At 30.4% G+C, this 72,089-nt stretch overlaps 6 protein-coding genes across 8 annotated transcripts in view; 1 reads left to right on the top strand and 5 right to left on the bottom strand.

Moving 5' to 3' along the window:
• Positions 1 to 10,240: 10,240 nt before the first annotated feature.
• LOC129291207 (RING-H2 finger protein ATL74-like) lies at positions 10,241 to 11,767 on the bottom strand. Its single transcript, XM_054928457.1, has one exon. It carries the CDS (start codon positions 10,947 to 10,949, stop codon positions 10,353 to 10,355), a length of 597 nt encoding a protein of 198 aa, XP_054784432.1. The 5' UTR covers positions 10,950 to 11,767; the 3' UTR covers positions 10,241 to 10,352.
• An 11,717-nt stretch (positions 11,768 to 23,484) lies between these two features.
• Positions 23,485 to 26,982, top strand: LOC129290574 (protein MAIN-LIKE 1-like). Of its 2 annotated transcripts, XM_054927374.1 has the most exons (7): positions 23,485 to 23,666; positions 23,945 to 24,559; positions 24,755 to 24,901; positions 25,143 to 25,271; positions 25,471 to 25,881; positions 25,962 to 26,244; positions 26,343 to 26,982. In XM_054927374.1, exons 1-6 carry the CDS (start codon positions 23,613 to 23,615, stop codon positions 26,220 to 26,222), a joined length of 1,617 nt encoding a protein of 538 aa, XP_054783349.1. In that variant the 5' UTR covers positions 23,485 to 23,612; the 3' UTR covers positions 26,223 to 26,244; positions 26,343 to 26,982. The 2 variants fall into 2 exon arrangements, with proteins under 2 accessions (XP_054783349.1, XP_054783350.1); XM_054927375.1 differs by lacking the exon at positions 26,343 to 26,982 and having other exon boundaries at positions 25,471 to 25,865; positions 25,962 to 26,088.
• A 61-nt stretch (positions 26,983 to 27,043) lies between these two features.
• LOC129290575 (non-specific lipid-transfer protein 1-like) lies at positions 27,044 to 28,305 on the bottom strand. Its single transcript, XM_054927376.1, has 2 exons — positions 27,745 to 28,305; positions 27,044 to 27,288 (listed from the first exon to the last, which is right to left on the bottom strand). The coding sequence occupies exons 1-2, from the start codon at positions 28,092 to 28,094 to the stop codon at positions 27,279 to 27,281; spliced, it is 360 nt and encodes a 119-aa protein (XP_054783351.1). The 5' UTR covers positions 28,095 to 28,305; the 3' UTR covers positions 27,044 to 27,278.
• A 5,548-nt stretch (positions 28,306 to 33,853) lies between these two features.
• LOC129290632 (non-specific lipid-transfer protein 1-like) lies at positions 33,854 to 35,041 on the bottom strand. The gene is made up of 2 exons (XM_054927457.1): positions 34,612 to 35,041; positions 33,854 to 34,120 (listed from the first exon to the last, which is right to left on the bottom strand). The coding sequence occupies exons 1-2, from the start codon at positions 34,950 to 34,952 to the stop codon at positions 34,108 to 34,110; spliced, it is 354 nt and encodes a 117-aa protein (XP_054783432.1). The 5' UTR covers positions 34,953 to 35,041; the 3' UTR covers positions 33,854 to 34,107.
• A 9,209-nt stretch (positions 35,042 to 44,250) lies between these two features.
• LOC129290081 (protein FAR1-RELATED SEQUENCE 5-like) lies at positions 44,251 to 46,371 on the bottom strand. Its single transcript, XM_054926789.1, has one exon. The coding sequence runs from the start codon at positions 46,369 to 46,371 to the stop codon at positions 44,251 to 44,253; it is 2,121 nt and encodes a 706-aa protein (XP_054782764.1).
• Positions 46,372 to 68,388: 22,017 nt separating this feature from the next.
• The window catches only part of LOC129289814 (protein DETOXIFICATION 53), a 4,516-nt gene continuing 815 nt past the window's right edge, over positions 68,389 to 72,089 (bottom strand). For both annotated transcript variants that reach the window (XM_054926578.1, XM_054926579.1), the window contains one exon: positions 68,389 to 70,049. In XM_054926578.1, coding sequence (XP_054782553.1) covers positions 68,580 to 70,049 — 1,470 coding nt within the window. In that variant the 3' untranslated portion in view covers positions 68,389 to 68,579. The remainder of the gene's footprint in view (positions 70,050 to 72,089) is intronic.

Below are 72,089 nucleotides of genomic sequence, written 5' to 3' on the forward strand. Positions count from 1 at the left end.
AGGTTCTCGAGAGTTAAATTAAAACTTTAAATTAGAACTTTGTGCCAATTGTGTTTAGATTAGCATTTTATGCGTGTGAGTTAAGAAAGAAAGCTTAAGAAGAGTTGTTATGATAATAAAAATTCACAGGTAAACTTTCTAGTGATAGAAGTGTTGAGGTAACCGAATAAACTTCCTTTATTTGACTATTTATTGTAATTGTGTGTGAGTATATTATATAGTGCATGAAATGGTTTTTAACTAAGCATGATTTATGGCATATTGTAATGGCTTTTGATTGAATAAAAGTATTGAATTATGTGATTTCATATGGTATGTAAATATATATATATATATATATATATGTTATGTATGAGAAAATATGTAAAGTTGTGATTGGGAACCTAAGATTGCTTCGAAAAGCATGATCATAGGGGTAGGAGTTCACTCGAGTAGAGAGATAGAGATAAGATCATATGGCATATTCTCCTTAGTGCCCAACAGGGTACGGTGTTGGAGAATTATACTTCTTTAGCACCTTTGAGGTGTGGTGTTAGAGATAATCTTCTTAGGGCCTATTGAGGTATGATGTTGGATTTAACAACACCCCATTATATGTATTAGGGAAAACCATAGTTCAGAAGTAAAATAAAACACCTTTGGCCGAATGATTCTACCATTAAAGATGAGTTTAAAGCTAATGACAGTGTACATTAGTCTAAGACAAGCCTATAATTTTGTGTCAGGGTGATGTGAAGGTTCAGTTAGTAATGATCATGTTATATGTTGTATATATGGAAAAAGAGGTGAAAAATGATGAATATGATGAAATGATATATGAGGATGTGATATAAGTAAAAAAACATGATATATGTTATGTTTTAACTATGTGTTATGTTATACTCTCATATAGTTACATGTGGTAATCAGTAGGAGTGAGTTATTTTGTTACGAGAGTTTTATCTCACCCTTATGGTTATATTTTTATAGGCAAAATAGTGATTAGGGCAAGGGAAAAGAGCCATGGTCGGCTTAGAATTGTTAAAGCCATGTAAACTCAGAGGATTGTGTAATAAACTGAAATCTCATATATATATGTGTGTGTGTGTGTGTGTGTGTGTGTGTGTGTGTGTGTGTGTGTGTGTGTGTGTGTGTAGATAAATTGTCATAGAATTGCATGCATATTTTGAATGATTATGAGTAGTTGAAAGTAAAAAATTGTGGTAAATGTTGTGAGTTTTGGTAAATCTTAGCCCATGTGTGAAATTATAATTAAATAAGTAATTTGGATCTAAAATTAAGTTGTGACTATGATATGAATGTAGATAGATGTGATTTTAGCGGTGAAATGGGTCGAGTTGTGTTAAGATGTGTTAAATTGTGATTTATGAAAAATGGGCTGTTGAACAGTCAGATTTTGATATACGTGTATGTATGTGATGAAATGTGATTAATCAAATGTATTAGGTCCTTTTGGACTTAGTTTAAGGCCTTATGTGATCTAATGAGATAAATGGATTGATTTGAACTCTTAGGTAAGTGAAATTCTTTTAAAAGTGACTTTTTGCACCTCGGGTATCTAAATTTTGATCGGACCGTTAGATCATGTCCGGACTTGTCTCATTAGTAGAGCCGGGAAAACGGGTTAAGCCCGCGGGCTAGCCCATTTAACCCGCACAATTTAACTGGTTGGGTTGAAAAAATTGGCCCGTTTTTTAAAACGGGTTGGGTTAGCCCAACCCGCAAAAAAGCGGGTTAAAACGGGCTAGCCCACGGGCTAAACGGGCTGGCCCGCAGGCTAGTAATATTTTTTAAAAAATAATTTTTTATTTTTTAATTACATATATCTTTTTATAAATTTACAATAATGATAATATCTCTTAAATATATAATTTATGACTTTTAAATATGTTCTTTACATTTAAAATATAGTGTAAATTTTTTTTACAATTTGCAAATAAAATTTTTGTTATAGTTTATGAAGATGATTTATTAGTTTTTATAGAAATGTTTTGAATATATATTATTTATTAATCTCATAAATTCTATTGATTGAAATTATAAATATGAATTCACTGATAAAAATAATATGAGTTTATATTCAAATTTTCTTTATCAGTGACAAAGATAGCACACCTAGGTGAGAAAATAATTAATAATAAAAATCTAACAAAATGAATTTGCTTGGTTGAATTCTATATTTATTTTATTTATTTACAAGTTTTTTAATTTCTAATTTACTTTAAAATATGAAATATATATATATATATATATATATTTATATTGTATAAATTTTAAATTATTAAAAAAATTTGATAATTTTTTGTGGGCTAGCCCGCGGGTTGACTAGCCCGCTAGAAAATGGGTTGGGTTGGATTTTCCAGCCCGTTTTATCTGACGAGCTGGCCCAACCCAATTGACAAAACTGCCAACCTACACGGGCAGCCCGCAGGCTGGCCCGCAACCCGTTTGCCCAGTACTACTCATTAGTTAGCTTATTAGATAAGTTATGTATAGGTGTTTGAATTACTCTAATCGGATGTCATATGTGAAAACGGCACATGGTAAAAGTTCTTCATTTTTGCTGTCAAGTGATAGTAGAAAATTCAAATTGAGGCAGACAAATGACATCTCACGTTGAGGCACATGTCACAAACAGTTTGGATGTATGGTTCTGTGCCACATGCTGCGGCGCATGTGTTGTACGCTATAGCCATGGCTCATTTTTCAACCTAATTTTGTAATTTAAGATGCATACGATTGGAGTTTTAAATGCACGTGATTTGTTTTCACTGTGTATTACTCAAATATGTTATGATTTCAATAGTTTTGCAAAACGAGTCTTAGGCCTAAACAAGATATTTGATTATGTTTTGATTAACTTGTGCAATGATTTAGTTAATCTTCACCTGTATTTGGAAGATATAGGAGGAGGTCACACATTGCATGATTTTTAAAGTAGGAATTCGCCTAGGAAGAGTAGTAAGTTGAAATCCATATAATAAGGCTATCATTAGAGCTCGATAGTTTTCCTGAATATTATTATAATTGTTGTCTCACTTGTTCAACGAGGGATTGCCTCATTGTGTAACAAGAGACTTGAACCTACTATAGTTTTCACTTGTTTGACAAAGAAGCCAGCTTAGGAGAATGACATCTCATAGTGTGATATTTTAGGAAAACTATAACTCATAAGTGAGTTAAATAACCTTGGTCAGATAATTTCTCACGCATGAAAGGCTAGGGTAGTTTCATCACATGGATTGTCCTATTGTGTAGCCCACAGTTTTGTGTCAAGAAAGAATAAGAAGGATATAAGGAAGGTGTGATCATATATATTACGATTAAAGTTATGTTTGGTTAGGAAGTTTTGGAGGGAAGGGAAGCCAAAAATTTTCCTCCCCTCCCCTCCAATTCAGGGATTTTTAGAAGGGAGCTAAAATTTTGTCTAATTTGCCATTCTCTTTGCATTTATGTGAGCCTTCTTTCTATATACTCGAGCTAGTCAGATCTCACCATCTGCATCAACTATATGCCTTCTTCTTCCTCATTCTTTGCATCTGTAACTATATTTCAGTAATTCTTGTGCATTGTACAATCATGCAAGCACCTTCAACTTTCCTATACCTTCTTCCAATTATGTATTCCATCATTTCCCATGTCCCTCAAAGTCTTAAGTACTATGGTTTGTGATTCCTTTTCAATTTTCTATTATGATGATATATTGATGTTTGATTATTAGAATAAGTCAATTTTCTCATATTAATGAAAAATTAAAATATTAAAATTAAATTGAGAATTAACAAGTAAAATAATTCAATTCTAAAATAAAAAATTGTGTAGAATTGACATGATAATTAAGGTGTAAAATTATCTTAACCATGCAATTTGGGTTAAGGTCTAAAATTATTTTTCACAACAAATAATTAAAGAATATAAAACTTACATATAAGGATATAATTGTAAATTAGTTAATACATCCCCTTCCCTTTAACAAAACAAAACAAGGTAACAGAAAAAACCTCCCCTCCCCTCTTTTCCTTTCAAAACAAACACAACCTAAGGGCACACGGTTGTCTATTTTGTGACCCTTGTGATGACATTATTGTAAAAAACTTGTTTAGTATTGTTCAAATGTGAAAATGAGCTATAATGTTGCTATAGCATAAAGTTGTGAAAATTAATTATGTATTATGCTAAAGAAGTTTTAAGTGGATTGATAATTTCACATGAGCTTGAATTTATTATACCACTTGTCTTTTTGATTAATTGATATGCATTAGTATAAGATAGATGTACCTTGATTATTGAGTGGTTGTACTCATCCCTCTATCTTTAATATTATAAGAGTTAACTTATCTAGTTAGGATCGAGGGAAACAGCATAAGGCATAGGATGCTTTTTCTATTTGTAGGTCTCATTTTATTTTAAGTATTATGTTATAATTTATATGATATTGCCAATTAGGAGACTTCATATTTATATTTACTTGCACCATGCAATTAACAAGTTAATTTATGTATTTTAGGCTCTAAGTTGTATAAGTATTAATCATGAAATCTAGAAATGGCTAAAATATTAGTGCAAGTAAGAAGTGAGTAAATTATGTGATTGATTATAATTGATAAATAATTTATGTAATTAAAGCTCCCTTTTCTGGTCTCTTGTTCAAGGAGTTGAGCATTAAAAATTATGATAGATATGTTAATTGCATGTCATGGTGTCTTGCCCAAATCCATTAGTCTATTAAGTATGGTCTATGGTGAAAATTAGGCTTTTAGCACTTGGATTGAAATTGGGACACTTGATTTGTGTTTTGATTGAAAAAAGAGTAAATTGAGAAATGAGTACCCTATTTTTGATTGAGAAATAATTTGATTATAAAACTAGTACCATTAGCTAGAGTTAAGAGAAAGCTATTTGTAGACATATAAACCACCTCGATCGGACATTGAACGAAGAAATAAAGCACTTTGGAAATTCACCCTGTTGCTGTCAAATGATAGCAACAAATGCTGTCATCCTATGCAATGTGCCGTGGCAAATGGTACTTGTGCCTTGACATATGGCATAAAGATGAACGTGCTGTGGCCCATGTATAACAAGCTGTGGCACACCTCTACTTTCCTACATTATTTTACTATTTTTAACTATAATGCAAATGCTTTGATTCTTTTTTGAATCCCACGTTTTCGCATACAATTTCTACTCTAATTTTTAACTTGTAAAATATTTTGGAATATTTTGAAAGTTTTAAAAACTTGGAATCTTCTTAAAATTTTTTTATAAATTTGATAATTCATTTAGGTTAATTCCTTGATTATCTTGATTTTTGAAGTTAATTGGGGATTAGTAAGAGTGACTTTATATGAACCAACATTGGTTATTACTTTTAAAAGTTTTATCATTAAAAAAGTACCATTTCAAGACATCACTTGTAACATCCCAAAATTTAATCCAAGATTAATTAAGTTAATCAAGGGTAAGTGAGTAATTTTGAAAGAATATTTAGAGATAAATAATTTTAGTTAGGAGATTATTATTAGATTTAATTTAGCATAAATCTAAATTTTAAATTATGATTTTTAAGAAAATAGAAATAGTAATGATAATATTATAAAAAAAAGAAGAAGGAAAAGGAACATAGAATAAATTGAAAATTGAAGAGGGAGAAGAGAAGTAATTTTTGCTTTGGGTGTTGATGTGTAAATAATGCAAAAAAAAAGGGAGATGGATGAATTACATTCACGGGTGTGCATTGAAGAGAACAAAGGAGAGAAAGTAGGATGTGAAATTATTACATGGGACGCACACTTTTTTTTTATTCAAAACAACATAGTCACCCTTCTGATCTCATTTTCTCTTCCCTTTCCTTATTTCTCTTCGCACACGACAGAGAGAACGGATACAGAGCGAGTGCGCGTCATCGATGGGAGCTGATTTAGAAGGTGATGCTTCATAATAGGATACTTCAGATGAGATTTTAAGTATTCTAAGACTAGATAAGTGTTCTAAATATTTTCTTAATCATTTTTTTCCCTAAGACTGTAGATTCTGAGATTTTGAAAAATCTAGGGTTTGAAAGAGGGATGAATTTTTGATGAGAAAATCTGGTTGTTGGGGTTGTTAGTAGTGTAATAAATATTTTAGAGTATTATTTTGTTGATAGAATTGGAATTTGAGGCATTTGAGTTTATCCCTAGATCCCTATGGGTAGATTTTGGTTAAATCTGAAAATATAAATTGATTTGTTGATATTTAGATGATTATTTGAGATGAGAAATAAATTATTATGGCTATAGAATAATGATTCTAGGCTTGAAATTAAGTTTTTAATTTTTGGGTATTTTTATGTGCAAATTTTTGGAATAAAAAGAGAAATTTTGATATTAGAAAATTATTTGAATAAAATTATTGTGAAGAAGACTATTGAACCAAGTAGATAGGTTCAAATACATGAAATTAAATTTTAGAATTCAAGAGACTAAGACTAAATTCTTAAAAAAATATATATATAAATAAAATAAATATAAAATAAAATAAAATAAATACTTAAGTATTAGAGTATGAGTGAAAATTGTGTTAATAATATTATTGACACATTGAGATATGATCAATTGTAGATTAATTTTCTTTTGACACCATTCAAGCTTTGAAAAGTTTGGAAGTGTTGTAACTTAAGGGGTAACCTTTGACCTCTCAAAGGTTGAGGTAACCGGGGGGAAAATCTCTTTTATGCATTCGTATATTAATTAATTAATTATGTTAGTGAAACAAAAGAATATATATATATATATATATATATATTTAAATTTAAAATAGTTGTTTGTAATGCATGTGACTTTGTTGAAACTCTATAACTTGTGAGTACTGAGATTGATGGTTGATGATTATGTATACACTCTTGGTTATAAGTTGTGGATCATGCACAGTGATGAAAGTTGATGAGCATATGGGATAATTTTTGAAATATATATGAGTTTTGAAATATATTTTCTCACAAGCATGATCATATGGCGGGAGTTCGCCTTAGTGAAAGAGTTAGCGATTACACAAAATCCATATGCTACTTGGCTATTAACCAATAATCCTAGGGGTTATAGCCGCTACTTACCTTGTAAGGTACTGTAGCGTTGTTCCTATTAAAGAACTTGACCCTATTGGCCTACCTGGAGTTTTGGATAGAGCTAGTTTTGGGTATGACACCTCATAGTGTGTGATTTGGGGGAAACCGTGTTCATAAGTGAGTAAGGTAACCCTGGCCTGGTAGCCCCTCATGATATGATTAAGGCTTTAGGTAGTCTCACCACATGGACGATCCCTTCCGGTTGTTGGCCCACGGATTTCATGTCAGAGGAAATAAGGGGGGATATAAGAAAGAGATTGATCATGCATATTATTATTATCATGCCATTTGAGTGATTGATGGCTATGTTGAGAATGTGATTATAATTGTGGAAATGAGAAGATGTATTAATTTTGTAAATAATGTATATATAGCCATTTGTGCAAAGTTTGTACTTGACTTTATTCTTGAGATTATTCACATAAGTTAGATGTTAATGTGATTAACATGTTATTAATATGATTGTTTACATAGTCACTTTGATAAACTTATTAGCCACTTGTATTCATGATTAATTACCATACATTTGTAAAACTTAGATGTACCTTGGGTATTGAGTGATTGTACTCATCCCTCTCTTTTAACATATTACAGGAGCTAACTCATATGAGAAGAACAGAGGAAAGGAGCATTAGGCCAAGTGATAATAATCACTTCTGTAGGCCTCTCTCCTTTTATGTTGATATGTGTATTTAGTTTATGATATTGTCAATTAGGATAATATATTCTTAATCCACTTGCACTATAGGTTTTGTGTAGGATGGAAAGGTATTTTGGGCTCTTGAGAATGTGTTTTGATGCTTGTATTATATTAATGGGTCAAAATATTTGTGTAAGTAAAAATAGTTATTATCATGCTTCCATATAAGTTTAATTGAATGATATGACTTCTTAAAATATTTTAAAGACTTGGGATCCCTTTATATTAAATAGTTTAAAAAAATACATATTAAGAATTCATTGAGGTTAATCTCATATTGGATAATCCATTTGGGTTAGTCTTTAATTAACCATGGTTAGTATAATGATTAAGTCTTAATTTAGGACACCCTTTACATCACTTCAGTATTTATAAATATCCCTCTCCATTGCTTACATGGGACATCCAAAAAGAGATTAATCAATTGAAACTTATTGTCTTTATTCTTTGAGTGCGCCAAAAATAAAGTTAAATTATTATTTTATAAAAATTATTATTGTCTTGGCTTAAGTTTTGGTAGAATAAATCATATTCAAAGGTCTTTATTATATCCTGAAAAAAATTTGCTACCAACCCAACTTACATCCAAATATTTAAATAGGCGTGGGCAAATTAAGTCTGAAGAAAAGCATTGCACGTGTCTTGAAAATGACATGCACAACTTTTTTTTTATCTTTACTTTTATTCTTTAGAGAGCCATCCATGCCAATATATTTTAGTTTCTTACATTTTTTTTATCATCATTAATATTAAAGTCAATTTATATTTAATGTTATTTAAATATTATATTTTTATTGAACATGTATCTAATTTATTTAAGAATTTTTCGATTATATACAAGAAGTACTAAATCTTTCCTTTTCTATTACAACTAACTTAGAAGACAAAATGCTGTCAACAAGGAATGGAGGATCTATTTTGATTCTTTTCTTTCTTTCCGACCTGGACATATGCCATCACTAATTTCCCTTTTCCATTTATCAATCATGGTATTGGACGCGTGTTTGGACCTTAAAGAACAAAGAAAAAACCTTGTTATGTAACTTTTCCTTTTTTTCTTTTTATCATATATATAAATTGATCTATTTTCATTAAAAAAAATGGTGGTCCCTTCATTTTTCAAGAATTTGTTCGACATTATGGTTTATGCATGACACAAGGTATTGAATATAAGAATAAATAAAGTAAGGAAAAGGAAAAGGAAATCAAAATTTTTAGTCTCTTAAATTTTTTTTAATTATCAATTTAGTAAAAAATTAATTTTTATCGATTTTGTCTTTTATATTTTCTTAAATTATCATATTAGTTCCTCAAATTTTTTAAACATAAATTGCATTACACTAGCAAATTTTTACCCAAATTTTGGCTTGCAAAATGTTTACACAATCTTTAATTTTACAAATGTTGATTCAAATAAGCTCAAAATCTAGTCCCAACAAAGCTGATTTGAAAAAGTAACAGGCATGTTTGGTCTACATATTTAACAAAAGGTTTGTTATTGTAACGTATTTTATGTTTGATTTTTTTTTTAAATAAGTCAGTTTAACATAATTTGTGTTCAGATACTTTTAGTTCACCGTGATTTATGTTTTAATAAATAAATACAAAAAGTCAAAAGTGAAAAAAAGTTTCGACTTCTATCCTAGACTTATCTTCGAGCTAAAAGCCATTTTCTCGCAACTTTTATATAAATAATACAAGATGTTCTTGGATCCATAGTTCCAAACAGATTTTTGAGACCCAAACGTCAATTTTTTATGTTGGAAAAAATGTGAATTCAAAACCAAACATCTCTTTAAGTCTCATGTGACTCCTTATCTGTTTGGGATGACCTTGGTCTCCTCAAGAATCAAGACTCGTGTTCATATTACAAATAAAAATAATAATTGTAAATACCAGTTTAGATAATTATAAATAAAAATGTTTAGAAATTGAAGATTATATTTAGAATTTAAATTTTTTTACAATTAAAATTTTTAAATTAACATTTAACTTTTTCCTTTATGAAAAATCTAACTCTCATTCTTCTTCCTAGTAACTGACTGTTAAGTTGGATAGTCGGCCCCAACCAAAACCTATTAATTCTTAGAGAAATCTTATGGCCAAGTACTATCTACTAATTGTTTTTGAAAAAAAAAATCAAAGAAAAGGAAATGATATTTAAATTTCAAAAATACATTTAATTACAGTTTAAGATTTAAAAAATTTTACCGAAAAATATATTACAAATATTAAATCAGACAATTATAAATATAAAAATATTAATTATAAATTATTACGAGTAAGTATCCTATAAGCTTCAAATGCTTGATTTGCAAGATTGATCCTCATATTCGCAATTAACTGAAATGACATTGGCAACTTATCCTTTATAGAAAATTTTTTAGAGCTTAAACTGCCATTAAATTGATGTCTGGAGTCTGGAGACTTGGATCTCACTGAAAAGAGTGCTAATTACTAATTACTATTATTAAAATTAAAATTAAATTTCTAACTTGCGGTTGCGGGCAGAAAATAAGATTTCTACAAATCCATCTGATTTGTTCTTCAACTTGCCTGCTCGTCGACCACCGCAACGGGGACTTGCATGTTGCCGGATCCATCTGCCGGATCCCGAGCTCCGGCGACTTCTCCTCCTTCACTCCTCCTATTAGAATTGGAATTGGATTTTGAATTTGTGGGTTTCTCAAGCAGCGAATGGCGACAGTTGGGGCAAGAAGAATGTGACAGAAGCCATGTGTCTATGCAACTAACATGGAACCCGTGATTGCATTTTGGCAGCATTCGCACCTTATCTCCTTTCTCGAACTCCCCGAGGCATATCGGGCACTCCGTCGCCGGAATATTCGCCGCGGGCCCGTAAACTTTCACCGGAATCTGACTCAGATGACGTTTCTTCAGGCCCGTTGAGACAAGCCTAGCAGTTGTTTGTTCTGTGGTCCCCGTGGAAAATCTTCGGCCACAACGCAACACGCATCGCACTATCGAGTTCAATCCAAGCGCGCATATTAATGCGCACAACAGAGCCGCCAATATGATCACCATGTTCGCGTCGAAGTTTACATCGCCCACGAACGATTCGCGGGTCTTATTCCCATATGCCGGAGACACACTTAGCCCGGCGTCCAGAAGACGTCGATGCATATTCACCGCCCACAGGTTTTCCTTTTCTGGTGTATCTTGAACCGAAGAAGGATTTTGAAGGTTTTGCTTGCTTGTGTCTTAACTTTGAAGCACAGAACGGTATTGCCTTCTGCTTCTTGGATAACAACTGGTTTTTGGGTTGAAGCAAAATTTGAAGCACCCACTGCTAAGAATTTCGATGGGTTTTACTGATTTCCGAGTCACTGCTATTGTGGGCTTGTGGCAGATTCTGTGATGGGTGGAAGCAAAACTTGTAGCACCCGCAGGTAAGGATTGATCTGATGCGTTTTCTTGAGTCTGAACTTTGAAATCCTGGAACAATACCAGTTTCAGCTTCTAGACTAGAAACTGATTTTCGAGTCAGATTTTCCGTTCGGTGGAGGCAAAATCTGCTAAGGATTTCTCTGATGGGTATTCTTGTGTGAACTTTGAAATCCAGGAATGGTATTGCTCTGAGCCTCTCAAGTAGAAACTGATTTTCTGAGTCGCTACTGTGTGGCTGTGAAGATTCCGGCCTGGAAAGGGACACAGAACAAGGTGAGATTGAGAAGCATCTTTGATCTTTTTAGTTTTCTACTTTCTTGTCTACGGGGATAAGGGAAAGAAGTGGGTTGGGGTGGGGGGAGAAAGTGGTGAAATTGGTTCTGTGGGTATGCTGTTATCCAAACTGGGGACCGTTCTGTTCTGCTGTTTGATTCCCAGCTTCAACCTGATCAGAAATGGTCCTGTCTAGCTTGCAAGCTAGGCTGCTTGATTGAGCCAGACTGCGAGTGAAGATTTAGAGATTTTGCTCTGATGTATGTATGTATGTATGTATGTGTAACAGGTGGGTATTGTTCATAAACAGGGTCGAGTCTGGTCTTACGGCGTGGCACCATACGAGTCCAGACATAAATCACAAAAGCAAATGGTTCGATTCAGGTATTAATTAAAGAAATGTAGTTCTAGATCATGACCAAGAGTTAATCTATACACAAATATAGATAATATAAAAATTTTGTCAAGCAATATTATTTATGGATTATAAATAAAATGATTTATTTATTAAACTTCATATAATACCCTAGACTTCATGTATGTAAATTGGGTTTGCCACGTTATGCGACGTATTAGCAAAAGGGACAAGCTTATTGCTCTTGGCAAAACGTCATTTGGCAAAGACAACAGTCAAAAGGTGCTCCAAAACATATACTCTCACTGGTTTAAATTGCAAGATATTTTTAATTATATTTTTCACACTAATGAAATTTTGTTTTTTTTATTCTCATAAAAAATATTATGTCTTTTCTTTGCTACCCATCCATGTAACAAATGGAATTGCGAAGAGATTACGGTGAGCATGGCGTTAAAATTCAACCTGGACTGATGAGCCAGACCAATGGACTAGTGAACCAATTCACAGATGGGTTATGGCTAAAAGTTTTGGACAGGTTGGTGGGGTTAAATTTTATTTTTGCCCCCTCTCCTTACTGATCCTGAGATGACATTGTTTGAAGTTAAAGTATAAAACTGTAAGTAACCCTATTTTGTTGGATTGTTTTTCAAACAGAATTAACTACCAAATGTAATTTAACAAAAATATTGATTTAAATAAGGGCCATTTTGGTTGCTAGAAAGGATGATGGTAGAATGAATTAAAAAAATCAAAACAAAAATAAATTAGATTATCCTTATTTTCATAATAAGTATGATAAAATTTAATATTATATACAACAAATGTGTGAATTACCTCTTTTCACAAATTTCATGACTCTTAATTTTATAAACTAAATCACCTTTTCTCTCATTATCATAATTGACCTATCAAAATAATCTTAGTCTTTATAATTTTATTTTTTAAATATAAAAACTATTTCAAATAGCTAAAATTATAGAATTAAATTATATTGAGTCAAAATTCAAGAATTAAATTATATCGAGCCAAAACTCTAAAAGGATTTAACTACAATTAAGTTAAAACTGCACAGTTCAAATAATTAATTTTTCCTAACTTATATTATTTAAATCATGATTAGATTGATCTCCAGTTCAATTATAACATGACTATTGCCTCTACTAATTCAATGACAAGTTCAAATTTTGATAATGATAAATATAAAATATTTCACATACTATAAAATAAACCTACATTAATAAATACAAGGGTAAAAGTATAAAAATAATTTTTAAAAATATTAAATGTCTTATATTTTTGATTAAATTTAGTTGAAAAAAATGCATTTCTATTTGCTGGAGTAATCAATAGCTTGGAGATGAGATTAATAATTACAAAATTTGGGAATCCTGATCAGCTTGCATCAAAATCAAATACATGTGGCAATCCAAAATCCAAAATGACTGTTACATGTAACTGTCAGTGAGTGAAGTGTGTTGGTTGGCACGTTCTCATTAGGCCTTGATTTTTCTGGCTGCTTTCTTTTTGACGTGGGAGGATGTATACGTGGCACATATATATCAAAAGGCGAGAGAGCATAAATGAAAGAAAGAAAAAGCAAAACAAAATATCAACCCCACTCAGATACCTTCCTTTCACTGTTTGCGTCAGGCGGCGTACCGTTCCTAGCACACTGATATTTTTCAGCCTCTTTTCCTAGATTCCTTCTTATAATCATTAGTCTTATTAATAGTTTTATGAAATTTTACTTTTAATTATTTTAATTTATTTTTAATATTTTTAGTTTTTGTAATCTCTGTCATTGAATATTGTTAGAAATTTAAAAAACAAACATTACTCAATCTTGTAAATTAAAAACACTAAAAATTATTAAAAGTAAAATCTAAAAAAACCATAAAGACTAATTATTGTGTTTTTCTTTTTTTTTTTAATAAAATCACGTTTAGAATAATTTTCTTATTTCAAATCATGTTCGAGAGCAATAGTTTCTTTGTGGTGGGTCTTTTGAAATCATAATAATATATATATATATATATATATAGAGAGAGAGAGAGAGAGAGAGAGAGAGAGAGAGAGAGAGGGAGACTAACGGTTAAATCTTAAAAGATTGAATTAATAACAGCACGGATGAATCTAGAAACAATTCTATGAGAGCCACAATGGAAAATCACATCATAATAGTGGGGCTGAAATTAATTTTAAGATTTTTTTTTCAAATAAAAACAAGCATTATTTTTTTAAAAAATTGTCACATTAGGGGCAAGCATCCCTCCTTGCCCCACATAAATCTGTCCTTGAATAATAGTTACATTCCAACAATTTTTTTTAAAATAAATTATAAATATTAATTTAAATAATCATAAAAAAATTTTATTACAATTTAAGAGTTAAATTTAATATTTAAATATTTATTTATAGTTAAAATGCCTATATTTATATCTGAATTGATATTTTTAACTTATTTTTAAGAAATTTATTGAGAACTTAACTATCATTAATTAATTTAATTTTTTAGACCTAGTTGTGATTTTTCATGCATGTGTATATATATACTCCTCCTATCTTTTTTATTAACAAAAATAAGGAATGCAGAAGTGCTGGAAAGTGGGAGAAAAATAAGTAATAAAACTATATTTAAAAAGAAAAGAAAAAGAAAACAAGGCAAAGAACACTTCCTTACATAATGTAATGAAGATTCTAAACTACATGATGCCATTCTTATAGGGTCCAATACATTACTATATTATTTATATTTCATCTAATAAAATTATATTGATTCAATCAAATAAAATATTATTATTATTATTTTTAATAATTTTATTTTATAATAAAATGTATATTCAATTTTTTATCTTTTCTCTCTCTATAATCATTAATGAAAAAATTAATTTATATTTAATGGCATTTGAATGTCATGATTTTATTTGATGGAGCATATTTCCTCCGTTTTTATTTATAGGAGAAACTATCACTTAATTACCTTTCATATTTTTATCATTCATAATCATAAAAAATAATTCATAAAGATTTGATTAACACAATTAATAAAAGGTATCGTAGTTTAATTTTTTTATTCTTAAATACAATTAATGTAATTAATCAATTTTCTTAAATTATGTGATACTTCATCTATTAAAAAATATAAAGTATTTTTAACTGAATTTCATCCCTTAATAAAGTAGTTACTTACTTTTAAATTAATCTTATTTTTTCATATTTATCCATATTAAATACCTTATAATAAATATAAAGTCACTATTAATAGGGATATTTTTATAAAAAATATAATGATTACATTAAAAATATTTTATATTTTTTAATATTTAATTTTTTAAAAAATACTTTATATTTTTAAGAGGAGGGAGCATAATTTTTTTCTCTTATAGATGAAAACAGGGGGAGTAGCTGATGTGCTGCACTAGCTTCATGCAATAATTTCTTCCACATAATGCGGATCCATTGGTTCTAAACTTCTAATGGGTCCACATCATGCAATCATGTATAGCATAATAAACCCAATTTAAAATATTGATTTTGCAAAAGTGGAGGGATTTATGGATACACGGTTTAAAAAATTAGAATCAAACCCCTTGCGTTGCACGGATGATGATTAGTTAAGATAAAATCAGTAATTTTAGATAAAATGTTTAAAATTAATAGCTCGACATTAGACATACGAACATAAATGGAGAGAGAAATAAAAATTCATTTAAGAGATAATTAGACTCTTATTTTAAATTTTAAATTATAATCAAACCCCGGGCAACGCGTAAATGTGATTAAAAATTTATTTAAAAGAAATAATTGTGAAAATGATTTAAATTATGACATGAATAATAAGTCGTTTGTCATCACACATTCATAAGAAGATAAACCTTATGCATGATAATAATATTTTAAAATATTGTAAAAAATTTCGTCATTTAAAGATTTAAACATCATTTACAAAAAAATGGACATAATGCTATTGAATAATTTGACATGTCATTTATTTAATTGATCAAATTAAAATATTAAGTAGTACAATGTCGTGAAATGTTGTAGATTCTTTTTAATCATGTATTTTCGAGGACAAAGGTGTTACTGAATAATAAGTTTTAAAAGGAAAATATGGAACTTCTTTACATTAAATTGGTTATAATATTAGATTTTTTTTTCAAGAGATATATTTTAAAAAAATTACAGATAATCTTTAAGATGTTCGTTGAAGTCATAAAAATATGGGAAAATAAAATAAAGTCCCAAAACTGATTAAAAAAAAAAAGAAGCTCAAAAGTCAAGATTTATTATAGTTAAGTCTCTGAGAAAAATTTTCAAAAATAAGTTACAAATATTAATTCAAATAGTTACAAATATGAATCAAATTTACAATGAAATATTACATTTTAAATTTATATGTCTTATTTGTTGTTAAAATTTTTGAATTTATGATTATTTGAATCAATATTTATAATTAATTGTTCCAAAAACTCAGTCAAGGACTTACTTGTCATAAATTCTAACTTTTGGGACTTTAATGTTATTCTCCCACAAAAATGTAGTATTTTACAATTGATAATGCAAATGAATTATGTATATTCATAATTTAAATTATATAAAAATTTTGATATAATGTCAATGAATAAATATAACAGTTTAATTCTACATTGCATGGAAGGTTTGACATGTATCAAATCTTTCTATGTAAATAAAATATTGATAGAGCCACGTTAAATGCCCTTCTCATATGGAAAAATTACATATATGGCATGAAAAATTTATAACTTTACACCTTTTATTTTTAGCATTTTAAACCTTTTATAATTAATAAAAAATATTTGGCTTCAAATTTAAATTCTATGCGAACCTTCTCAATATCTTTTTAACTGAAAAAGTCTCAATATATTTTTTCTTAGATAAAAATATATAATTTTACTTATGCTATTGTTTTTTTTTTTTTGCACATTGTAGTTATTTTTTAAAATTATAATGTTTTTAATTATTAATCTTTAATTATATTGTCATCTGCCTCTAACTTAGAATCCTAGCTCTACCACTGCCAAATAGCATATGTTGCATGGATCTGAGGTCACAGAAATGTTAGAGAAATTTTTTGTAATATGATATTAAATTAAAAGTAAGAAAAAATTGTAATGAGAGAGGCAATTTTGTTTTATTTTAAAATATCACTATTTAAGTTAATAAAATATTAGGACAAATAAATTTTAATTTTAATTTCATAACATGAAAATTATAAAAAGTAATGCAAATAACAACATACACAAGATTTCAATTTAAATAATGTTGTCTTGTTTTTTTTTTGAGAAAAATAAAGATTTTTTAACATTTATATTCAATTTTAAAGTTCAGAAATGAATGAACATTAATTTCTTTTAAAATTCTACACATTCTGTTAAAGAATAATAGATTTGTTAGTCACAATTCATGTTAAAATGTAGAAAAAATATTTGGTATCATGTTGGGGGGGAAATACTAACAAAAAAAAAATGGTAAGAATGTCTTCCAAACTGAATCTCATGCAACGCACCGTTTAGACGTCGTATAAAAATATCATAAATTTTGAAAGAAAATAATGAAGTTATAATAAAGTCCCAGTTGCTATATTAGACATCCACAAGGTTAAACATCAACAATGAAACCTCACAATCTTAGTAAATATAGACTGGGAACGTTGAAAACGAGTATATTCAATTATGAAATTTCATCTCCTGTAAATCTCTCACTGAGGAATCAAAATGCTCTATGCTTAAGCATGAAAACCATTTATAAGAAACTATATCTACTATAGATTTCAACAACTTTGTGGATTTCTAAACTTACTGACTAAATGTCTAAATCTATATATAAAAACTTCACATGGATGAACATAACTACTTCGACTTAGTTAATTTATGCAAAACTTTGCCAGAAACATTGTAGAACTTGATGTTTTCCTCTGTCTGAGTCAATTGCACTTGACATGAAACCTAGCTTGTCTATCATATAAGAAATTTAGTCCTTCTCTGTTTAACTTTTGACGTCTCCCCCCCCCCCCAAGCCTTTGACTAATGCATCACCCCAGTAATCATGGTTTTCTAACACTGGATCACAACAAAGAACATGTTAGAATAGGCAATAAATTAAAGATATGATAAGTTATATGGATTTAATCCCATTATTGACGAATTTAGGAAATTACCACTACGCCATTGCTTTTCCGGGCTCTTTGCCGTGAAAGTATTAGTGAATGATTCTTCAAATGTAGTGTCATGTTTGACAGTGAATCTGTTGTCATAGAAATTGTCCCTAGTAGATATTACAAAGTCTATGTCAAGCTTCTGAACAACATTCCCAATCTGCAAGAAAGCACCATGATCAAGAGTTTTTCAAGTTATCAAATAATACGAATGTTTCATACTTTTGAGTCATGTACACAAAAGAATATAATAAAGTAATATGGCAAAGAAACTTAACTAATTTTATCTGTAACATTCCTTTATCTGATGCACTCAGACTTCGGAAGATGCTGCCAGGGGAGTTTAAAATCAGTAAATTTGGCGACATAAAACCAAAGTAGAGTGACATGAAAAACCAAAAAATATGAAAAATAAAAAATGTGGAAATAGTAATGCTCCAGTAAAAAACGCTAATCACATTTGAAATTTGAAAAATATATACAAACATGGATAGAGATAACCGAAACCAAAAAATTGCATAATTAATGAAATTAGCCAACCAATGACTTTGGAATATTAACATTAGACCAAAGTCATTGGACCAATGAGGGTAAAGATTTTTTTTTTGTAAATGAATTATGGCAAAGAAACTTAATTTTATCTATAATATTCCTTTATCTGATGCATTCAGATTTCAGAAGATGCTGCCAGCGGAGTCTAAAATCAGTAAATTTGGAGACAGAAAACCAAAGTAGAGTAACATGAAAAACCAAAAAATATGAAAAATAAAAAACGTGGTAAAAAACGCTAATCACATTTGAAATTTGAAAAATATTCACAAACATGGATATAGATAACCGGAACCAAAAAATTGCATAATTAATGAAACTAGCCAACCAATGACTTTGGAATATTAACATTAGACCAAAGTCATTGGACCAATGAGAGTAAAGATTTTTTTTTTGGCCAATCATAATGCTTCCATGCGATTTTTAAAAGATAGTTTCACCATGAAATTATAACAGTTTCACCACAAAATTAAATAAAAAAATTATAAATAAGTCTCATATAGTAAATTTATTTACAAATAAATCTCATAAAATTTAAAAACTACAAGCAAGTCTCATGAGACTTGTTTGTAATTTGTAGTTGGGATACAAAAGACAATGTTGGCCGTGTTAGTTTAGCTTTCATTTACAATTGTAACTTCACAATTTACAAGTAAAATTTCATAATTTACAAATGAAATTTCTTATTTAATGCTTCATATAATATGGAGTCTATATGGAATTAATTATGTCTACTTAATGCTATATTGGTCTAATTGAGATGTAAAATTTATAATTCACCATTGAATGATAACTTAAGGGAACATAATTATCTCTATAAAAACTTTATATTATATCAAGTTTTAAATAAGAAATTTGACTTGTAAATTATGAAGTTTTATTTGTCAATTTGTGGTTGTAAGTAAAAGCCAAATTAATAGGGGCAATATTGGCCTTAAACCCTAATCATAAATTACACTCAAGTTTCAAGTCTCAAGGAACTTGGTTGTAATATTTGAATTTCACGAGACTTATCTGTAAATAAATATACTGTATAGGACTTATCTGTAATTTTTCTAATTAAATATGTCATGTATAAGCATACTTGATTAATCTATAATCATCTAAATTATGTATACAACATTTTTCTCCTCAGGCTCATTGTGGCCAAAGATGGCCAGTCTCTCTTTAGCAGGTGAGATGAAGAAAAATAATGGAACAAAGGGCGACAACTAACCTTTCTCGACAAAGACAAGGGAAAGGACAAGTAGAGGTTGCGTCGACCAAAACCTAAATTGGACTTCTAAAATGGCAAAGACCAAGATAAGAAATTGTTCATGAAGAAATCTAAACCTCAACCCTGCCACTCCACCAACTACAATAACGATGATAAGGGAGGAGATAGTAGAAGCCCCCAAAATAAAAAAGACTTGTGTCACTAAATTTCATCTCTTACAACATACTTAGCAACCTTAATGTCTCTCTAACACACATTACCATATGCTAACAAATCTATGTCACTAAATTTCCCACCCCCTCAATCAGCCTTAAATGGACAAAAGGAGGAAGATGAGCTCTAAAACAAACTTGATATGTATCCCCATCGCCATGAAATCAGCAACACACACACACACACACACAAAAATGAAAAAAAGATGAAGAGATGATGGCATGCTGAAATAATTTCAATTTATCCTTTACTCCCTCAACCTTTTTGCCCTTTTGCCTTTTATAACACCAAGGATTTATCCTTCACTCCTTCAATCCGATAGTAAGTCGCATTTGTCATAGGTGACCTCATATGACCTTAGGCACATAAAAGTTGCTAGCAGCACCAATAGTGTAGGCGCAAATTGAGTCGTGCCTAGAAGGACACTATCCTTAAGAATTATTCCGGCATACTGAGACAATGGACTGACAGTTCCCCAGGATTAAACAAGCACTTCCTACGAAGTAAGAAACCATAATAGTAGAAACTAAAAATGAACTCAGATGAACACAAGAGCAGAAGGCAAAGGGAGGAGAGAATTGCCCCGAAAATTTAAGAAGTTGGTCGAGTTTATCTGTCTGCACCCATGACTATATACAACTTGAAGATGGAGACATGAATGTTGGCTCATAATCACTGGATTAATGGTTTGGTTACACAAGTATAAAATACCATTAATCTGGAGATGTTGGCTGACAAATACATTTAAGATATTAACTCATAAAATTAATTTTCAGAAGTGGTTTAACGCCCGAAAAAGTAGCAAGGCTTCAAATTCAAATTTAAAATAGTAAAATTTAAGGTTTTTCAGGTAAGCTAAAAATAATTATTTATTTAATTATTTTTGTAAAAATAATTCGATAAAAGGAATATAGTGATTTTAACTACGCTTGCTTTGAATTAGCCTATCTCATGTGTACGAACCCACTTCATTTTCAAGCTCATTTTACTAACTCACTTCATTCGTTAGTATATATACACTAAGAGAGTCACTCATTTAGTCAATGTGGGACTTTTGACTCACACACACACAACAAAAGCTACGTCGAGTAGACCCATAAAAACCACTAGTTCCTACAGTCGCCTCCACTGAGGGCTTTTCTCCCAGTAAGTTGTATCACCTATGTAGAACAATTCAGGCAGAGTCATGCAAGCATGAATTTCTTATTCAAAGAGCAAGTGATAGTTACCTGATCATTAAGGGACATTGCCGCTTTGAGAAAATTACTGCACTTGCATGCTATAGAAATGAAGAAACCAAATAGAGCACAAATGAAAGAATAGACAGGAAAATAATACAAAATTCAAAATAAAAGATAAGATGTGCTAGTTATGATGAATAAAAGGGAATGAACAAATGAACAAAGAATAGTGGGAAGCTGAATAGACGGGAAGAGTTTTTGAGGATTTTTTTTTAAAAAAAAAGAGTTGCTAAGGAGGGCAACGATTGAACAATAAGGGAAGAGAAACAGAGAGAAAGAGAAATTATACATCGTGTTCAAGATAAACCATACAAATGAATTCAACCAATAAGGAGAGAGGAAAATTCCATCTTGTATAATGAGGGATCACCAACAGCTAACTAATGGGTTGCGTTTTACAAGATTTGTATAATAAGGTTGATAAGGGTTTATTTATTGAAGACCCTCGACATCAATGGTAGAGTTTCTCAATCTCAAATTAATATTGAGACTTTTAATATTTTAACATTTTTTATTTCAAACTCTAGTTATGTTTTATTCTTAGCATTTTTTATTAGAATTAAAAAAAATAAAACATATTAGTTCTAGGGGCTTTAGCAAATTTAGCCAACATTATATGGCTAAATAAAACTAATAACCCACCTTTTCCTTAACTAAGATAATAGCTATTTTTTAATTTGCCTTTAATAGACAAAACTACCCTTAAACATCACAATACCTTGATTCCTCTTTTTCACATTGGTTTCACTTTCACCCACTTGAAGATGTGGAGGCGACTCACAATGATGAAGAAACTGACAGTACACAACGAAACATCTTACACCAATAGATAAACGGAGTTAGACATTCAACTAGGAGACCACAAGGACGCGAGGCGAGGCGAGATAGACCGGAAACTACAGATTTAGGTTGAAAAATCAAAAATGCGAGGTAAGGAAGTCCAAAACTGCAGCTTCTACGTAAAGCCACACTAAAGCTACAGTTTCAAGGTGAGGAAGTCCGATTAAACTCTATTACAAAAGTTAGAGTTCAAGTAAGGGTTTCTTGAGATTTTGTTTTATCTATTTTGAGAAAATAATTATGTGTTTTCATGTTACTGATTTGCGATACTACATCATTGATATATGATTCTAATCAATTATAAATAAGTTTATGTTTGATTGTCTAGTTATATTGATACACGCTAGTATATCAGTGATATACTATTATATATCACTCATATATATAAGCTATATCAGTGAAAACTTATCAATTTATTTATCATTGATATACAGTCGTATATCAATGATATAATATCGCAGATCAGTAATGGAATTTCTTTTTTAATGTCTAATGTTCTCTTCGCAATATTTGGGAAGAACAGAGAGGGAGAGAGAGGAAAAGCCCTGCGATGAAGACGGTGATTCAAGAAAATTAGATCAAAAATTTTGATAAAGAAAAGCACTATACGAGAGATGAATATGATAATCTAGGAAAATCAAATCTAAAAATATAATGAAAAAATATTCAAAGATGATAAATTTGAGAGGGAGCACGCACAATATGATTTTTGATGATAAAAATGAAAACTCTAATTAGCTAAATATTAGTTAAATTAAATATATTTTGTTTTAATCATAAACTTATTTTGAGAATACAAAAAGAAAACACATTTAATTAATTTTATGAATGAGCCATATTTTAAAATATTTAAAAACCTCATTCATAATTTATGAGAGTTGTATTTTTTAAGGCCATCGGGCTAATTTTCTCTTAGTTCTATCTAAAAATTAAATAGATTTTCTATTTTATTCATATTTTCTTTGATATTCTTCAACTCAACATTACTAACTCTATTCAATTTGCAGTGCCGTTACTTGAAACACAAACTGTTATTATACCCGCAATAGATATATTCTTGAAAAATTTCTTGCATCAATATTAAATAGAGGTAAAAGGACAAAATTGTGTGAATACCGGAAAAAAAAAAGGAGAAAATTTTGCTACATTCTGTTAAAATATATTACATTTTTAAACTACTTCACAAAGATTTAAAAAATTATTATACTAAAAAGAAAGGCCTTACTCGCATACCAAAAAGAGCATAAAGCTGTCAAATTTTTATACTATGTTAATTGGCCGGAAAAAAACATGTAAGTTAATTTAGGATTTAATTTATTTAATTTTCCTACAAAATAGCGTACTCCTACGAGTGCTGATTTGAGATTTCGCGCCTTCTTGATATCTGTGGGACACGTCATCCATTTTGAAGCTAAGCTTTCTCCACAAGCTTTGCCTCCCCGCGAGGCTTGCCACTTGAGCTCTTGATGTTCATGTTTCCAAATTATTCGTTCGAAACTTCTGTGCCGTCAAGAATTATAGAATCAAGTTCGCAATGAGAAGATCCACCAGAAGATCTCTCATTACTCCCGCTGAAGTTGAAGAGCCGGTACAATCTTCACCCCTTTTCAATTATCGTTTCAGTTTCGTTGCGTCTAAAGCTTAATAATCTCTTCGGTTTGTGAGATAGCATTTGAAACGACAAATTTAACAACAATTTCTTCCCTTTTTAGCGGATAACTGACTTTCTCGATGCCTATTCTCTGTACACTGTAAATGGGCATGCTTGATTGCTTGGTGTCGTTAATATTCTGTTAAAATCCCCCCAATTACTTAATCTTGTTCCAATTGTGCGTTTCATAACATGACCCTACGCTATCTCTTTAGGCGAGGAATATCAGTACCAGATTCTCCTTGAAATCGTACGTGAAGCGAGTTCAGCTGCTCACGGATGACCAACGATTAGCAATAACAAAAATGGGGTTTGGGAGTGTGTTGTTATTTCCCAATCATCTGCTCAGCAAAAATTTGTTAGCTGAGCTAATGGAAAGATGGGACTGTGAAAAGCAAGCGTTTATTTTTCATCTGGGTGAGATTTCGATGACTCTGTTGGATGTGGCTCTGATTTTGGGGTTAAGGGTAGTGGGGCGCCCTGTGCTCTTAAAAGACGACGAGCCTTTTTCCGATTTGGAAGAGGAATACGGGGCAACCACGTCAAACAGGAAGGTCACAGTGGCTTCACTTGAAAGCAGATTGGATTCTCTTGAAGACTCTGCTGGTGATGATTTCATCAGGGCATTTCTACTGTATACATTTGGAACTTTGCTTTTTCAGAGTTCAAATGGAAAAGTAGATTCCCGCTATTTATCCCTTCTCCGGAAATTGGATGAGGTTCGTCAATTTGCCTGGGGAGCTGCTGTTATCGAAGATTTATCCAAGTGGTTGGACAAGAGGAAAGAAAATAACGTGCAATATGTGGGTGGTTGTCTCATGTTTCTTCAAGTAAGTTTAAGAGGATGGCTATTTTGTTAATTATATGATGGACTAACACATTCTCATGTACCAACATTTATTCCCTCATCATGTTTATGTTTGATTCATATTTGGATTTCATATAAGTTGTAACTAGATAATTCATGTCATTGTCAATCAAATGTGATTGGCTAACTTGTCTTTTTTCTTGTTTATGGAGAACAGACATGGTCTTATGAGCATTTTGACATAGGCCGGCCTGGCATGCAAGAACATGATTTCGCCTTTCCTCGTTTATGTCGATGGCATAACAATAAATCTAATCAAAGACAATGGTTTGCTTCAAAGTTTAAAGATCTGCAGGATGACCAGGTAACTGAAAAACTTGGTTTAAATTTTATTCTGTTTTTCATATTGGCGGTTCCTCCAGTGGGAAAAGCGTATGTACTGACTGAAGTAGCAAAAGCTTTATGCATCCTCTAATCTGAAGCTGCTATTAAAAATGTTATTTATATGTTTGAATCCAATGATGGTGGCAAATGCTTTCTAAAGCTGCTGAGAAAATCTAGATGAAGAAGTGGGTTTTAATTCCTTTATTATCTGCATGTGCAAGGTAATTTGGACGCTCCAACCTACTTCCCGAGAGTTGGAACTGGACATAATCAAAGAGGCATTGGAGTTACAAGATGACACTAAGAGGCTTGGAAGTGGACCAGACTGTCCAACAAGTACACCCATCAGTGTAAGTTACATTTTAATTAAAGCGGACAAATTTAATTAAAATCGATTCATGCTATTAATAGAAGTGATTTGTCTCCGGACTTCTTTTGTTTCAAATCTAAATAAATCATCTTTCTGTTCTTCTGGAACTTCCATTTCAATTCTTTTGCATGCATGTCTCTGTTTCTGATGATGATTGATTTGGAGTTGGATGTATGCAGGTTCCTGATGTAGATTCAGGACTACAACACAGCGCTTCTAAATCTCAGGAATTACAAAAAGAGCAGGAGGTCAATTTTGAAAACCAAATAGTGGAGGACACTACCACAGAGTTGAGCCCATGTGATAGAGTTCATAGAGATGTCAATGTTGAAAACTTGATAGTGGCGGACACTCCGACAAAGTTGAGTACATGTGATCGAGTTCATAGAGATGTCAATGTTGAAAACTTGATAGTGGAGGATACACCCACAAAGAGCAGCACATGTGATGAAGTTGATAGAGAGTTTGTAAACCTAGCAGAAGAGGATAGCCCCACAGAGAACGTTTGTGATCAAGTTTGCAGAGAGCAGGAGGTCAACCTTGAAAAGCTGATTGTGGAGGACACTCCGACAAGGTTGCACATTTGTGATGTGAGATTATATATCATCGATTTTACTTTATATACATATCTGCATTGAATCATGAAATGAGAAACTTATTTGGGTACCAGGATGATTTGAGGGAGAGACCTGTTATGTCAGAAGACAAATATGCTGAATTGAAGGAGGAAATGGGCCGATTGAGGGAGGAAAATAGACTTCTTCAGTGGCAGGTTTCTTTAAATTCGCAATTTGAGGCACAGAACGCTGAGTTGAAGAAAGAGCTGGACATCTTAAGGGAAGAAAACCAACGGTTAAGACTCTTAATAAATAATTACGTGATCCGAATGGACAACCACATTTTGTCTGCAGAAACAATTGAAACTGAATAAAACATCACCTGTACTTTATATCGTAAAGCAATTTTTATCGAATAAATCTTCTCCCTTCCTGCTTTGTTACCTTGAAAGTTGCAAGACTATGGTTTCACATTCTTGGACCCTTATTGACAGGCATTCCATCTGCTGTAGACTTCAACCTTAAGCGCTTACCTTGAGGGTCATAGTAACAGCTATCAGGCCACCTCACTCATGATATCCTCAAAGGCCGTGATGTTGCCCTCGTGTCAGGCAATTTCAGTTCTTTGCCAAGGCATAAACTTTGCTTGGCTACGTGTATATATATTTGTTGCTACAAAACTGAAGAATGTAATATAGGTTCAGCGGTGTAGACTGTAGACTTGATCTTGAAGTTGCAAAGACGCTGCTCTCAAATGAAGCCCTTGCAGGTAAATCCATAGGTGACATTATTTATTTTCACCCTTGCTGTATATTTTTGGGCTGCTCCGTTTTACAAGCAGATGGTATTTGAGTCAATAATTATTTGTTGTAGGTATTAGTTGTCATTACTTTAAGGCATAGAAGTTCGCTATTCTGTGATGTTGCACGGAGATTTCTTTAGTGCCAATGTATCTCTTCATTTGCGTTAAGACCTGGTAGCATATTTCTTTAGTCCCCTTTTCTTTACTACCTCTGGACCTATTTGTGAGAAACAAGTAGTAGTTAAAATTTGAATAATTTTTTTCTTGTAAATAGGCTTAGAGGTAGTATGTTCTAACTTTTTTCAAACTCCTTGAAGGTTCAGGGAACTTGAAATATCCAAAGTGACATTTTGAGGTACAAACAATTATGATGAAATAAAGTTTTCAAATCAATTGCCAACACAAACTGCATATCATTAAGAAAACAACTGCTTGTACATTGCATTACTCTATGCCTAGAGCATAGGAGCACACAGAAGCAGCACGAGCATTACTACTGCCCAGAGATACAAGTAAGACTAGTAGATCATGCTTCAAAGAAGCAATTTCTCTAATGATTTTTCATGTGGTTTGTAACCACTTATTCGCGCGCATCCAACTACATCCCTGAGTAACTCCTCCGTCAACCTCACTGCACTCTGCAGCGAAGAAAAGAGAAGCCCGTAAAAATCAAAAAGGCCAAAAATAAAGGGGTATATAAGTCATGCAGTCCAGTATTGCAGATTACCTGTTTCATTATGCCATATTTTAATACTATCGGAACCTTACTAGAGATGGCAGTTAGCAGTAGCACGTGGTTAGGAAGAACTCTTAGGCAAGTTTGTTTGTGTAACATAGAGACATATAAGCATGATGAGCACACAATAAAGTGGGACCAATATCTTGGTCTTGGTCTTAGTCTATCGATCATTTATGCACCAAATCTACCTAAATTTTTCACAGTTAAATCAGTCAAGTGCATCAGGCAAACGCACCACAAACATTGATTGTAGTCTAGTGGTAAGGAGTCTGGGTAGTTAGCATTGTTCACATACAAGTCAGGTTCAAATATTTTCTCTGAGAAAGGGGGGGGGGACAATGAGAATTCAAAATACCTGCTACAGTCAATATTGGGGCTGATCTGGTAGGGAATGTTTATCCCACATTTCCTAGGAAGACTGGCTGCGAGGTTAAGATTGTTGTTATTGTAAGGGATATTCCTAATAGCATTCTTGATGCAGCTGCAAACAGTTTGGCGGTCAGGCGTGGTCTGAGCCTGGCCAAAAAGGGTCTTGACTCCATTGCAGCATTGCCCCGGCACGGTGCCGCCATTGATTATGTAGGAAACACATGGTGTCAGGTCGTTCATCACCTGGTTGCATGTCACTGCGTTGGCCTTGGGAGAACAAAGTGCTAGGCACACTATCAATAAGCTAAGCAACCTCACCGCAAGTGAACTAGCCATCAGTCTGTGGTTTTATGCAAGATGGTAGTTCAGAGTGCAGGCTTTGTGTCTTGAGATACGTCGTTAGTTAAGGTCTCAGCATATGGTATTTATAAAGGCGGAGAAGGGGTATTTAGACAGACAGGGACTTTAGGGCTTTGTTTGGAATGGGAAGAAAATAAGAAGAAAAGCAAACTAGTAAAAAATCACCATATGGTGAACTAAAGTTTGAATCTTCAAGGGTTGCTCACATTTACGTTGGATTGCGTCTCAAATAAGATTGCCTCTATAGAAGAATATTTATGACTATGACCAATAAAAAAAAAAGAAAAAGAAAAGAAAACTAGGAAAGAAAAGTACATTTTTCACTATTGTTTTTCCTAATTTTGCCGTAAAAGGGCAAAACTTAAAAAAAAAAATTGTTAGGGGGAGAAATGTCTTTTTTATATATTTTTCTATCTTAGTTTTCTCTCCTCATTTTCTTTTCCAAGGGTAAACGATATAGGTAAACCAGTCAATCATCAAAGAGGAGAAGCTGGTTGACACTATGATAGGTGGTATTTGAGAATGAACGACATTCAATACAGTTTACAATCATCTTATCTTAGATAGGTACATAATGTGAGCGCGAAATATTACATTCAATTATGCGAGATGAATTTATGAAGGGAAACGGAAAGAGAAAAAGAAAAACTATTTTGTTGTCTTTCATTAGTGAAACTGCATACAACCACATCAGATGTCTGAGTAAGTTAGTCTCAAGATTTCCATGTTTGGTGCGATCAATTAAATTGAAAGTTATGATAAGAAGGGGTACAATTTGAATTGTATTCAAGTTAAAAAGCAGAAACTGATATGAGATCTTCATTGCTGAGTTGTATGAGATACCCTTGAAAGATATTGTGTTGGGTAAGGAATTTTCAAACACTATGATATCAAACATAAGCACTATGTGGTTATGGGGCGGATATTGAAATATTATTTGAGCATGATATATCATAGGGTGGGAGGGAAGCAAAGCAGATGGTGGGACAAGGCACGTGCCAGGGATTGTATGGGTAGATGGGTTAGTTCAGAGCCATAAAGAGATGTGGTTGGGCAAGTTAAATGCAGTAATTAGGCTCTGTAAGAAAGAGCGGATAAGTCTGTGCCTTGCTAGGAGGTAAACGAAGCAAAATATCATACGGTTCTGGGCATCACTGCTATTTCTGTGAACATTATTAATGAAACAAAAGCCTAACTTTATACCCACACTTTTTTTTTTTTCCCTGGTTAACAACTTTATCCCCATTCCCCACCTTGCTTCTGAGTTTCCAGGGAATGAGTAATGAAGTTAGGTAAGAACCGGGGGATATCGCCAAAAATAACTGAGCAGCATTAAGTTTCTGGGTTCATTTTGAAAAGGCAGTGACAATTCATGGTGACTGAAGTGACAATTCAAATTCATGGTGAGTTGGTGACTAACCTTTGTTTAATGCTTTGTTCTAAAAATGCTAGTGGGTGTCTAGATGAATTGTTATAATAATAATAATAATAATAATAATAATAATAATAATAATAGTCTTATCAGAAAAAAATATGACATTTGGTTTTTAAACTTTTTTTAATTATTAATTCAGATTTTGAACTTTTGACTTAATAACTCAACTTCTATAATTTCTTAACTTGTATGGCTTTTTGAGATGTAACAATTTAGTTCTTATATTTTTTACTTAATAAATTATAAGGACCGGCTTGTAATAAAATAAGGTTTAGAGATTGAATTAATAATTAAAATAGAGTTTAGGGATTAGAAGTTATATTTTTTTAAATCTTATTATCTTAATATTTTCCCAAATCAGTAGCTAAATGTTGGATAAATAAATTGACAATGTATTTTTCTTTTTTAAGACTAACTTTTGCGGTAATTAGCATGAACTTAATATATATATATATATATATATAATTACCCATTATTTATGAACCTCTTACCGGTTTAACTGGTGGTTGGTATTTCATATCTTATTTGTATTGTTGAATTTTATTAACTGATTAAACGTTTGGCTTCATTCGAATTAAAGAGGCTGGTTAAAATTATAAAAAATGGTGTCATTTAGGATTTTTTATTTTATAATATTTTCATGTACTTCTGTTCATGAAGGAATGATTCATTATGCATTACTTTTTAAATTTTATTATGTCCCCTTATTTTTATTAACACGGTTTTCAGGTCAAAATAAAATTGGCACTGTTTCTCATGTATCGCATCAAAGGGCTAATATTAGCTTCCCAAAGTATCCAAACATTTGTTTTTACTATTTTTTAAAATTTAAATAACGTTATAAAATTTCTCAAACCAATTTTTTGGTCTAAAAATAAGTGAACTTTTTTCATTATAGAAAGCTCAACTACTTGGCGGGGCTCATATTGTTGTATTGGGTCCAATTATCTGTTAGGTATTGCCCATAAAAAAAAAACAGACATATAATGGGGACCAATGGAAACGAATGCCATTTTTTAAAAATTTATAAACGTTTTTTTTAATTTAAAACGTTTTTGTTTAAAAAAAAAACATGTGGATTGTGAGGATTCTTCTAACCTTAGTGAATGAGTTCTTGCCTTCTTGGGACTTAATTCACCTATCTTTTTTTTTAAAAAAAAAGTATCAATTTTTTTAAAGTATCATTCAGATGAATCATTTGTTTTCATTTTTGATAATTTGTTTGCCTTTTCTTTTCTATCAAGTTTTACTTGGATAACACTTTTGCAGACGATCCATATCAGCTCTTCATTGGTTCTATCTGATAATAATAGATCATATTGCTATAAATTATCTGAATTTTATTTTTGTTCAATATGAAAAGTCATTAATTAGTTTAAGCAAAGATTGTCCACAGGACTATTCGTATATGAAATATATATATATATATATAGTCCTTTTTTGGGAGAACATATTTATAGCATGATCAAATTTAAATCTACAACATAATAAAATTATATAATTTCATAATATCAATAAGATATGTGATTTGTTAGGTTGATAACATTTATCATCATAGTTTTTAACAGCTTCTACCAATTTTATTTTTTCTTTAAAAAAAAAACTTTCAGATCTTAATTAAGACACTTTTCATTGCAACATAAGGATTTTGATTATATAAAAGGAGATTTCTTTTCGGGGCAAATATGAAAGAAGGATTTGAAACCTTGTCTACTTTATACTTCTTACTCCCTACATCTCAAATTATAAAACACTTTTAGATAAAATTTCACATATCAATAAGCATCATTGAATACACTTAACAAACTTATCCTTTCAAAACAAAAATATAAACTTCTCATAATATTCATAATTTAATATATTGAAAAAAAAAGTGATTGAAATTAATTATAGAGAGAGAAAAATAATATTAGAATTGTACATTTAATGAAACTTTAATCAATTCAAGTTGTCTTATATTTTGGGATGAATTTTTTTTAAAAATGCCTTATAATTTAAAACAGAAGGAGTATTTCATATTGAGGGGGTGATGACCTATTTGAATTTGATAATAATTACATATATAGATTGATGATTGTGCCTAAAACGCTATATATTGTCAAGTAATTATTGCCCTTTTAGTTGAAAATAAAAATCATAAATAAGGTCTGTCCAACTGATATGGACAAAGGCTACAGTTCATACTGATTTATTAGAAGAGAACCTAATTACTACTAATTAAACAACAGACATACATACATACATACATACATACATATATATATATACATACATATATATATATACATATATATATATGGGTGACAAAACCAAATTATTGACCACAATCAACGCATCATAAATTATTTCACCAAGCTCGTTGACATTCACAGTCATTGAAGTTATTATCTCTTCAATATTTATTTTTTTAATTTCTTTTTGTACATGACCCACCATGTGTCCTAAGACATTAAGCTATAATTAGGTTCTTCAATCTATGGTTAATCTAAACTTGAGCTTTTATTATGTCTAAATTAGGGAGAGTTTTCTTTTAAAAAAATAGTTTTTCTATCATGAAACTTTCATAAAGTTAGAAGAGAGAGGAAAACATAAATAAAAAAAAAAAACATCGGAAACATGTTCTTTCTTCATATCACATTTTCTTTTTACCACAGTGACATATCAGGATTTTAGGTACAAAGTTATATTTCTCTAATTCTATCTATAAGTAACTTTTAATATATTTTATTAAAATTAATAAAAATTTTAAAACTCATTAACAAAAATTTAACAATTTTTTAATTTTATTTTTATTAAATATATATCCTTTAATAATATATATTTTTCTCCAACATTCAACAGAGAGCAAATGAGAAATTTTTTTATGAAAATTTAATGAAGTAATTTGTGAATATGACAAAAAAATTTCTCACTCTCTAACCTATAAATAGAACTAAGCATATCCTCTAAACTTGGCAAACTGATAGTTTGAGACTAAATAGAGACGATAATGACGTCTTACAACTCTAAAATTTTAAAATGTTAATTAGAAATTTTAGTCTTTTACTTACATTTAAGAGACAGAAAAAGTCATTTGACAAATAGAAATCTTCAAAGTCTGGAATTCTTGAAGCCTCAGTTAGAATCATTTTCAATTAAATAATTTTCTCATGTTCACTCATCCAACATTTTCAACATGTACTTATTTTATTCTTTCCAATTTAGCTTTTGACAATTTTAAAATTGAAGAAGAATATATATAAAAAAAAAGATTCATTTAAAATGATCCCAATTGTGGCTTTTGGGATTTCTAGCTCGTATCTTGGTATTTTCAGCGGAGGCTTCCCAGTTTTCAACTTATACGTGAACGAGGCATCTTGTTTTTCCCCATTGTCAATATATAAAGAACAAGGGTCGTTAATTGACATTTTACCATTTTGGAATTCTAAAGTATCATCTTCTTCTTATTGATCCCAAGGTAAAGCATTATTTCTCCTTGATTTTTTGGAAGGATCTATAATGCAGTTTAAAGGGTCAAAGAGCTGTATACATGGAATATCCAAAAAATTGTAAATTAGTTTCTAAATTTTGAGGTAGTTAATTCAGATGATTTATGATTTGTAAATTATGAGTTATCATATATTTGATACTATATAGAAAAATATAAATTGATCATAACATGAAGACACTAACACCTTTGTTTAGATTTTAAAAAAAAAATAGGGGGAGAGGCTTCAAATTGAAGGGTTTTGGAGGTTATGTTAATATTACTTGGTTAAAATTTAAGTAGTGTGGAATTCAATTAAAGCAACTCTCTTAAAAATGTTGTATATATTTGTTTGAGTTATTGGTCATAGTCCTTTTTATTATAACAAAAAACGCGTGTTGATTGCCTTGACATTCTTTTTTTTTAATAATAAAAAATTTTAATTGATAAGTTGAATCCTAAAACTTATGAGGCCGGGTTGAGACATATTTTCAAACTCAAAAAATATTTATAAAAATATTTATCATTATCAATTAAATTCAGCTTCTGGGTTGTTATCAATCAAATTCTTACCAAATAGAATCAATATTTTTGCCGTCATCCTGACATGTTTTTAATTGCTAAAGCTATTATGGATGGTAATTTGGAGGCTAAGCAGTTGCTAGATTCTTTCTACTAACTACTATATGTTTAAGGATAATCCATTTTATTAAAATAAGTTAAGTCATTTAATTAAACACATTTTCAACTTTATATATTGATAACCCACTTCTAGATGTGAGATTTTTTTTTAATCTTTAATATGAGTCAATTAATAAAAGTAGAAACTAACGGTTAAAAATAAGATATGAAATTACTACATATGTAACTCGCACAGGCGAGAAACGACATATACATTAGATTTAACTAGAAAACACAAAAACTACATTTTATGTAATATAAAATGAAAACTAAGCTGTGGAAGGCCTCCGAGTCATCACAACAATCACTGGTAGTAACCCTCCTTTATTCTCCACTGCCATACTCTCTCATATAGGCTCCTCCAAATATGTGTGTGTGTGTGTGTATATATATATATATCCTCATCTTCAGAACTTGATGCTGCCATTTCCAATACAAATAACAACTCAGTATTTACTATTTACAAATAGGAAAAAAAAAAACAACACACGCACAACGTACGGCATGTCTCATCATCACAATATAATTGATAATTTGAAAATTTACATTTTTGTAATTATTCTTTCATTAAATATGCTGGAAAAATGTTTTAATAATAATTAAAATTTTAATGTATCATTTATTTTTAAATAATAATAAATTAATTAAAAATATAGTTTAAAAAATGATTATGAAAACTAACTAATGTAAACAAAGTTTTTAGAAAATATTTTAGGAAGAATTATAATTAGATCTCATAAAAAAATTAATTATTATAAAGTCTATTTTTATTAATAATTTTAATTCAGTTATTAATAAATTTTACAGTAATTAATTATTTTTTTAATGAAATTTCAACGTAATTCTTCTGATGTTTTATAATCTTGTCCCGCATGAAATTAGACACGAGAGTGAGGAATGATAGTAGGAACCTGGCGCAGTTGGTGGAGGTGCTGATCTTGTAGGGGATGTTGACCTTGCAGGCGGAAGGAAGGTTCTGGGCGTTCTTATTGTTGACGCCGGAGACCGTACCGGCGGCTTGCTTGAGGCAGTTGCAGACGGCCTGTTTGTCGGCGGTGGTCCGAGCGCCGGAGGCCAGGGACTTGATGCCGTTGCAGCAGGCGGCTGAGGGAGAGCCACCCTTCTGGAGATAAGAGAGGCACGGCGCCAGGCTGCTGGTGACCTGACCGCAGGTGATGGCGTCGGCCATGGGCGCACCGATCAGAGCCACGCACAGCACCGCCAAGCATGCCACCTTCACCAGAGCCGCCATTGCTATCTGATTCCTAGAACTTGAACGAGGCTGCTAATAATTAATAAGTGCTTTGATATCGTGGTTTGGGAATTGCTTGCTTGCTTGCTTAGTGGTGAAGGGTGTGCGAGTTTATATAGACAAATTCTCTTGGACTTGGTTAATGAAAAATTTATTGTCATCTTAATTTGGTGTTTTAATTTTTAATTAAGTAGCAACACCATTTTCCGTACTACTGGGAACTCTCTCACTGGATTCTTCATTGCCTTGTTATGGATGCTGCTGATAACGAGATGTGCTGACATGGATTCTCCTAACCGTTTTTATTTATTTTTTTTAAAAAATCTTTAGTAGTCAAAATTAAAGTAATTTGCTTTCTTAGACATGTGATGAAAAAGTAAAGATTCACTCGCATGTCAAAAAGTCCTGAATTTCTCTAATCCATTAATTGAGCAGATGGTTATGGGAATGATCATAACTGATACTTCATTTATAATGTAATACTAGTTGTTGAAACAATAACTTCAATTGCTAACTTGTTAACTATTACTTGCTTAAATCTTTTTCAAAAATACAATTTCTTTAGGGTTCTTCTTTAATATTCTCTCTAGAATGAATCTTGTTGCGAAGCAGAGAATCTTATATATGGCACTCTGATTTCCCACCTCATTCTTTGAGTTGTACACAATCCAATCCTGGATAGACATGCAAGGAGAAAAGAAAGTATTTAACTTTTAAATCACATTAACTTTTCCCTCCAATTTTAAAATATAAAATTACTTTTAAAAAATAAAAATAGAACAAGGATGCATATAAATTTAATTAAGAAAAAAAAAGAATCAAATGAAAGAGACTATAAAACACCTTCACTAGATCTCAAGTTGGTACTTGGAAGCAGCATAAGGACTCATCTGTTTAAGGTTTCAGCCTACTAAAATTGACATGAGTAATAAATGTTCTCATCATTTAAATAACTGATTAGAATTTAAATTTCAACCGTTATATATATGTGTGTGTGTAATGATTTAATTAAGAAAAATATATCATTTAATTTACTCTTAGTATTTCAAAATATATTATATATGTTATGGGCAAAACTTACTCCTCACGGCAAAAAAATTCAAGGCCCAATGATAACTGTGTGTAGATGGTTTGATAATACCACCTCCTATCTTATATGTACTTCATTCTATTTTGATTATATAACAAAGTTTTAAAACCTTATTTAATTCTAAATATAGGACAAAGAAGTAATAGTTAATTTTGTAATCTTGTCCATCTTTAATTGTACTAAATTGTTGACAAAAATTTAAAATTTTAGACACAATTTATTGCGGTTATTAATTAATTTCAATGAAGGGTATAGGTAAAAAGTTCAACATTTTTTTGTACAAGTTCAAGGATGCTGCTCCTTCTAATTATATTTATGAGTTAACTTTAACATATTTTATCAAAATTATAAAATATTATAAAAATTATTAACTCTCTTTAAAAATTTAATAAATTTCTTACTTTATATTTATTAAGTATACATAATTTAATAATATACAAGTTGTTTGCTTTTACCTTTGGAAAAAAAAAGTACTTCTTCTTATTGACATTTAATTGAGGGTAAAGAGAAGTTTGTAATAGAATATGATTTATAAATAGTTTCAAGAAAATATTTTTTTCTTTATAAAAAAAGATAAGAGAAAATATCTGTCATTTTTAAAAAATTATGGGGTTAGTTAACTTCATTCTGTAAGTAGGCTATAGGAATGTAGGGAAAAAGTATGAAAATATTTCCACCATCTAATTTGAGATAAGATTATGTATAAATAAAAATTAATGATAATATTTTACAGACTTAGTTTTTCAGAATAACATTATAAATTTTTAAAAATACACTTTATTTAATTGTATAATATTAAATTCAAAATAATTTCAATGTTAGAAAAACATTATTAATAAAAATTTATTTTTATTAAATTATTTTATATTTTGAGATAATGAAATATCTATAAAGTTATTTTATATTTTCTCTATCATGAATTATAAAATACTTTTAGGATATATTCAATGTCCTAAAGTTTTATTAATAATAAATTTATAATATTACTTTTCACATATTCCCTTTTTTTTAATATTCTTTTAAAATTCTTGCATGGATTTGATACATCATATCATTTATACTTCCTTTAATAAAAGCATGTCGTTTATAATTTTATATTGCTATAAATATAAATTAATTTTAAAAAAAATTAGTCATTTGGTTTTTATAATTTTAATTTAATTGTAACTCAGTTCCTTTACTTTGATTTATTATAACTCAATTTCTGAACTTTATCCCTTACAATTTAGTCCTTGAAATTTTGACCTTTTAAATATTATAATTTTATTTTAAAAAAATTATAAATATTAAATTTTTTTAAAATTTTAATATTTAAAAATATTAAAAGGGTTTAGTAATTTAAAATATTAGTAATTAATTTTAAAATATTTTTAATCTTTATAATTTTATTTTTTTAAAATAAAGAAACTAATATTTTAAGAGGTTAAAACTTTAGGGACTAAATTGTAAGAAAAAAAATTTAAAAACTAATTTACAACTGAGTCAAAATTTTAAGAATTGAGTTATAACAAGTCAAAGTTCAGGAATTTAGTTACAACTTGATCAAAACTATAAGATTAAATAATTAATTTTATCATTAATAAAAAACAACAATTAAGAGAGAAAAACAATGATATAATCTCTTTGTTTAGAAATGTAAAATATTTGTCAAACTAATTATATTTTTTTATATTTACCCTTATTTAATAGGGTATTTCATTTTAAAATTAATACAAAGTGATTTATTTAATAATTTTTTTTAAAAAATAATAATTATACTTTAAAAAATATTTTATATTTTTAATATTCAATTATTAAAAAATATTTTATATTTTTAATGAAAGAAATATAAGATTTATTGAAGTAATTGGTATAATTTTATTAAATAAAATATATACATGATGCATAGAGTTCCGGTAAGAATTTTTTGATAAATTTTATTAATATAAAGATATTTTATAAATCAGAAGATGAAGAGAAACGTGGAGGACGTATATAGGACCAAAACGGAGTGCATTAATTGGGAATGAAGGGACATAGAGACAGCCAGACAGGTAGCAGTTGAGGGGCATTGAATGGGTGTCGGAGTCATCTCAGATTGTCAGTCCCCTACAATGCAATTATTGACTCCAACCTCTCCCATTTAAGTGGGATAGGTGCCTGCACTTTGAATTTATTGAATTAAATTATTTTAAATTATTTAAATAAAATTTTAAATAATACTCTTTTTATTTTAAATGATAAAAAAATTTAACATTTTAATATATAAATATTTTAATAAAAATAAAATTTTATTAATATTTATTTAATATTATATATTTTTATATTTTTAATATTATTTTATTAATAGAGTATTAAATAAATAATATTTTTAAATTTTTTATTTTTATTTTAAAAAAATAAAATTGTAAAATACATTTAATAAGTTTTATTGACATTTAAGATGTTATTTAAAAATATCTTAATTATAATTTAAGATGAAGGGAGTATTATTTTAATTAATTTTATTTTTAAAATAAAATATATATTTAATTTTTTATATTTTTTATATTATAATTAATATTAAAATTAATTTATATTTAATGTTATTTAAATATTATTTTTTATTAAATAGATCATAAATAACGCGGCTCACTTGTTATAGCTAAAAATTTGTCTTCCATTTGCTTCTCCACTTTCTTTATCTCTCCCCCCCACCCCTTTTTTTTTTTACCAAAACAATTTCTTAATGTCTACAGTAAACTACTACAATTCATGATATTAATGATAGTTAAAAATTTAAGATATTTTTTAAAAATAATAGTAAATAAAGTAGAGAGATAGTTATGAAAATAATAACAAAGCTGCTACCCTCTAATAAAATATAAATAATTTTTAACAATAATTTACATATTAATAAAATTCTTATTTTTATAAAATTATACATTGTTTTTCTTTTTTGCTCTAGTGATGAGTGAGAAAAAGATTATAAATTCATAAACACAAGAATCTAAATTAAAAAATACAAGGTTTAAAATGTAAAAATATTTACAAATATTAAGTTGCTTCTATTTTAGATTAAGATTAGCTTTAAAAAAAAAACTTATATTTTGAATTGAAAAGAGTACTAAATGTTTTATACTTTAAACTAAGTAATACTTTTAGAGAATGGTTTGTATTGTGATAAGAGGGAGTATAATCCTAATCTATATTCTCTTAGTACTTTTGGATATATATTGGAAATCAAGAATGCTTTGTATTTTTTAAAATTTATTTTTATATTAATTAATATGTACATAAGAAATGTAATATAACTAAGCAGCGTTTTCCACTTTTCATGATAAAAGGGTTAAGGGCAAAAATTAAACTAATAAAGAACATTTCGTTTTTTATAAAGTAAAAAAATAATAATAATGCTTATTGGCATGTCGAATGTAGTTAGAAATATTTTATAATTGAGATTAGAGAAACTACATGTCACTTTAAAAAATTTAAACAATTCTAATTACTATTTTTAATCATATCTTTCTTTTTCGTTGAGAGTGACTTAATTCTAATGTAAATAATTTATATTTATAAGAATAGTAGAAAAATCGAAGGAAAATTTACTAGAGAGAATGATATCTAATCATTTATAATAAAATAAAGAATATGAAAAATTTATTAGTTTTGAAATGATTAGATACAAACATCTTAAATGTATAAGTTTTTTCTTAAACATAGGAGTGATTATTTTGCTTTGCTAATCAGTGTACTTTTTTGTTTAATTAAGAATAACTCTTTCAGTATAATTTTATTTGCAATAGTGAGAATGACAATTAAGAACCTCATGATAAGATTAAGGCTAAATCAAGATTATTCTAGTACTGAAACATGTGAGAAAAAGTATTGAATTTAAAAATTTTAATTGTAAATAGATCTTAGTTTAATATTACTCCCTTCATCCCAAATTATAAGATATTTTTGAAGGTGGTTTTTCACCCCAAAATATAAAATACTTTTTATAAATTAATTTTTAATTAAATATATTAATTTTAATATTACCTTTTATCTCTCTATGGTTAATTTTTATCTTTTTTCTTTTCAATATATTAAATGATGGATATTTTTAAAAATTTATATGTTTTTTTTAAAAAGATAAAATTATTAGGTGTATTTAATGAGGACTATTAATATGTAAAATTTAATTAAAAAATGTCTTATAATTTATGATAAAAGAATTAATTTTTATAAGGTTATTATTGGTCATCTTTCCTTTCTATTCAAATCCCTAATTTTACGGATAAATGATTTATTTTCACTTAACTACTGTTGATGCTAATATCAATAAGAATGGTCAAAACATGGCCCACACAATGTGAGCTTTGTAAAGGAGAATGGAAATAAAATCTTTTAAAAAATATAAATGATAAATAAATACAACAAAATATAATAATTAGTTTTTAATCTCCAAGAAACTTAACTGTCATTTTAGTTTTACGCGAATTGGTATATTTACCCCAAATCTTTCTCCCTCCCCTCCTACTTTGATTCTGGTGACCCATCCTACACCGCTACAGCAACATTCATGGTGAAAGCCCAAGTCTTCTCAACATGTAAAAGCATCGCAAGATTTAAAGCAAAAGCACAAACGCATTTGTCCCAAAGATTTTAATGTTCATATGAAAACTTGAGTGATCCCTTAAACATGGGAACTCTATGATGAACCGAGGGATGAACCAGAACACCAAACAATGGCAACATAGGAAAGCAAGGTGACGGGGTTAAGTGAAATGGGCGAAGGGTGTCTCCACTTCCATTCTGTGCATTTCTCCTCCATTTCTTCAAAACGACGTCGTTTTGATTAGTGGTGAAATCTCCATCGTTCATTTCTTGTTGCGATCCTGACCGTCTGCATCATTGTCCATCCTCACACCCTCTGACGCAGCCCTCTCCCTCTCGGCACTACTCTCTTCCTTCGTCTCGCTCTCGGTCGTCGGCTCTATGGGGAGGATATCTGAGAGACTTATCTCGGCGCTCTCCATCCTCACACCCTCAGACGCAACCCTCGCCCTCTCGACACTGCTCTCGTCCTTCGTCTCGCTCTCGGTCGTCGGCTCTATGGGGAGGATATATGAGAGACTGATCTCGGCGCTCCGGTCTGAAGTCTGAACCGAATCGTCGTCTCAGTCCTCCGAGCCCCACCTGGCCACCTTCCAACTAACTCCACTTTCACCAGCGCCATTGGACCAGCATCGAGCTTCAACTCCAGCTTCCTCACTTCTCTTCACCTCGTCTTCTCCCTGTTGACCTCTTTGATCTCGCCGTCGGCTTAATTATCTCCTCATCTAGGTCAGTGTTTTGCTCTGTTTATCTCTTCATTGGGGTTGTTGTTAGACAAAATTGATGAAGATTTGGGATCCATCAATAGTGAGATCATTCAAATGAGGATCATTATGAATCAGGCTGCGTCAAAGATGTAGAGCATTGAGGCAATGTTACTACAATTATGATTATTTTGCTGCAAGGTGTCTCCATTGCCAGTTTTCATGAGTCAAATTTGGTGAGGCCATTTATTTTTACTTTTGACCAGGGATGAATTGACTGCTCTAATAATGAGGTGTTCGCTTCTCCAATGGTACACCATTTTATTTTTGCTTTGTTTTGTTTTTGTTTTTGCAAGACATCTAAAGTTTACCTTGAAATCCAAGATCTAACGGAAGAAATTACAGAGCTAAAGAGGGGGATAAAAAAGGCAAATGACAGGTGAGAAAAGACATGGGCATGAGAGAATAGACTGATGGAGAGAGGAGCTGATATAGAGAGCAAAGAGAGATGACATAGAAGAGATTAGAGGGAGGAAATGTAAAGGGAGACACAGAATCTTCTTCTTAATATTGTGGCAGAAGAAAAGAGAGAAGAAACCAAATATAAGGCAGAAAGGGTACTGAACAGAAAAACAAGGTATGTCCATTCACGCATAGCAGCTACGTGTGGAAGACATTTCTTGTCTCCTGTGTGTCTTCCTCGTTACCAGATTAGTATTTAATTTTTAGTATGGCAAGTTGATATTAAGTAACTTAGTTTTTACTCATTAAAGATCTCTACAAGTTTCTCAATGATCTAGTGGAAAAGAATTTGCTGTGCTTGGTTTGGGTGGCAAGACATGGTTATGCATGTCTTTCTTTTAATGTTGTTCAGTGTCTAGCTCAACATTGAGGACAAGGTTGATTTTCTTTTTTAATCCAACAGACAAGGTTGATTTATATCGGGGAATAATGATTGGAATATGGTGAGAATGGTGATAATCTCACATGTCAAGAATATAAGAAGAAGGTAATTGGGACTGTGTGCTGGTTAGGTCAATGGCGATTTGCTTTCTTCTTTACTTTCATTTTTTTCTCCATCACCTTCTTTTGCCATATTTACTATGTGAAAGTATTTTATACCTCTTTCCCTGTTTCTCCTTCTATGCATTTGGCTTGTGCTTCTTTCATAGACTATATCCTAGCAGTTTTTTTATGCCTGTTATTTAAATTCTACTCAGAACTAACTCTCCTCTCTATGGTTATGTATATTGATGAGGAGCAATGACAATGGATATATTATTTTTCTCTTGTTTTCTCCACTTTGGTAACTTGGTGTTGGTTTATGATTGACCTGACCCAACTGATTCTTATGTAATATGAGTGAGGTTGAGAGAGATGGTAAGTGATTTTGAAGCTTTCTCATGTATGGTTCATTGTAACATTTATTTCATTCAGGCTAGATGTTTCCTCACAAGTTGGTTCAGTTTTAATATATATATATATATATATATTTGAGGAACAGTGCTTAATATTTTCTTAATTCCTAAGGTTTTTCTTATTCACCTTGGTCTAAAGATCAAAAGTTGCCAAGCCCATAGTCAAAATCAACTTTACGCATGCATTAGAACTTTGCACATACAGTACAAATTTGCCAAGCCCAGCTGCAACTGTAAATTGACTAGAGACCACCTAATCATTTAGGAATTTCCTTGCTTCATTTTCTTCTTTGTCTAAGGATAATTCTTTTACACTCTATAAATTGTGCAGATTTCAAAAACAGAAATTTGTTTCGGCTTTACAAAATGGGAAGAAGCAAGCTTACAAGTATATAGTAAAGCAAGCTTACAAGTATACAAAATGAGTCTAGGCAGCATTATAGCAAAAGAACAAACATCAAAGCAAGGAGCTAGCATGACAAAAAAGAGGACCAGCCCACAAGTGTATACTGCTAAGAACAGAATGGAGACTGAAGCAAGAGGCTAGGACTGAAATGAAGACTTCACAACTGAGGATTTGTATTCACATTCAGATTTGAATCTGTAACATTGTAACAATTTATATTCAAACAATGTAATGTAATTGAATTGTAATAGAAGTTTCAATACATTTAGACAATGATTTACCTTTCTCAAATACTTGACTAAATTCAATTGCTTCAAGTGACTTCACATTGTTGTTCAATGAATCCTACAAACACAAAGATAAAATGACAATAGTATGAAATATGCTGTGAATGACATTTAAGTTAGTTGAGAATAAGAACTTGAAATATAATATCTTTACCATCGTCAATGTTGTGAATGACATTTGACTTACTTGAAGTGGATCATGTTGTGTTGTTATTGGTGTATTTGGCACAGGCAGACCATATTGCCCTTACACTAGCATACCTAACACGGGGGGGCTATATTGCCCTTGTACCGGCATCCTTGACACGGTGGGGCCATATTGCCCTTGTACCGGCATCCTTGACACGGTGGGGCCATATTGCCCTTGCACTAGCATACTTGACACGGGAGGACCATATAGCATTTGCACAGGCATACTTGGTACGAGGGGGCCATTTTGCACTTGCACATACGCCATTTTGCACTTACTTGGCACAAGGGGGCCATTTTGCACTTGCACCGACATACTTGGCACAAGGGGGCCAGTTTGCACTTGCACCGACATACTTGGCACAAGGGGGCCAGTTTGCACTTGCACCGGTATATTTGACACAATGGGGCCACATTGCACTTGCACCGGCATATTTGACACAGGGGGGCCACATTGCACTTGCACCAGCATATTTGACACAGGGGGGTCATTTTGCACTTGCACTGGCATATTTGACACAAGGGAGCCATATTGTACCGAAGATGATGATCTACCCACTTCTAATATATTTTGTGTGTCCTGCAACAATATCGGTTAAATGTCATAAAAAAAATCATGCTAATAAAAATTCAAAGTAAAATAATTATACCTTTGAACATTGTGAAGACTTGTTAGTAGATTTTTTTAAAGTCTTAACTTTTTTTCTTTTTTGACTTGGATTGTCGACCCAACTTGGACTAATCTTTTTGCGCTCTCTCTTCTTGAATCCAATGCCTGAACCATCATTCTTACCAACATCATCATCAACACCTCCTTCATTATTAACACTATCTGATGAGTGGTTAATAAGAAGTTGAGACACTTTCTTGCTAAGCTCTAGCACTGCTTGATGAACCATAGAGAATGCCTCTGAACATTCAGATGCATCACTAGCTAATTTTATGAGCATGGGGCACAATTGCCTATATCGATTCGAGCATTCTAGTTTAGGATCAACTTCAATTTCCTTTCCCTTACTATCATGCACTACACCACACCTTGCTTCTTTTGTCCACCTCTTTAACACATATTGCTTTGGAAGTAGCTTTACATCTTGGTCATACAATATCCTCAATGCATGACAGCATAGTATTCCCCATTGTTCAAACTTCTTACAATTACAAGTAATGACAGCCTCTTTATCTTCTCTTGATGGCTCAAATGTCAATCTCCACTCTCCTTTTTTATCAACCATTGTGATTACATAATCAATAACAAGAGCATCATCATCTGCAGCTATTTTTCTTTCTTTCCTCTCTTTTATACACGTAGCATCACGTAAGTCATACTCATGCTGGAACAAGTCAAAAATTGGTGGTGTGTAAACTTGAGAAAGCTGTTGCAGCATAGACGAACTCTTCAATATCAACCTTGGCAACTTCTGGCGTGAGTTGAAGTCACTTTGCAATTCATTATACCGCTTATCCACAACAACTTGTTCAAAGACATTGAAGAATTGACTAATATTCAATTCAGGATTAGTGCAACTTTTTATAAATGAATTGATACTTTCACTAAGTTGTGTACTTCTCATACCAAGAGTCTTTGAGTACTTCATGTAACATGCTGCCCATTTTTCTTTTAACTTGTAAATAGACATCAACCATGGATTTTCTTCTACATTATATTTTGATAATAATTCTTTCCAAGATTCCTCAAACCTTGTTTCTTCCTTGCAATGATACATGCACCAATTAAACTCACCCAGAAAACGAGAGCCATCTTTCATTAAGTTTCCAAGATGTTTCACCCCATTTCTATTGATGTGGAATGTGCATAAGCCATGCTTTACATTTGGCATTATTTCTTCTAAGGCTCTTGCCATTGCTGCATCTTGGTCAGTAAACATAGTAAATGGCATTTTTTGCTTATGTGCTTGTAAAAAGGTTTCAAAAAGCCATTTAAAAGACTCAATAGTCTCATCATATAATAAAGCAGCACCAAATATCACTACTTCTCTGTAATGGTTGAAACCTGAGAAAATGGCAAGTGGTCTGTTGTCACGATTTGTAGAGTATGTTGTATCAAATGAAATGACATCCCCAAAACAATCATAATCTATCAACATACGTGTATCAGCCCAAAACACATTAGTTATCTGCTCTTCTGAGTCCATTTGATAAGCATGAAAAAATGAAGGATTTTTTGTCAATTGTTGTTGAAAATAGCGAAGTAAAAACCCAGCTTCACCATAGATCATGTCTCGTTGCCTCCTTGATCTTAGATAACTCTTTACCTCCTCTTTGGTATACCCCAAATTAGCCCTCCCTCCTGCATATTTGCTCATTAAATTAAAAGAGGCTTTTTGCTTAATCCCCGTATCTTCAGCAAACTCCAAAGCATAGCCTTGTGCTTTCGGTAATCTCCTTTGTGATGCTAATAAATGAATAGTCTCTGGGGGCTCTAAAGGGTGATTATGGTCCAAAAATAGTTCACTAACTCTAAATCTTTCATTCACCTTTTTAATTATCATTTTCACTTCACACCCTGTTCTTGTTTCCTTTCGAGGCTTCTTAGTTTTAAAGTCTCTTTTATCTGCTTTTTTCACTCCCTCCTTGGAACAAACATATTTGCAATATATGATAGAATCATCCTTCTTGCTCTTATTAGAGTTTTGCTTTCTAACACTGAATCCTATTCTTCCACCATAGTCAATCCAATATTGCCATGCCTCTTCTAGATCATCAAATTCAAGACCAACTATTAGAGTCATACTTGTGTCCATTACTTAAAGCTAACAAGAAAAGCTGAAAAACAAAAACACTAAAACCAAGAGTAAGCAGATAAAAAAATAAATAAACACTGTTATTCATGAGAGTTAACAAAAAACTATTAATGAATTTAAAAATAACCTAAGAGCTTGGTGATGCATTCATTTATGCAAAGCTAAGGGATAATAATGTGTTAAATGGTCAGCATTACTTTCTTGTAGTTGTGACTGTCATCAAAAAAATTTCTGTGCAGCACAAGTCCATGGCAAATTAGTAATGTGTTTCAAAATTAATTTAAACATAAAAACAGGGGAGGAAAATGACCAATGTAAGGGAGAAAGAGAGAGAGAATGGCAACCACGTTCAGCAAGTTTTAAGTTTAAATGAGGGATAGAAATGATCAACAAATAGGAAAAAAATGGAACCATACCAAATTATAATCAAAATCCTTCCTTAATCGAAATATTTTCTTGGTCAGAATTTCTTTTTGCTGTGTGAGCACATTTCTGTTCTGGAAGAGTGAGAAAAACAGAGGTTTCCGAGCGCGCTGGTGGAGATAAAAATAACGCATTATTTGGCTTTCTTTTGTCTTTTTTCCTCCCACTTAGACGATGCCGTTTTGAGAAGTGGAGGGAAATGCACCAAATGAAAAATGGAGACACCCTCAGCGCTAAGTGAAATGCCCTTGTAATTCAGCAAAATCTACAAACTAACGCCCTAGGCATCTAATTTAGCTTCACACCGTAAACTACAAAATCGCAACCCCAGGAGTTGACATCATGTTAACCATGGTTTCACTCTCGAAACTCTCCTTAAACGTAACCCCCAATTGAATAAACAATAACAGCAACAAGCACAAGTGCTTTAAACATCTAAAAAAAAGGAAATAGAGAGGTGTATATATGCAGGATTGGAGAACCATAAGGAAAGAGAGTAAAGTGCACTGATGGGCACAACAAACTGGAGGTAGAGTTCGTGGGACATGCAGACGGGCTCAATGAGATTCAAGACGCAAACAAGGGGCCAACTTTATATCTTGTGGTTGAAGATGTAATTGTTGTAGATGATGATAATGAAGCTGATAATGAAGCTAAGGGATATCCATATGACGACACAGAAATTTAATCATTTTAGCCAGGGCTGGCCAGAAATCATGTATGCAAGGAGGGGGAGAGAAGTCGAAGAGCATATAGGATGGGGAATCAATCAATCTCTCTCTCTCTCTCTCTCTCTCTCTCTCTCTCTCTTTCACAGCGTAAATTAAATTTTCAACCAAGTCCCTAGGGATCATAAAATAATTTTCACATTTCCTCTTACCTAGTTATCGTTTGTATATTTTAAAAAGATTTTATTATGATTCTTTCTTATTTAAATAGGTACACTATCTTGTTTATTTAATAGATATCTTAAATTTGAAACTATTATTATGGATGGAAATAAGCTATGTGAAGTTAGATATTGATCACGCAGCCTCTGAGTGAGTGCGGTGAGTAAGAAAGCTAGTGTGAGAGAGAGTCCTAGGGCTAGGTCAAGTGTGAGTGGTGGTGATCTATTAGGTGTATCAAGTAAGACAAAACCTGATCAACTGACAATAGAGGAGATGGATGCGTTGGGAAGGAGCGTCCATAGACCTAATGAAGATACAGTTATGGAAGAGAGTTCTTTGAAGAACAGCAATCAGAGTTCTATAGGTAGGAGGGGTTCTACAACTCCTCTATTTTCTTACAAGACTTCCTTGCTGGGTCACTAACCTTAGAAAGAGGAGCAGAGCTTTGAAGATCTGGTTAATGAATGGTTAGCAGAGGAAGAGAAGGAAGCACCCAAGCTTACACCTAAGTAGTAAAGCATCATCAATAATCTCCTTAAAGTGTCGGTAATAGATGAGAAATGGGTTGAACTTTGTAAACCATGAAAAGATGCCTTAGTTATCACGTTGTTAGGATGGCATTTGAACAAGTTTCAGTTGAAGGAAAGGCTAGATATTCTCTGGGGATTCAAGAATTATGAACTTATTGACTTAGCTAATAATTATTTTGCAATGCATTTTTTTGAACCTTATTAGTATAAGAAAGCTCAACAGGGGTCCATGGGTGATCCAAGGGCACTATCTTGCCATTCAAAAGTAGAGTCTGAATTTTAACCCTTTTAATAATACATTGAAAAAGCTAGCTATTTAGGTTAGAGTTCCCATTCTTCCCCTACACTGTTATAATGAAGAGATTTTGAGAGAGTTGAGAAGCTTGATTGGCAAGGTCTTAAAGATAGATTTGAATATGCTTTCCTAAGTGCCTAAAAGGAATCATACTATTGAAAGAGGAAACTTTACACATATTAGTGTTGAGATTGATCTATCTAAATGTCTTTCTTCTAATTTTGTGATTAAAAGACAAGTTTTTACTGTTGCCTATAAAGGTCTAAGTATCATTTGTTTTGGATGTGGCCGTTTTGATCATAGTAAAGAGCAGTGTCCCTTTTCAAATCCCCTATTAAATCTAGTGTCAACATCTCAAGCTAAGAAGGAAGGGAGTCAAGGTGATACTTCAATGCCTATGGGTCATACCCTTTAGGCAAAGCAAGCAGAGGTAAGAAATAATTTTGAGTAGATGATAAATATACTCTTGGAGGAGGATCTGGGTTTATAGATATTGTCTCTATGGACAAATAAATGAAGATTTCAGAAGAGAAAGGATAATTAAAGTTCCAACAATCAAATGCCAAAGTAGGTTTTAAGCCTTAAGGTATAGCTAAAACCCAGTTAGGTATCTATTCCTTAAGATTTTCTATGTTGGCAGAAGATATTATGGAAACAGAAGGGGCAGAAGGAGTGACTAGCAATGTCAATAGTCGTACGACTCAACAATAGAGAATAAAGGAGGTTGCAGAGGGAGTATCAAAAGGGAAATCTATGGCTATTAGTAGTATGTCACCTATGGAAAGGAGAAGGAAGAGTTCAAATTCCAAGCAAAGAGTCAGGTTTGAGAAGAAAAAGGTAGTGCATAAGGAGCTTCATCAAGCTACAGCAAAAGCCCCAAGAAAAAAGGAGCATTTTCAAACAAAAAGGAAAGTCCAAAAACTAATGTGTCAAAAAGAAGCCAGGCCTAAAGGCCTAAGATCCTGTCACTAGTATTAAAAAGAAAGTCTTTCTCTAGGTTACGCAATGTTATCTCAAGCTCTATAAATGTAAGAAGTCCCTTAAACTTGAGCCAGTTTGAGCAAATCTAAAGCTTAAGACCCAATAATGCTCTAAAGGAGTTTAATCAAGAACCTACAACAAGACAAGAAATGGGACAGAAGCATATTGATATCCTAAACCTAAGTGGCCCTTATCATCCACCCCAACCTCTTGATCGGCTTCTATCATGGATATGACAGAGGTTATTGTGGAATAAAACCATGACAAAGCTCTAAAGGAGTGGTTTAAGATGGAAACAATTAATAAAGAGGGAGGCCCTAGTGCTCACAGTTTGGGAGGTGGTTTGCAAAATTAATATTTACTGCAATGTCACTTTTCTTATCTTTGTTATATTTATGAATTTAATCTCTTAAAGTTGTAGAGGTGTTGCCTTTAAAACTTTTTATTTGAGAATTAGAGATTTGTTAAAAGGAAAGAAAATAGATATTCTTACTCTTATTAAAACCATGATTAGTGGACCTAGAGCTGATAAAGTTGTCCGAAAACTTGGATTTTCTAATTGGCTAAGGGTGAAGGCTACTGGCTATGCTGGGGGTATTTAGTTGCTTTGGAACGAATCAGATACTAATGTGGAATATATCTGGTCTATAACCCTTATTACATTTTAGAGTAAAGAAAGTAGGATCAGATAAAGCTTTTAGGCTAACAAATGTGTACAATGAACCTAATTATCTTCTGAGAAAACACCTTTAGAGGGATATTGGAATCATTAGTAGTACTATGGGTGAACCTTGGTTAGTAATGGGAGATTTTAATGCTTATTTGAATATGGAAGACAAGCAAGGAGTCCAAGTAAACACCACCTCTATGAGACAATTTCAAGAGTGCATTCAACAATCTCACCTCCTGAATCTTAAGATTGAAGGAGAGAGATTTATTTGGGAGAGAAATGAGGTCAAAGAATGCATTGATTGGGCATTTATAAATTTACAATGGCAACTTCAGTTTCCCTACTCTTGTGTCAAACACATGTGTAAGTTTGGATCTAATCGTCACCCTATTTTTATGAGCACCATTCCTAATCCTTTTGAGTAATAGAGTCCACAACTTTTCAGATGTAATGTACCCTGATATGTTAAAAGAGGATTTTAGTAATTTAATTAAAAATTATTAGGTTGGTGACTCAGAATGATAAGATTTCTACTTTCCAGCATTTTGCTATTAACTAGAATACTAATCACGTTAATAATATCCCTGTTAGAAAACGTTGTTTGATAAGAAGAATTGAAGGGTAGAAAGAGCAAGAAGTAATAGAGATAATCAGTACCTAAGTCAGGTTGAACAAGAGCTTTGGGATCAGTATAATAAAACCTTGCAGCAAGAGGAATTAACATGATACCAAAAGTCACACTATAATTGGTTAGCTTGAGGGGATTAGAACACTAAATTCTTCCATGCTAGCACAATTATAAGAAGACAGAGGAACAAGATTACTACTCTCAAAGATTCAGCAGAGAATTAGGTTTCAGATAGGGAGGAGCTTAAAAATCTAGCCTGTAATTACTATGAAGAGCTATTCAAAAGTGATCATAATAGATTTTTAAGAATTGAGTCTAACTTCCTAGCTCTGAAAGAATGGGAAATCTCTACTCTGTATAAAGATGTTAGTGTAAAGGAAATCAAGAAGGCTATGTTTGTATGGATGGATATAAAGCCCTGAGTCCTGATGGTATTCAAGCATTTTTCTATCAACAGTATTGGGATACTTTTTTAGGGAGTCTATTGTGAATTTGGTCAAGGATGTTTTTAATGATCCTGCAAAGGTAGGGGAGCTAAATAAAACTCACTTAATCCTTATAACTAAGGTTGAACACGTGGAGTTCATGAAAGATTTAAGACCAATCTCACTATGCAATGTGAGCTACAAAATTATCTCCAAGATAATCTCTAATAGGATGAAACCTCTAATGGCTAAGCTAGGTGGAGAGCATCAATGTAGCTTCATTCAAGAGAGATAAAGTAGTGACAATATAATTATGACATAAGAGGTCATACATTCTATGAGATAAAAGAAAGGTAAATAGGGTTTGGGGCATTAAAAGTAGACTTGGAAAAGGCTCATGATTGAGTGGAATGGAGCTTTCTCAAGCACACTTTAGAAAGCATAGGATTAAAGGAGAAATTGTGCAAGCTTATCATGGCATGTGTTCAAAGTGCCACCCTCCAAGTGTTATGGAATGGAGAACCTTGTAGAGAGATTAAACTTTCAAGAGGATTGCGATAAGGGGATTCGATGTCTCTGTATCTCTTCACCCTATGTATGGAGTGATTTAGTCATGTAATTGAAGATGAAATCACTAAGGGTAGTTGGAAGCCTTTCAAATTTATTAAGCACAGAATAGGGCTGTCTCATCTATTTTTTGTGAATGATTTAGTTCTTTTTAGTAAAGCCTCTAACTATCAAATGGATGTCATACTTAGGTGTATAAATAGATTTTGGTGATGCTCTGAGGCAGAAAATGAATGCCAATAAGACACGTATGTTTTGCTCTAAAAATGTTCATTTCTCAAGGTCTCTTGAGATGAGTGGAAGATTGGGTATATCCACTATGGGAGACCTTGAAAAATACTTAGGAATCCCTCTAATTCACAAGAGGGGTTACTTCTGCCACATTTGTTTTTCTAGTGGATAGGACTAAGTGTAGAATGAAGGGGTGGAAGGGTAAATTGCTAAATCTTACAAGAAGAACCACTCTAATTAAATCAATGATTTCAGCCATGCCTAATTATTTCATGTAGACTATGATCATTCCTAAGAAAATTCTCCATGAAATTGAAAAGCATAATAGAGAATTACTGTAGGATGACTTACCAAATTGTAAGAAAGTACATCTTATTTCATGAGATAAGGTAAAGGCAAGTAAGTGGAATGGAGGATTGGGAGTGAAAAACCTAAGAAAGTAGAATAAAGCTTATATCATGAAAACATAACATGATTTATCAATTCCAATATATAATATAATAAAGATGACCCACCAACTACCACAATACAATAATAAAGTAACAATATTTATATAACACGATTATCAATTTCAATGTATAATAATTAAGATCACTTACTAATTCCTCCTTCTTTCTCAAATTATAAAATATTTTTAGACAAAATCTCATATATCAATAAATTTTATTAAATACACTTAACAACTTTATCTTTTTAAAACAAAAATATAAACTTTCAAAAATACCCATCATTTAATATATTGAAAAGAGAAGGTACGTAGATTAATTATAGAGAGACAAAAGATAATATTAGAATTTATGTATTTAATAAAACATTAATTTATCCAAAATGTCTTATATTTTGGGACGGAGAAACTCCTTCAAAAGTGCCCTATAATTTGGGATGGAGGGAGTATAATATAATAATAAAGTAACAATATTAAAATCAATATCTAAATCTAATCTAATTGAAAACATACCTAGAAATAAAAAAAATAAATTGATTAAAATCAAATGATGAAATTGATGTATATGTAATATATTATATAATAATATATGTAAAAAGTGAGACATGTTAGACTTGCAAGCTAGATTTTGTAAAAATAAGCTCGATTTATTAAATTAAATAGGCCTAATCAATAACCTAAATTTAATTTGAAGCTATTTAGTAAATAGGTTAGGCTTACCTAAAGTAAGTCAAGCGATAGGCCCTAAATAGTGGCATGTCCTATTTTCACCCCTGCTTATCATTAATGATCTAAGTTCATTTACTCAATAAATATTTTAATTATAGTCATTTATTAATACTTAAAATTATCAAAATACATTTCTCTATTAAAATTTAAAACAATTCTAATGATTATAACACTCCTAATGTACACATTACCTTACAAACATTTGATATTTGATACATTTTCAGTATTATATAACAAAATTTCTAATAATCATTCCATCTAATTAAATGGTTCTTATTGTATTACATGATCCAAATCTACCGTTAATATGTTTGAGTGCTGAATGCATATGTGTTTAATTTAATTGTGTAAAAGCAATGTATGATTTATATTTCAGCATCCTCTTAGGTTTATGTTTTAAAAGGCCTAGGTGTGCAGTCTCCAGTATTGAGAACCCATAGTGTTTTCACTTAAACTACTCGTAAATAAAAAAATAAATCAAGATGAACGAAAGGAACAAGATTGTTTCAAAGTAAAGTTGAAAATTCAAACTTCTAAGATGAAAAAAAGCACGTTGAAAAAAAAAAAAACTTCAATCAAACTTGACTTGTATATAATTGCAGGAAACATGTTTTTATAGTTTTTCATAATTTTAAATTAGGTTTTTATAATTTATTTTATTTTCAAGCTCTTGTATTTTGATCCATTAAATTTTTTAATCCCTCAAAATAAAAATCTTTGAATTTTTATTTAAAAAAATAAAATTAATAAATTTTATATTTTTATTAAAAGATTATATAACTTTAGAATTAATTACATAATGTTTATAACTCAAAATTTATATAATGAGATGGTCTTTTAAATATTTTTTGTAATATATAATCTTAATAAAAATGTAAAAAATGTATTAAATTAAAATTTCTTTTTTTATCTTTGTCCAAAAGTATTAAATCAATTTTTTTATAAATTTCAAAAGAATTTTTATTATGGGAAAGTCAATAATAAATTTTTTATTTTAACTTCTAAGGATTAATATCTCTAACAGATTAAATTACAAGGGTTTAATAAAAATAAAATAAACTATAAGAATCTAATTTAGAACTGAAATGAAACTTGAAGCATCTGCGGATTAATTTTCTCATAATTGTATAAAAAACCCAAATGTATTATTATTCACAACAATATATGCGGCTGACTCGCTTAATTTAAACCTTGGCCCTGTCATATTCTAAAAGAGAGTAATAAAAGAGGATCACTCACATCTATAAAGGTTGGATTTAATAGAATAAGTTAACATCTCATAATAAAGTGATAAATTAAGATTTAAATTTTTATTAAAAAAGTATTCATATTTAATATTTAATTATATTTTCAATATGATTACCTTTAATTAAAAAAATACCAACGAGCAATTTTAAAAAATGCGATGGCTCATGAATTTTTATGGTTCATTTTAATTTATAACTTCGAGCTAATTAACTAGATCAGTATTCAATTAAATTTATGAAAGGGACGCATGCTGAATATTTTCTCAACCAACTGCTCATAAATTGTGTCATTATCCTAATTTCCTACACTATAGGGATCCCTATACTCATTGTTCCAAGGGTGTTTTTTTGAACGCCAAGGGTCATGTGCCTGTTCTGACACTATTTATGAGAGTGATGTCCAAATCCCTTAATTTAAAAGTAAACGATGAGTCATGGACACGTGTAATGTGCGATTTAAATTTTCCATCAAGCTTGTTTAAATGTTCAATGCCATTACAAACGAAATTGTTTTGAAAAAATATAATTAAATCTCTTCAAATTATATAAATAATAATTAAATTTTTTAAAATATCAGAATATTAATAATATTTTTAAAAATTTTTATATTATTAAAAAATAATATAAATGATTAAATTATTTTTAATTTAAATATTAATTATCATTTATAAATTTTTTTAAGATTTATAATTTTTTTTAAATAAAAAAAATTCAACAATAATTTATAAGTTTGTATTTAAAATTTTAATATTTTTTAAATATTATAAATATTATTTATCATTCATAAGTTTTATTTAAGATTCATAACTTTTTTTTAAATTACAAGAATGCAACAGTAATTTAAAAATTTACATTTAAAATTTTACACTAAGGGTAATTTGATTATTCATATTAATTTCTTAATAATAAAAATTTTTTTAATAACTTAATTAGTATTATAATATTGAAGGGAACAAATTATTATTTATATATTTGAAATAAATTTTATTATCGTTTTTCTAATTGTTTTTGTTAAATTTTAGTATCAAGAGCATACTCTCAAACTCAGTTCAATCCAGGATTAATGCTGGGATTTATTTTAATATTTTTTTAAAATCCTTCAGTTTTCTGACAAATTATTTACCCTAGTTTTACTTGTAAAAATGTATGTTAATTTTTTAAATACCCTCTTTTTAATTATTCATATTTTTTGGCCAAAATTTTATATACTGATTACACAGATATTAAGTTAGTTTGAAAAATTGATAAAAAAAGATAATTTGAGATAAAAATAAACATGAGAGATAAATAAAATTAAAATCGTATACTTATGATTGAAGCAAATGGGAAAACAATTAAAGACTTTCTAAAGACATTAATTTTAATTAAAGATTATAAAATTATAAAATTCAAATTAAGTACCTCCTTAATTAAGATAAAAAATGTAGTTTGTTTTAAATTTCCTTGAGAAAAAAAATGAAAATACCCGCATGCATAGCCCTAGCCATTCTTGCTCTATTTCACAACATCTCCTTCTTTCTTCTTTCTTGTTCTCCTTCTTTCTCACTTTCTATCATTCCTTGATGTCTCCTTGTTAGCTTCAGTGTTGTGTCAATCTCTGATGACAATTTTGTTATATTGGTCCCCATATTTTTGGTGACAAGTATGAATATTGTTACATGTTACTGTAACTAATGTAAACATAAAACCTCACTTAAGAATAAATTTTTTTCTAGTATTTCAAACCTTGAAATATAAATATTGTCATAAGATAAAATTCACTTTTAAAATGTTCCAAGGCCGTGTATGAAAATACAAACATCACTTAAAAAGTCACTAATTTCAGTAAAGAATTTGAATACAAATATGACTTGTCAAATTTAATGCTTGTCAGTATATAGGTAAGACCACTTATGGATATACTAACATGGCATGAAAAAATTATTATTGTATATTGTAAAAATAAGAAATCCCACTTGTTTAAGTGATGTCCAAATTGAGATGCGCTAATGTACCTTGACATTTTACTAACCCGATTTGAAAAAATTAATAACGTATATTATGAAAAAATAAAACTTTATTTAAGAGTCGATTGTTTAATAAAAGGTGATTTATTTAAATTGGAATCCATTAACGTGACGTGGAATTTACTAACTTGACTTGAGAAAAAAAATTTTCCTGTAAAATAAGAGAGTCGGAGTCTCAAAGATACGTGAAATGATGTAACAGGTGAGAGGGGAGGAGGATTTTTTTTAATTATATATAACTATCTTCTTATTAAAAATAATTTTGTTTACTATATAATCAGACATTAAATATGAGATTTTTTCTAACAATAATGTGAATATTGATTTAAGGTGAGAGAGTAATCCCTTTTATAATGCCCGACCATATATTATCCGAGGGAGGAGGATTTTGACAAATGAGTACATATTATCCAACTGTATATGGAAAGATGTGGTATTTGCGCAAGAATGGTACAGTGAGCCAATCAAATCTTACCAAAATAATTGTGCTAATAAATAAATCAACCTGCGGCGCAATAAACGTAGAACCTTCAATAACCTCAACTTTCAAATGGGCTGGCCACCACCGACAGATTTGCTTCCATTGACAAGTTTTTGGACCACGTTTTCTGCAGTATTCCTTTTATCCCAAATTATGCTACACTTTTAAAAGAGATATACAAAAAATATAAGGTAATTTAATAAAATAAAATTTAATTAATAATAATTTTTTAAGATTATTCTTTTCATAAATATATATTTTAGAATGAGGAAAGTCACTGCAAAAACCATGTGAATTACAACAATTAAGCCAAGTCAAATTTTGAATTTGCATTCTAAAAGTGGCTCTTTTAAAATCTTAATATTTAGACTATTACTAAAAGCTTAATGTGTAGAGTTAGGAAAATGAGTCATCCTGTTTAAACCCATTTAGTAAGGAGCTAAGCTTAAATGTATGACTCTGGAATTGCAAAACAGGCTAGCTTTAATAGGTCTTATTTTAAATGAGCTAGCTCTATCGGGCTAAGGACTATCCGTTTAAGTCCTTGTCTTTATTTTTTAAAATTTTTTATATAAAAAATTTTAAACTAAACTTTTTAAGCTTATTTAAATTCATTTAAGCTTGTTTAAGCTCGTTTTAGCCTGTTGAAGTATTTTCAATTTGATAAAAACTATTAAAAAAGGTAAAAAGGCTTGAAGCTCATGGGTCCTTAGCTCGCTATGCTTAGACATATGAGGATCTCAAATGATAAGTGAGTTTAAAAAGGCTAATTTTTTTAGACTTGATTCCCATCAAGGGCTGGCCTTAGGCCCTTTAAGACTAGGCCAACTCATTTTTTTTAGCTCTATTGACATGCAAGCTTGTTCGCATAATTATTGGTTTTTCTAAAATCATGTTCAAACCCTTCCATACATTCTTTATCCTTAACACTCTTTCACAAATAGAGTATTAAATGAATATTATTTTTAAAAATTTATGCTATTGTCTTGAAAAGTAAGGATGTAAAGTGTATTCAATGAACTCTATTAATATATGTGATCTCATCTAAAAGCGTCTTATGAATTAAGATAAAGGGAATGCTTTATAAAATATTTTTTCTAATTCTATTTATAAGGGAGAGATAGAAAACTTTTTGTTCATATTTATAAGTCATATTACTAAAATTTTATCACATTTTTTGATCATATATTAAATGTTAGCAAGAGAAAGTATGTTATTTACTGTTATTTTCATCATATATATATATATATATATAATATGGATAACATTAAAAAAATTATTAAATCTTTAGATAAGATTAATAACTTTAAGGTTTTTCTTAATTCCAAAAAAATATATTAAAATTAATTTATAAACCAAAGTAGAAAAATAATTTATAAAATTTGAAGATTAATTATTACTTTTTTCCTAAAATGCTGTTAGTCAATGAATAAAAAGATTTGACCTATTTTGGAGGTCGGCGAAAAAAAAAAACAAGAATACAAAGATTTGACGTATATTAGATTAAATCAATAAAACAAAGAAAATGATGAGTATTAATTGATTGCAGGACTGAGAGATGGAAAAAATTTAAAGACACAAATTAGTTAAATATGTTCTATTGCAGGTATAAGTTAGGAAATTTCGTTTAATGAAAAAGAATGGAGGGAGTAATTTTTAGTAATAAATTTTAAATTTATTATTTTTTTAAATTTTACTAACATCTTAATATTAATTTCACAAAATATTAAGTATAAGTTGTCAAATTTTAATTTTTTTTCCAAGAAAGGGATATGGGAAATAAATGAATTTTGCACAATGAAAAGCACATGTTTTGTTAAGTCAGACTAAGAGGTCGTTTTTTGTATGGATTTCTTTCAAACAATGTTCTGATCGTAATTTAAAGATGGCACTCCCTCCGTCTTAAATTATAAGATACTTTTAAAAGAATTTTTTATCCTAAAATATAAGATATTTTAGGTAGATTAAGGTTTCATTAAATATATTAATTTCAATATTACTATTTCTCTCCCTATAATTAATTTCTGTTACTTCTCTTTTTAATATATTAAATAATAAGTATTTTTAAAAGTTTATATTTTTATTTTAAGAATATAAGGTTGTTAGGTACATTTAATGAGGTTTATTGGTATGTGAGATAAAAATAGGTTAAAGGTGTAATGATAAGTTTTGTTATGTGGTTAAACATGGTTTAAGAACTTGTTTTTATATACATGTACTTGATTTACAATTGATATATAATTGCATAGGGTAGATATTACCTTGGTTATTGAGTGGCTAGACTCACTCCTATTATTTAACATTTTACAGGCTTTAGTTCTAATGTAAATAGAGAGAAAGCTCAAGAGGTTAGGAATTAGTTCATTCTTACTGTATGCCTCTAGTTTATGTTATTTTGTGTGTAACATCCTCAAATTTACAAATTAATTTTTTACAAATTATTAATTCAATAAATTATTTTTTTTATTGAACCCTTATCATACCCTTATCATAGTAGAAAAATTTCTACCATGGTACATCCAAGACAATATATCATAGGTCTTAAAATATCTCAAAAAGTAATTAGAACCATGAAGGACAGACAGGATCCTCATGGCATGATATTTAAATCAGGTCATGAATCAAGAGGGACAAATATAATCCTCTTGGTCATATAAATGCATTTAATAAAAATGATTAGAGTTTACATGTTGTCAAAATAAGAAATGTCCTAGATTGGCACAAGATACATTGCATAATACAAAATGAGAGGCAACGTAAAAGATGGTGTCTCATACACCAAAGTTATGCCTCTGGTGCTTTCTCGACCGGACTCGCTCCTGTAAAATGTTAACCACAGGGAATGAGACTTAAAAGTCCTAGTAATCAAAAATTAATATGTAATGATGCATGCGGATGTAACTAATCATGCGATTGCTAAGTGGGCACATAAAATATTTAACTGAACAATATTTTCAAACAAATCGAACAAGTATTTAATTGCATAACTGCACCTTATATCCTCCTTTCGCCATGCTCGAACGCCAAATCACCCGACCAAAGGTGAGTTGGATCAAGCGACACGCCACTCATTGGGTCCAATGAGGGCTTACCACATGGTAATAATTAACCGAACAGAAATTTTCATTAACACCATATATTAAAATACCTTGACAAATCATGCATAATTCAAATATCCAAACAGAAATATATCCAAACAATAATATCTCATCATGACAAACAAAAATAAATTTTTAACCCACTTGGTAATAATTTCAAATAAGTATATATAGTATTTATTTTCAATAATTCATAATTTTTCCAAATAATAAAACAACACATAACCATTCATAAACACACCCATTACAACACATTAATAATGATTACCTTGTGTCTTGAATAACAAGTTTCCCTTCACAACTCCTTTTTTACCACTATCTTTGTCAATATAATCTACATAATTATTTCACAATACTATATATTAATTTTACATTAAAATTAATAAATAACTCTAAATTAAAGAGTTAGAAAGTTTTAGGCCTAAAATTCATATTAACACTAATTTAAAATTTATGCCTCATTTAACTTTCTAAATTTTTTTCTAAAATTCTTATACCCTGATAAACTATTTTTAAGCTTTAAATCACTTCTAGTATCACAATTTCATCCATCTATATTCTAAAAATTCGTTCAAAAATAAATTAAAAATTTTAAAATTATCTTAAGGTCTCAAATCACCTTTCTATAACCTCAAAAATACCTATTCATACTTAAATAAATATTTAATAATCAAAGTTTTATCCCTACATCTCAGATTCAACATAAATTCAACCATATAGATCTAGATTTTAACTCAAAAATTTTTAAACATGAGTTTCAACCTCAAAAAAATATTCTATAATATTTATTATATCTCTAAGAGTTTTAACCTATATTTTTAATCCATCATATCATCAGATTAACTATCCTATAGAAAAATCCTAATCAGAATATTTACTCTATCCTATAAAATAATCATATCATTAGAAAGCTAATATTATTTAGAAAATAACTATAAAATTAATTTTGTAATTAAATAAATTTTTAAATGCTAATCTAAATAGGAAAGTTAGAACATACCTGAAGAAAAAAAAATAATCCCCCCTTGCGAGAAAACGCCGAGCAACGTGAGAGAAAGAAAGAAAAATAATATAAAAATAAGATTGTGGGTTCTAAAATTATATTAAAAAAACTATAGGTCTAAATTTAATTATTCAAATTTTTGGGCCATTACTTGTAATTTTCACAAATTACATCTTGAGCCATTAGTTGCAATTTTCACAAATTGTATAAATTTTTTTTTTTCTTCTCCTTCCTCCACTGATGCGCCTCCTCCTTTTATACATGAGGAGGTGCCTCACCTTCCTACATCTACCCGATGTGGGACTAAACCCCCTCTCCCTTTTTTTTTACTTTCTTTTTTTAACTCACACCAAAAAAATTATTTATATATATTTTAAATCTTAATATTTATATTTTAACTAAACATTTCTTATGTAATTTTAAACCTAAGTTTTTAATTCATAATTAAATTTCTAACCATATTATTATTTACAAATAACCTCAAATAATATAAATTCTTATTATTATTATTATTTTTTAAATAAAAACTTAAATTTCACAACAATTTTTTTATTTAAAAAAATTAGGATGTTACATTGTGCAATAAAATATTATTACCAGTAGGGTAAATATTACCTTAGTTATTGAGTAACTAGACTCATCCCTTTTATTTAACATTTTATAGGCTCTAGCTTTGATGTAAAGAGAGAGAAGGCTCAAGAGATTAGGAATTAGTTCATTCTTATTGTATGCCTCTAAATTATGTTATTTTGTGCAATAAAATATTATTGCCAATTCTAAGTTGCATATTGTTGCACTTGCATTATTTTGTTATTGCGATTAACTAAATTGTATTTTGAGCCTTGAATAATTATGTATGATTATATATATTTGTTGATAGAGCCAAAATACTAGTACAAGTGTAAAAATAGTGTTTTGAACATATCATGATTGATTTATGAGTAAATGCAATGAAATTTTTTCCCCTTTTTGTTTTTAGTGAAAAAGGGGTTGATAAGTAATTTTGTATTATACAGATATTTAAGTGCATGTAATGTGTTATATTGATAGTCTTAGGCCTAATGAACATAGTCTGGATGTTAGGAATAGCTTTTGGCACTTATTATGGGTTTTAGACACCTTTTTCGTGTGAAAGTTGTAAAAAGTGGTAAAAAATATGTTTGGATACCTAATTTCTTGGTGTGACTTATTAAAAGTAGAACTCATGTTATTAGCTAGTTTAGGAAAAGAGTTTTCCATAAACACTTAAATTATGTCATTCAGATGTCGAACGGAGTGTGAGCCGTGGCGCATGGCATAGAGAGCAACACACCGCAGCGCATTGTGCACAAGCCACAGCACATTGCCCTATCTCACGGCAAACATATTGTTTTTCAATTGATTTTGATTTCTTTTACTCCTTCAAGATATCCCATGTTTTCATAACTTTTTTTATTCTGATATAAGAGATTATAATTTATTTAAACTTAATTTGATTAAGAAAACTTGAGATCCCTTGATTTTGAATGAAAATTTGATAATCATTTTTATAGATTAATTCTTTAATTATCATAAATTTGTTTGATTAATTTTGTTAGCAGTGAGAGATATTATAAAACCCAACAGTCCCAAAGATGCGCACACGCCTAAAACAAAACCACGCACAGACCCACTCAAAACTCCCCCTAATGGGGGCGAAAGCAAAGGAACGCTCACAAATTCGTCTACCACCACCTAAAGTGATAGAAGACAGAGGTCGAAAATCTCACTCACTCACCAAAGAAGAACTAATGAGAAGATCTAAGCAAAACCCTGCTCTCAACGAAGGAGAGAAAGCGCTCTCAACAGGGGAGAGAGATTTTTTTTTTCCCTTCTTTATGTTTTGCCTATAATTAATTGTCATCATTTCCTTTTATCAAGCAGGTTGGCCATCTCATTTTATTCAATGCATGGGGCATTATAGAAAAAATGTTGTAATTATTCCTAAAACTTTATAAAGTGCCTTATATAAAGGGACAATTAACCTTTCAAAATAATCTTATACTCTCTCCTGATATTATTTATAAGATAGAAATAAAAAATATTTTTTTGATTATATTTATTAGTCATGTTATTAATTGTTATCATATATTGTAAAAACAAAAAACCTCACTTGTTTAAGTGATGTTCAAACTGGGATGTACTAACGTACCTTGGGATTTTATTAACCTGATTTGAAAAAATTAATAATGTATATTGTGAAAAAATGAAACTTCATTTAAGAGTCGATTGTTTAACAAAAAATAATTTATCCAAATTGAAATCCACTAACGTGAGGTGGGATTCACTAACACTACTTGAGGATTCACTTACTCGATTTGAAAAAATTGCTAACGTATATTGTGAAAATATGAAACCTCATTTAAAAATTAATTGTTTAACAAAAAAGTAACTTGTCCAAATTAAGATTCACTAATGTGAGGTGGGATTCACTAACACTATTTGAGAATTTACTAACTTGACTTGAAAAAATTTTTAACATCTATTGTGAAAATAATATAATTAGGTTTTTTTCAGAAGCATTTAAAACAAACTGTATTTTTTATTCCAATAATTAAGATTTTAAAATTTTATGATTCTAAATTGAGATTAATGTCTTTGTGGAGTCTTTAATTGTTTTTTTTTTTTTGTTTTATATTCATGACGGAGAAAGCATTTGGGAAAAAAAAATTTATATAAAATAAGACAGTCAGAGCCTCAGAAACACGTGAAATGGTGTGATAGGTGAGAGAGGAAGAGGATTTTTTTTTAATTTCATATAACTATCTTCTTATTAAAAATAATTTTGTTTACTATATAATCAGACATTAAATATGAGATTTTTTCTAACAAGAATTTGAATATTGATTTAAGGTGAGAGATTAATCCCTTTTACAATGCCCAACCATATATTATCCGAAGGAGGAGGATTTTGACAAATAAGTACATATTATCCAACGGTAATAATATATATGGAAAGATATGGCATTTGCTCAAGAATGGTACAGTAAGCCAATCAAATCTTACCAAAATAATTGTGCTAATAAATAAATCAACCTGCGGGGCAATAAATGTAGAACTTTCAATAACCTCAACTTTCAAATGGACTGGCCACCACCGACAGATTTGCTTCCATTGACAAGTTTTTGGACTACGTTTTCTGCAGTATTCCTTTTATCTCAAATTATGCTACACTTTTAAAAGAAATATATAAAAAATATAAGGTAATTTAATAAAAATAAAATTTAATTAATAACAATTTTTTAATATTATTATTTTTACAAATATATATTTTAGAATGAGGAAGGTACTGCAAAAACCATTTGAATGACAACAATTAAGTCAAGTCAAATTTCAAATTTACACTCTAAAGATACTTGGTCTAAAATTTTAATATTTACACTATTATTAAAAGCTTAATGAGTAGAGTTAGGAAAATAAGTCACCCTATATAAACCCATTTAGTAAGGGGCTAAGCTTAAATGTATGACTTTGAAATTGCAAAATAGGCTAGTCTTAATAGGCTTTATTTTAAACGAGCTAGCTCTAACAGGTCGAATGTTACTTGTGTAAGTCCTTGTCTATTTTAAAAAAAAAAAATTTATATAAAAAATCCTAAACTAAACTTTTTAAACCTATTTAAACTCATTTAAGCTTGTTTAAGTCCGTTTAAGCTTGTGGAAGTATTTTTAATTTGATAAAAACTGTTAAAAAAAGGTAAAAAGGCTTGAAACCAACGAGACTCTAAGCCTATATGCTTTGGCATGTGAGGATCTCAAATGAAAAGTGAGTTTAAAAAAATTAATTTCTTTAGTCCTGATTTCCATCAAGGGTTGGCCTTAGGCCATTTAGGGTCAAGCCAACCCATTTTTTTAGCTCCATTGACATGCAAGCTTGTCCTCATAATTATTGGTTTTTCTAAAATCATGTTTAAACCCTTCCATACATTCTTTATCCTTACCATTCTTTCACAAATAGAGTATTAAATAAATATTATTTTTAAAAGTTTATGCTATTGTTTTGAAAAAGTAAGAATATAAAGTACATTTAATGAGTTCCATTAGTATATGTGATCTCATCTAAAAATGTTTTATAAATTAAGATAAAGGAAATACTTCATAAAATATTCTTTTTAGTCCTATTTATAAGGGAAAAACAGAAAATTTTTTAATTATATTTATAAGTTATATTATTAAAATTTTATCACATTTTTTGATCATATATTAAATGTTAGCAAGAGAAAGTATGTTATTTACTGTTATTTTTATCATATTTATGTATATTTAATAGGGGTAAAATTTAAAAATTATTAAATTTTTAAATAAAATTAATAACTTTAAGGTTTTTCTAATTCCAACAAAATATATTAAAATTGATTTATAAACCACAGTAGAAAAATAATTTATAAACTTTTAGAATTAATTATTTTTTTTCTTAAAATGCTGTCAGTCAATGAATAAAAAGATTTGACCTATTTTGGAGGTCAGCAAAAAAAAAAAAGAAAGAATAAAGAATACAAAGTCTTGACGTATATTAGATTAAATCAATAAAATAAAGAAAATGATGAGTATTAATTGATTGCAGGACTGAAAATGAAAAAAAAATTTAAAGACACAAATTAGTTAAATATGTTCTATTGCAGGTACCATTTTTGGAAATTTCGTTTAATGAAAAAGAATGGACGGAGTAATTTTAAGTAATAAATTTTAAATTTATTCTTTTTTTTAATTTTACTAACATCTTAATATTAATTTCACAAAATATAAAGTATAAATTGTCAAATTTTAATTTTTTTCCCCCCAAGAAAGGGATATATGAAATAAATGAATTTTGCACAATGAAAAGCACATGTTTTGTTAGATAGTGAGACTGAGAGGTCATTTTTTGTATGGATTTCTTTCTAACAATGTTCTAACTGTAATTTAAAAATGGCATTCCCTCCGTATCAAATTATAAAATGCTTTTAAAAAATTTTTTATCCCAAAATATAAGACACTTTGAGTATATTAATGTTTCATTAAATGTATTAATTTCAATATTACTCTTTCTCTCTCTATAATTAATTTCTGTCATTCTCTTTTTAATATATTAAATGATGGATATTTTTAAAAGTTTATATTTTTGTTTTGAAAATATAAGATTGTTAAATATATTTAATAAGATTATTGCTATGTAAGATGGAAATGGGTTAAAGGTGTAATGATAAGTTTTGTTATATGGTTAAACATGGTTTAAAAACTTGTTTTTATATGCATGTACTTGATTTATAATTGATATATAGTTGCATAAGGTAAGTATTATTTTAGTTATTGAGTGGCTAGAATCATCTTTTTTATTTAACATTTTATAAGCTCTAGCTTTGGTGCAAAATGGAAAAAGGCTCAAGAGGCTAAGAATTAATTCATTCTTACTGTATGCCTCTAGTTTATGTTATTTTGTACAACAGAATATTATTACCAATTCTGGGTTATATATTATTGCACTTGTACTATTTTATTGTTGTGATTAACTAAATTGTATTTTGAATCTTGAGTAATTGTGTATGATAAGATATAATTGTTCATAGGACTAAAATACTAGTGCGAGTATAGAAATGATGTTTTGAACATGTCATGATTGATTTATGAGTAAATGTAATGAAATTTCCTCCTCTTTTTGTTTTTGGTGAAAAAGGAGTTGAGGAGTAATTTTGTGTTATACAAATATTTAAGTGCATGTAACGTGCTTTATTGATAGTTTTAGGTCCAATGAATATCGTTTAGATGTTATGAATAGCTCTTGGCACTTATTATGGGTTTTAGACACATTTTTTGTGTGAAAGTTGTAAAAAGTGATAAAAAATATGTTTGGATGTCTAATTTCTTGGTGTAACTTATTTTAAAAGTGAAACTCATGTTATTAACTAGTTTAAGAAAAGAACTTTTTATAGACATTTAAATCATGTTATTCGGACGTCGGATGGAGAATCATGATGCATCAAAAGTTTCTCGATTGCATATGATACATGACCCGTAGCGCATAACATAGAGAGCAATATGCCGCGGCGCATTGCCCTATCTTATGGCAAACATGTTATTTTTCAACTTATTTTGATTTCTTTTACTTCTTCAAAACATTTCATACTTTCATAACTTGTTTTACACTAATATAAAAGGTTATGATTGATTTAAACTCAGTTTGATTAAAAAAAACTTAAGATCCCTTAATTTTAATTAAAATTTAATAATCATTTTTATAGATTAATTCTTTAATTTTCATGAATTTGTTTGATTAATTATGTTTGTAGTGCGAGATATTATAGAATCCAACAGCCCCAGAGAGGCGCACACGCCTAAAACAAAACCACACGCAAACCCACTCAAAACTCCCCCTAATGGGGACGATAGCAAAGGAACGCTCACAAATTCATCTACTACCACCTAAAGTGATAGAAAATAGAGGTCGAAAATCTCACTCACTCACCAAAGAAGAACTGATGAGAAGGGCTAAGCAAAACCCTACTCTCAAACGAAGGAGAGAAAGCACTCTCAACAAGGGAGAGAGATTTTTTTTTCCTTCTTTATGTTTTGCCTATAATTAATTGTCATCATTTCCTTTTATCAAGCAGGTTGGCCATCTCATTTTATTCAATGCACGGGGCATTACAGAAAAAATGTTTTAATTATTCCTAAAACTTTATAAAGTGCCTTATATAAAGGGACAATTAACCTTTCAAAGTAATCTTATACTCCTCCTGATATCATTTATAAGATAAAAATAAAAAAAATATTTTTTGATTATATTTATTAGTCATGTTATTAATTTTTTTTATCACAAGTTTTTTTCTTTTTATCTCGTGTTAAATTTTTTGATAAGATAAAGTGCATTATTAATATATATGTGTGTGTTTAATAGGGATAAAGTTAAAAACTTATTAATTAAAATTTTATATAGAATAAGTTAAGTAAGATAATTAATGACATTATGTAAGTAAATTAACAAGTGAGTAGGATAAACAAATAAAGCAAGAAAGTTTTGATATTAATTTAAATTAGGGATACTTTTGTCTTTTCTTTCGTAACTTTGGTATCAAATTAGTAGACTGCAGTATAATTGCTCATGTTTAGCATTTAACACTGAGAAGCTGTAAACCTATGTATATACTTCAGGTTCCATTCTTCCAATATATATATATATATATATATATGTCATTTCAGGTTGCAGTAGCTTTTCTTGATTTAAATTTATGAAATTGAGTTTGATGATTGCGTTAAGCGGATTGTGGTTTTCTACCATAGGATTCTAATCAATCTATATATAATATGTATAAGAACTTTAATTACTTAATGAATCATAAACAGTTGGATTCATTTTTTAGATTCTTTACACGGCACACATGAAGCCCAAATATTGCTAATTAATTAGAAAAAGGCTTAGTGTGAACGAGTTGTTCAAAAAGCCAAAGCCTCTATTGATTGGTTCTTCCTTTAAATTATTAATGTCTAATATGAATCAAAAGAACCGAGAAAGAATGTTTCTATTTCCTATAATCAAACGAACAAATTAACTCTTGAATCTCCCTCTCACAAATCAGAATTGAGCAGCCCAGTTTCTTCATCTATCTGATCCTGGTCCTGACCCTCCTCCTTCTCCTCCTCCTTGTCTTCTACCTCTCTGTCTATGGTTTTCATGGCCAATGCTTCTGCTCTCTTACTCTGCTGACCCCAATCTGTTCGACACAATGTGTAAAGCATCATAGCGAAACACGAAATCTGAGCAGCTAGCATCCCACTCCACAACCCCAACATGTCAAATTTGTAAACAAAAGTAGCAACTATGGCCACAGGCAATCCAATCCCATAAAAAGCACACAAGTTTATTCTTGCTCCAACGTTAGGACGTGCTGTCCCAGATAAGATCCCCCATGAAGCTGTCTGAGGCCAGTTCCCTATTTCGCACAAGCCAACAATTGGCAGCACGCTTGTCACCATGTCTATGATCTGTATCTCATTTGTGAACATTCTCGCCCACACTTTCCTCACAGACACTGTGAAGAAGAAGGCTAAAACCCCAAATATGAATGCTAAAGAAAGCCCTAGAATGGCTGTACATTGTGCACGTGAGGGTTGTCCTGCTCCTAAGGAATGACCAACTCTTGTTGTCAATGCAGAACTGAGAGAGAATGGGAAGATGTAGAGTAGACCAGTGGTTTGTATGAGGATTCCCATGGTGGCCACTGTGGTTTGAGGGTTACCTAGGAGTCCACAAAGAAACAACATTATCTCGTACCACCACCATTCTAAGCAGACAGACAGACAACTAGGCAACGCGAGGCTCAGCAGTGGGCCCCACCCTTGGAAAGCTGCGATGAAGAACTTCTTTTGATCTCCTCCACCACCATGTCCTTGCCACGGTTTCAGAGGCTTCTTGGAGACGACAAGGTAAATCACAAGGCCCAAGTTCATGTTAATGGAGTTCAAACCAGTGGCCAAAGCAACACCTTTCACTCCTAGCTTGAGATACATAGCCAAAAAGTAATTCACAGGCGCGTGTAAAACAGCAGCACAAGACGCAGCCACTGTTAAAGGAGTGGTCAAGCCTTGAGTCCTAAGAAAAGCCCTTAAAGGGAACAAGTGAGCTTGAGCAAGTAATTCAGGGATAGAGAAAAGCAAGTAAACTTGAGCAACTTTGGTGACTTCAAGGTCTTGACCGAGCCATTGAAGTATAGTTGTCATGTTGATCCAAAGGAGAATGATAGGTAGGGAAATAAGAAGGAGAAGACAGAGCATTTTGTGAAAGGTTTGGCTAAGGACGGACCATCTCTTAGCTCCATAAGCTTGGCAGCAAATAGGGTCCATTCCCATGGTGAGACCTTTGAGGACTGAGATACCAGTGATGTTGGCGAAGCCTATGGCTAGTGATCCTCCGGCTAGTTCGGCTTTGCCTTGACGACCCAGGAAGAGCATGGAGATCACAGAACGAGAGTACATGAGAGTGCTTGTTGCTATAATGGGCAATGCAACTTTGGCCAGCGATTGTGACTCCTCTCTCACCTGCGTGCATGCATTCATGCAAATTAACACTTGTTAACTTCATTTTCAGTACCCCAACTCACGCTCCCATGTTTTAGCATTGAAAATTTTTAAAAAGTCTTAATCCTATATTAACTTTCTTAAGAGGTCCTTAATTGTCATTCTTCTTTTCACTTTTCAACTAGATTTATATAATTTGAGTAGGCTGTAGAGACCTCTTACATGAAGGAGTAAATTTTTATGCCAATGGATTTTTTTAAACAAAATTTGGGTCTGAACTTTCAAGTTAACCTTTCAACATTTAGATCGTATTATATTTTCAAATGTATTATATTTTAAAAAAATAGAATACAGTAAAAAAATCCTCTAATTATGAACTTAAAAAACAAGAATTATTATAGTTGAAAAACAACATAATATAAATAGTTAAACAAGTGAGGAAAAAAAATGAACGCCATTTTTATTCTCTTAAATGAGAACGCAATCCACTACTCAAGTTTTGTTTTTGGGGGGGGGGGGCAGAAAGAAAACCTTCTCGTGGAATTTTGATCTGCTTTTTATCTTTATCTTTTCTATTAAATTTTATTTTTATTAAAAAATAAATGCAATGATTTATGCATGTTTAAAATTTGAAATTTAATTACTATATTTTTTCAAACAAATTATAATAAATAATATTTTGTCTCTCAGCAAACACTAGACACAAGTTTTAACGTTGGGCTTTTACCTAAGTAAAGAGAAACAAGGCTTCAACTATAATCAGACGCAAGCCTTGACTTACCCTTGTACTTAAGCCCAACCCCAAACTAAAATACATGATTTGCATTCGACTTTTCATTTTTTGAAAACCAGAAAACCACTTTTCATGTTGTTCTTTTTCTTTTTGCCTTTTTGAATACAAAAAAAACTAATTGAAGGATTAGCTAGAAAGACTAAGAAATTAAAGATAAAGACATGTTGAATTAAATAAGTGAAATGAGTATTTCGGATACTGTGTCAATGAGTTGTGTTTTGCTGTGTAATTGTATCTTAGATTTGTATTTGTAGTAGTAGTAGTATTATTATTAAATTTAATTAATGTGTTGTAACTTGTTTCCCTAGTTGGAGTCAAGTCCACCAGAATATGTGAGGAGGATAAGATCAGGTTGTTAGAGAACATGTGGAACTTGTTTGTCGTACGTGTTGTCGCTTGTTATTTACTAACATAATGTCACTGTTCACTCTCTTGGATCAATTCAATTGTTCATGTTTCAACCCAACAAGCCACTCACTGCACAAGTTCATGGATCCTCAACCAAGTAGTGTGTATTTATATTTATATATGTATATATTCAATTAAATCAAATAGTTTAAAAGTATGTTTGTTGACGGATCAGGTTTGAAGTACTAGAAACATCCATTTAAAAGTATAATAATATGTTTTTTTTTTTTCAAACCATCGCACCATTCGTTATGCAAAATCTGAAAAAACAAAAACAAACACTTTGTGATTTGTGAATAGCAATATGAGCAATAAATTTTTTAAGTATATTTTAGATATGTTGAGGTTGGTTAATAATATTGACATATTATTGGAGATTTTACTTTTTCATAAGAAAAGTTTAAATTTATGTAATATCTTTATTAAAATTTAAAAAAGGCTTTTGAAAATTATTTCTCAGCAATAATTTTAATTTTTTATTACTTATATATAAGTGTCTTTTTATTAAAAGCATACGATAGGATATTAAATACAAACAATTTTTCCAAATTTTATAACCAATGGTAGTACAAGGGGAGGAAGTGATTATTAATGTAAATAGAAATAGTTATAAAAAATAATAGAACGTATATGTAAAGATAAGAAGAATATAATATAAAGAAAAACTTTATTGAAAAATTAATAAATAACAATAAGGAGAAACCCAAATAGGCAAGGTAAGCTAATTCTTGCCTAGTCCCTACGCGGAGAAAACAGGAACAAGCTAATAAAGCAAAAGCCAAAAGAAAAACAAATATCAACTTTCCCAAAATCTTCTAGGCTCTGAGCAATTAATTTCTGCATTTTGATATTAATACCAC

The sequence above is a fragment of the Prosopis cineraria genome, unplaced genomic scaffold (assembly GCF_029017545.1).
Source record: "Prosopis cineraria cultivar Desert tree isolate PC_DT_omini unplaced genomic scaffold, ASM2901754v1 PC13, whole genome shotgun sequence".
In the NCBI taxonomy this organism is placed as follows: Eukaryota; Viridiplantae; Streptophyta; class Magnoliopsida; order Fabales; family Fabaceae; genus Prosopis; species Prosopis cineraria.

Excerpts from the sequence above, each read along its gene's own strand:
- LOC129290081 (XM_054926789.1), bottom strand. The coding sequence starts at position 46,371 with ATGGACACAAGTATGACTCTAATAGTTGGTCTTGAATTTGATGATCTA.
- LOC129290632 (XM_054927457.1), bottom strand. The coding sequence starts at position 34,952 with ATGGCGGCTCTGGTGAAGGTGGCATGCTTGGCGGTGCTGTGCGTGGCT.
- LOC129290575 (XM_054927376.1), bottom strand. The coding sequence starts at position 28,094 with ATGGCTAGTTCACTTGCGGTGAGGTTGCTTAGCTTATTGATAGTGTGC.
- LOC129291207 (XM_054928457.1), bottom strand. The coding sequence starts at position 10,949 with ATGCATCGACGTCTTCTGGACGCCGGGCTAAGTGTGTCTCCGGCATAT.
- LOC129290574 (XM_054927374.1), top strand. The coding sequence starts at position 23,613 with ATGAGAAGATCCACCAGAAGATCTCTCATTACTCCCGCTGAAGTTGAA. Across the intron at positions 23,667-23,944 it reads CCGCTGAAGTTGAAGAGCCG|GCGAGGAATATCAGTACCAG; the intron begins GTACAATCTTCA and ends CTATCTCTTTAG. Across the intron at positions 24,560-24,754 it reads GTTGTCTCATGTTTCTTCAA|ACATGGTCTTATGAGCATTT; the intron begins GTAAGTTTAAGA and ends TATGGAGAACAG.